The 72089-nt window shown below is 32.2% G+C and overlaps 6 protein-coding genes across 7 annotated transcripts in view; all 6 read right to left on the bottom strand.

Moving 5' to 3' along the window:
- Positions 1-14311: 14311 nt before the first annotated feature.
- LOC134684807 (uncharacterized) lies at positions 14312-16245 on the bottom strand. The gene is made up of 2 exons (XM_063544117.1): positions 15729-16245; positions 14312-14544 (listed from the first exon to the last, which is right to left on the bottom strand). Exons 1-2 carry the CDS (start codon positions 16243-16245, stop codon positions 14312-14314), a joined length of 750 nt encoding a protein of 249 aa, XP_063400187.1.
- Positions 16246-18867: 2622 nt separating this feature from the next.
- On the bottom strand, positions 18868-20857 carry LOC134684072 (UDP-glucuronosyltransferase 2C1-like). Its single transcript, XM_063543361.1, has one exon. It carries the CDS (start codon positions 20692-20694, stop codon positions 19186-19188), a length of 1509 nt encoding a protein of 502 aa, XP_063399431.1. The 5' UTR covers positions 20695-20857; the 3' UTR covers positions 18868-19185.
- Positions 20858-24990: 4133 nt separating this feature from the next.
- LOC134684809 (uncharacterized) lies at positions 24991-26595 on the bottom strand. The gene has a single exon (XM_063544118.1). It carries the CDS (start codon positions 26593-26595, stop codon positions 24991-24993), a length of 1605 nt encoding a protein of 534 aa, XP_063400188.1.
- Positions 26596-33609: 7014 nt separating this feature from the next.
- On the bottom strand, positions 33610-37088 carry LOC134684074 (uncharacterized). Its single transcript, XM_063543362.1, has 2 exons — positions 37040-37088; positions 33610-35403 (listed from the first exon to the last, which is right to left on the bottom strand). The coding sequence occupies exon 2, from the start codon at positions 35397-35399 to the stop codon at positions 33756-33758; it is 1644 nt and encodes a 547-aa protein (XP_063399432.1). The 5' UTR covers positions 35400-35403; positions 37040-37088; the 3' UTR covers positions 33610-33755.
- A 4407-nt stretch (positions 37089-41495) lies between these two features.
- LOC134683180 (uncharacterized) lies at positions 41496-43888 on the bottom strand. The gene is made up of 2 exons (XM_063542298.1): positions 43701-43888; positions 41496-43101 (listed from the first exon to the last, which is right to left on the bottom strand). The coding sequence occupies exon 2, from the start codon at positions 43098-43100 to the stop codon at positions 41727-41729; it is 1374 nt and encodes a 457-aa protein (XP_063398368.1). The 5' UTR covers position 43101; positions 43701-43888; the 3' UTR covers positions 41496-41726.
- A 25665-nt stretch (positions 43889-69553) lies between these two features.
- The window catches only part of LOC134683181 (branched-chain-amino-acid aminotransferase, cytosolic-like), a 15915-nt gene continuing 13379 nt past the window's right edge, over positions 69554-72089 (bottom strand). For both annotated transcript variants that reach the window (XM_063542299.1, XM_063542300.1), the window contains exons 9-11: positions 71868-71936; positions 70849-70995; positions 69554-70029 (exon numbers count right to left, since the gene is read on the bottom strand). In XM_063542299.1, coding sequence (XP_063398369.1) covers positions 69988-70029; positions 70849-70995; positions 71868-71936 — 258 coding nt within the window. In that variant the 3' untranslated portion in view covers positions 69554-69987. The remainder of the gene's footprint in view (positions 70030-70848; positions 70996-71867; positions 71937-72089) is intronic.

The following is a 72089-nucleotide window of genomic DNA, read 5'->3' on the forward strand; positions in this document are numbered from 1 at the left end:
ACGATAACTCCACAAAAGGCTAACACCGGCGAACGTCATTTTTTAGGAGTTCTCAACAAAAAACTGTTTCACAATGTGCAAGTAGTTAACACATAACCCTCGGTAATAATCCTTTTTCTGGACTCAAGAGTTTTTGTTTATGGATTTTTTTGAAAGCCCTTGTCTTATATTATATTTTTCAAATAAAATAGTAAAAATTGCAAAATACTTAGTACAAATTGAAATGAAGGGAATTAACTCCATCAGGGAGAAGTCTGACAATTTGGTCCTACTTTTCTATATATATATTCTTTGTGGCAATTCACATAAGATCGTAAGACATTATCTTAGGAATGAGTGTAACCAATTTTGAATCAAATCGTTGCAATAGTTACAGACGATCAACGTAATAAAAGTAAATGTAAAAAGTACGACGATGACAGGCGGCAGATAACGCAAACCAATTCAAGCCTTGAAAATAAATCACAAGACTCATTGTCCCAGGTAAACTTAAAATTAGATGATGCGTGTATTTGAATGGAAATGCAAATCCGATAAAACATGATTATAACAGATTTATAAAGTCACATTATCGGTGAAAAAAGGCCAACTAGTATCTGTTAATGGGTTTTGCTAAATAGTTATCAAAGGTACGAGGATTATAATTTAACACGCCAGACGCACGTTTCACCTACATAAGACTCATCAATGACGCTCAGATAAAAACAGTTATAAAGCCAAACAAGTACAAAGTTGAAGAGTACTAACTGGTTAATCGAAAAATTATTACAATTTTTTTCAGTTGCTAGAATGCTAAGACCTTTACAGTTTTAATGTGTCAATACACATTGGTTTAATAACGGTAGTTTATTTTTTGCCACATGACGTTTAGAAACAACAACGAATGCTGATAAATCGGTCACAGCATATATAAGAAACGCCAATTTATGTTTATTACTCGGTCACAGTATATGTCAAATACACCAAAGAGGGTAAGAAGTGCAATAACTAACGTTTTTCGAAACATTTTGACTGAATGGTGGTGAAAAGAAACTGAAATGTTTTCCTACGGTTGGTATATGTCATTGACGTATTTACATTAATTTCTCTAATCTGTGTATTAATTTCTACGAAAATTTGATGTTGCTGCACGGCAGATGTGTAAAAAAAGCTTAAATGTCACAAATTTAAAAACTGGAGATCAAATTGAAACATAAAAACTAAAGATTTACGTAATATTCCTGAAATTAGAGACATTCGGACGGAAGGACGGTTGGTGCGTGACTAGTTTTGATATGCTGAACAGTTTAAATATGGAGAGCTTCACACCAAATATGCTTTGGTCCAAAAAGAATTGTAGATGTATTGTAGACTATATTTTAAGGTGATACAGTTCTTCATCTTTGGTTGAACTTACAAAGGAACATAGAATAAACCTATGATTATCCAGAATTTCGTTAGGGTATATGTAGAGTTTCCAAGTGAAGTGTCTATACCTAATATATAAGTATTTATTATCATTATGTTTATAATTAGTATTTAGTGCTTAACTACCTATATGTCTAATTATTCTTATACCTTATAATAGTTATGTCATATGTTAATTGCATTATGTGATACATTTAATAAAACAGTAGTTACGTATTAATATGTATTGTTTATTTAACAAAAGATAATACTGGTACCATACTGGTATGCACCATTGGTACAACATTTTAATACCTGTATTGAGTGCAATACAAGTATACCAGTATTGCGATCACCAACTACAGGATATCGGATCTTTTGTAAAACAAATTTATATTGTCGTTTTCTTTCAACAGGGTGAATTGTGTCCTTTCTGTATTGTCTCCCTTTGTATGTTCTTCTAGATTTCTTTATATTTTATGCTGTACACAATTAAGGAATGACTAGGGTTTTTTTTAAATAAAAGAGTGTGTGGATATGAAAATGTGAAGAACAAGGGAAAGATCATGTTATTCCATTGCACTTGTTTTTGTTATTATCCATTTAGATCTTTATTGTTTTCTGGCTGACAAAAGATGAATATAATTTCCTTCGAATACACATAGAATATGATAAAACAATCTTTCTTCTGAAAAAGTTCTTGTATGAAGGCAGCCTCATAATAATAAAGAAATAAGTCGGCAAGTAGAGAGGACCAATTGGTTCCCTTTGGAATGTCGACAGTCTGTTGATAAACACGTCTTCCAAACATAAAAAACAAGATAATGTCAGTTTCAGAGAATTTTTTGTTTGAATCAGAGTGATTCTTAACAAGTATGATTTATCCAGCCCTAAGACAAGATACTTATACCTACGTTTGCCATTCTTTATTTTTATGAAACAAGGCAATACTAACTCTTTCAATTTGTCTTTCAGTTTAGAATGGGGAATATTTGTGTCAAGTGTAAAAAACAATGTTTAATACTATTACAAAATGAAAGAGTCTTTGATTGTATGTACTCTAATAGATCTTTTGATTTTTTTAGTCTCCGCATCTGAGTAACGCCACCTCTAGAATATGCAGTTTCACAATAACTTTGAAGTCCGGCTTTAAAAGCTGAAAAATTAGAAGTAAACAATTTAAAAAGAGGTTTTCATGGATCATTTCGAAGTACCAGCAATACACTGTTGTTTGTAAGGACACTTATGAAGCTTAGATGAAAATAAAACTTTACATTAAAAGAGATGATTCCAGCTTCGCTATTTTGAACTTTTAATTTCAATGTAGTAACATTCCAGCAGCGCCGGCATACGGAGTATATATCTCCCGATAGATACGATAATTCCAGGCTTGTATTTCCTATCATTATTTCCTTGACAGATGGTTGCTGCTCACAAAGAAGCTATTAAAACAAGATTTTCAAATGGTTAAGTTGAAATCATCATTTTGTAAATTTTACGGACACCATCGCGAGTTGGTTGACCGTTATGAAAAACCGTTTTACAGATTATATCGGATATGTTCCTCATGTCATAACTATATTAACGTCCATTTTAACCTTAAATGCGACCTACCAAATTAGACTAATTACCGTTTTTTAATACTATGAGCAAGCAATACGATGGGTGCCACATAAGGAGCAAGATCTGTCTACCCTTTTGGAAAACCCGCGATTGCCCCCTATTCTTTTTTTTTGGGGGGGGGGGTATGTGGCTTAGTTGTAATAACACCATATCTAGGTACGTCATATCAGGTTGTATACAAAAATAGGTCGTAAAAATATTCTCTTGAATTTGACAGTTGTCGGTAATTAATCCTACATTTTATTGCAGCACCTCTATATTTTTATTTGGGGTTTCTATGGAATATTTTGTAAACTTGAGGTTACATGGTTGCTAAATCTTGTACAGGTTAAATAAAGGGCGAAATTTGATTGGTTAACTTCCAGTGATGGTTATTTTCTAATATGCAATGACATGTTATTTGAATTTTTCTCTATAGTACTGGATATGATACAACTTTACTCATGCTAAGTATTTCTTTATTTGAAACCAAGATAAATTCTGCACATTTTTTTTTAAATGAGCAGATTTAACAAAGAATCATAGGGGAAAATCAATGGTGGTATCACATCTTTAGTGTTCTATGTTTTGTCTAGTGTACTATTATTTGTCTATCGTTTAATTTTTTAGCCAGGGCGTTGTCTGTTTATTTTCTATCTATGAGTTTGACTGACACTCTGTTATTTTATGCCTCTCTTTTATGTACCCAATACAGTGATGGAAGATCCAGTTCTTCATATTGGGTTGAAATCCCAAAGGAACATAGAATAAACCTATGATTATCCAGGATTTCCGCTTTGATAAGTGTCGTGAACGTATATGTTGAGTTTCCAAGTGAAGTGTCATTCATTTATTAAGCAGTATTAACGACCTCACAACCTTTATATATATTAAAATATATATCTATGTGAAGACTACAAATCATTGTCACGCAAAACCTGAATACCCGGGAGGACTGCATGGGAGTAAGATAAACGTCTTTATCAGAAACGTCACATTAAAAGACCGATTGGTTGCTGTAATGATTGTCTAGCATCGACGAAAGGTGTTCATCTCTGCATAATCGGCTTTGACGAGTATTTATATTTTTCAGTTCTCGTGTCAATTTAGGAAGTAAAAGAATAAATAAATTTCCTTTTTTATTAAATATATTTCTCCGTAACCAAGTTGTTTATCATCAAGTGTTGAATGATTCATTAAGAGTCATTCTCCATAAATATCAAAGTATTTGGAAAAATCAAGAAACGCAAAGTCACAGATTTTAATGAAATTTTGTATCAAGACTTCTTTAAGATGTCTTATTGTGGAAAAAATAAAAAAAGGTGAAAAAAAAATCTGGTTGCCATGGAAACTGATTACCCTCATTTTGAGCCATTTTTCATTGGAAAATCATGATTTTTTTCAGATTTTCAGCACTTCATACTGCAGTATACACAGAACTTACAATAATGAAGCTTTGACTGTTCAAATCTATCACACTTTAACTTTATATAACTAAAGTATTAAAGATTAAAACTATAATTTCTAGACATGCAGTGGCATGCATATAAAGTAGTCATTTTGCACTTTTGTCATGAAGCTAAAAAAGTGATTTTTCAGCCTTTTTTAAGAGTGTAACAGAAAAAAACTGGACAACAGACCTTTTTGAAACTATTTGACAATGAAGCTTCATTAGTTATCATCACAATATTAAAAAATTAGAGAGGTGATATTTTTGGTATTTTTTTTTTTTTATTTGAAAATTGCTCTAAATCCTGATATTTCACAAAATCTACATACATGCAGTGATACATAACCAGTATATAACCAAACTGCATAAGAGAAATTGAGACAAACTTTCCAAAAGAAATCTTATGAACAGGCTTTTGATAGAAATAGACAACACTTTTTCAGTTTTTATCATTTTATGTGGTTGTCATGGCAACATAATTATGTCTATAAATAGCCTATTATTAGCATGAAAACAATCGAGTTCATATTCCGCTTTACATAAGATTATTTAAAACAACATGACAGTGTGAAATAATTTTAAACATGCATGAACTAAGATAATACATGTAAACAAAAAAAAACAATAACAACCAACCCCTCAACCCCACCCACCCTCCTCCTTTTCCTGATTTTTTGAAACTCGAATAGCATGAATAGGTCAAGAATTTTGTATACAATATCAGCCCTGTATTGATAATATGGAACTTTCAGACCTGGATACCCTGTTCTTTTACAGCATCAGACTAATGTATGTGACCTTCTGACCAAGGACCAATTACCAATGTTGCATTATATAACTCAGTTGTTATCAGAAATTCTGTATTTTAAAATTTTAAGAAATTTCCCTGTTCAGTTTCAAAATAAATAGTTTTCTATAACACTAGTCTGAATTAAAAGGGATTAATTGATTAATCAAAAAAAATATAGGGGTCAATGTGCTTGTTTTCAAAGTTTTAGCCATTGCAATTTTGATTGGGAAAAGTTCTCTCTTGATTTTTCCTAGCTTTGTCCCATACCAGTTTAAGCTCTCAATAACTATTAAAAAATAAATAAGACTTTTATAAGACTTTTATAAATGGCTTATAATTGTATATGTAAAAGATTTATGAAAAGAAAAATTGGGGTCCATGGGCAAATTTTTCAAGGCTTTTAAATGGATAAAACTAGAGAATTTCTAAAAAAAAATCTAACAAAAATACTAAAATATAACAAGGAAATATCCTCAACCCCTTTAGGTTTATTGATTAATAATGGAATGAAAATTATAGAGTTTGTTTTTTTCAGTTGCCATTTCTGAATTTTGATTCAGCATCAAATTGATAATAACTATTATACATTGATCAAGACCTTCAGATATGAACATATACACTAAGTTTGGTTTCAATTCTTACAGAGGTTCTTTACAGGATAAAAATACTAAGCTCTCTTTAATTCTGTTTAGAGGCTCTCAAAGAGGAGTTAAAAATATGAAATGTAAACAGACAGACAATAATCGGGCAGACAAGTAATACTAAGTGATAACTAGTATGAACTTATATAACAATGTATAACACAATAAATACAGTTAATTGTTTGAATTGATTTGCTGAGTTAAATTGCTGATTGTTTCCTCCCTGGCTGCATCAGAACCGGATTCATCAAGCTTCAACTTCCTACATAACCGGGAAAAATAACTGGTAATTTGTTGGACAGAGAGTATTTCACTATAATCGAAACGCCTAGAACCATCTTCATTTTTTTCAAGCAACATTGCCTCAGACACACTGTATGGGTCTTCTTTTTTACCACTTGTTTGTCCTTTATTGAATTTTTCATAAAGATAATCTGTTTGATTTTTGTTGAACCTCTTATTTTTTCGGTCATCTTTCAACGCCCAACCCATGTCCAATTCAGAATCGGATGTTGATAGTTTAGTTGCAGATGGCATGATCATTAGTTGTTTATTAACGCTTGATTCAGCGACCTTTTCAAGGTATTTGACTTTGGATATATCAGAGCTGCAACTAGATTTTTGATCAAATACGAGTGTACATTTTTCTGAATATAAATGATTCGTTAGTTCTTCATTGTTTGCAAATGTTTTTGTGCATCCCTCAGTTGAGCAAACCACCACATCTTCTGAATCTGTTTCAGGTTCATTTATCTTTTGTTTCAGTTGATGGAAAAGTATATGACCTGAATCTTCTATCACTTGGAGTTGTATTGACTCTACTGTAGATATGTTTGAAATAAGACATCCTATTAAGATAATTTGATCATTTTCAAATGTGCATTTTGGCTCCATGTTGTGTGGAAATCCTTGCTAGTGAAAAAGTGTATTTTTGTCAATATAAGCTTAATTTTGGATGAATTGAACACTTTTACACACCTGCAGTACAGTAAGTTGAAAGTTATAGTTAATGCTTGTGTATATTCTCAATTCTGACATAACTTTAAAGGGGGAAACAGAAATCATACAGAAAGCCCAAAAAAGGGGGATTGTAGTTTATTTAAATAGAATATCTGATGTTGACAGGATTGTAATAGAATGTTAGCATATATATATACTTACAGCTCAAGATGTTATTTGAAAAAAAATAGATATGAATATTATTTTAATCTATTATTTTGTAAAAAAAAACAATCTTATCATATTCAAGAGTTGAAAAAAGGGGGAGGTAAACCAGTAGACTGTGAATAGCTGATTGGTTAAAATTATCCAAACAATCCATTTAATGAAATTAATTTATAATATATAATTTTACTTTAGTTTGTTTCAGAAAAAGAAACATAATATGTATTACATGTATCAAGAATTTATTTGTTTAAAATTCCAAAAGAGAAAGGATATAACTGTTGTCTTTTTATCCACATTTAATAGAATAAAAACAGTACATTTGGCATGTTTGGTAATAAAATAATGATAAATGAAATAACTTCTAATTTGAAAATCACTTAGTCAAGGTAGAAATTAGCCTCTTAGCAGTAATATCTCTTCAATAAGTTGCTTTTTTAAATGTCTTGATAATCAAAGTGCTTTTTTAATTGTTCCTATATCATTACGGCCACTATAGTCTAACATAATTAATAAGGGATCTAAGACCAGCTAAAGTAAGTGCTTCTCACATTTTTGTTTACATTCCCTTAAAATTAAGTCTGTTATTATATTGAATAGTCAGATAGTTACTGCTCTAATTACAAATATAAGTTTAAGTACAACTTTTTGAAATTTCACAAAGACTAACAGTAAAATATTAGAATTTTAATAATTTTGCTTTTGTATCTTGTACACTGTATATTGATTACCGGTATTCATGTGTCACCTTTTTGTATTGCAACTTTTGGCAGATCTGATAGCATTCAACAGCAGTTATTAGCAGTTTATAAAACCATATAAGGATGTATAACTTAGCAGTTGCCATGAATATTCATTATTGACAGCTGTTATTATAGCAGTTCTCATGAATATTCATTATTTGATAGCTGTTATTATAGCAGTTCTCATGAATATTCAGATCTCATTTAAATTTTTCGTTAAAAATAACTGCCAAAGAACTGTAAAGGCTAAATAAACTGCTAAGAAACAGCTACGGAATGCTATTGGAATGCCTTTATGCAAATTAATCATTGCCTTATATTTGGTAACTGTGAATGCTAATAAACTGCCAAATAACTGCTATCAAGTGGGAACTGTGAATGCTAATAAACTGCTAAATAACTGCAGTTCACTTTGACTTGGGCTTGTCCCCTTACACTTTTTTAATTATAATTGAAAGGTATAATTGTCTTTCTTGTGTTACATTAGAAATAGTGATAGGGGGGTGATAGTCTTGTCATAGTGTACATTATTTATTATAGTTTTACTATAGATGCCTGATGACCCTTGATATTCTAGGAGGTAAGGGAGAGAGGGTTCATGGGGATTTGGGAAATAAATGGTCCAATTTTATTAAAAGCAAAACTAATTTCTGCCTAAAGATTATTTGAAACTAACTTACACAATATAGAAAATAATTTATTGTGATACTTTGACCTCAGGATGAACTTTTAAATCTACAGGCCCAGGACTCAATTGTGGGACAAATTTAGTTAGATTCTGTTGGCCTGTAGAAATTATTTTTACAGGCCCAAAAGCAGTTTTACTTGCCTGGGATGCTGGGCCTTTGTGAAAACTGCATGGATTATGACTTAAACTAAAGAAGAATAAGAATATCTGTTTTCTTAAACTAGAACCTGTCCCCGTTGAGTCTATCCAAACGTTATTATCGTCAAATCGGCACCTGCATGGTTAAATCGGCACCTAGTCAAATCGGCACCTGATTAAAACGACACTTAATTTAGTCATTTCGGCACCTACGTAAAATATATGTGGAATATGGCTATGTTTTTCACTAAAACAAATGTGTTATCTGATAAATATTGACTTTTTAATATCTTTGTGGATTTAAGTATGTTTTTTGTTGCTGTTCAACTTAAAATGTTTTCAAAGTATTGGATATTTGTAAGATACAAAGGCATACCACCCTCCCTTGCTCTAAAAATTGATTTGTACAATTCAAATTGTACATTATCCCACACACCTACCCATATACAAAAGTACATTGACTTACGTGTTCCTACTGGCAGAACAACACCAGTTTTTCGGAATAAAGTTGTTACATCTTCAAACTGAAGACATTTGCTTCTTTTTCTCTTCTTCTCATTGTGCCTAACAACTTCTGACGAATGGGTGTGGTCTATTTCTGGATGTGCACTGATGTGAGATGGTACCAGGCAAAGAAGTCTATTTCTTTTCTTTTCATTAAGTTTAAGTAAGTAATTAAAATGTGAAGAACAAATAGAATAGGTATTAGCCAAAATATTCTTTGGTAAGATACCAGCTTCAGTAAGCACAATAATAATGTCATCATATGAACATGTCTTTAAATGGAAAAAGTCTTCAGAACATCTGATAAATTCTTTGGATAACGATCCAAACTGGCAGAAAGTCATTTTTCAATCACCCTAAATCATTATTTGTTGATTACAAAACCTTGAATCTTCTATAAAGTTAAGGTGATGGTTGTTTACATCTTGTTGTCTGCTGACATCTTGTTTATTTGTTACCTCATAATAGGAAGAGTTGTTAACAAGGGAGATAACTTGATAGCTGTGTTGGAATACATATTGATGTTAGCACTAGCTGTTCTTTATAGACAGCTATATGCAGAAACAAAGATACTTATTTTTATTTATATTATATATTACATTAAAAATAGTACTCTTGTGCAGCATTTGAAAAGAATATTTATTCAAATCACAAAAACGTCACCATTTTTTTTTACAAATTATATGCAAATATAGTGCCAAAGCAATGCATTTAACTTTTTTATTCTAAATATCACCTCTCTATAAATTAACATACATTGAAAACAATATCTTAAAGATTTATCCCTAAAAAATCTCAGAGATCTGTTGTCCGAATTTTTTTTTAATTTGTTTTGAAAATTGCTGAAAATGTTAAATTTGAAAACTAGTGTATTTTACCAAAGTTCCACAGGCTGGTACAGTAAAACGAAAATATGCACAGCTTTCATTTTTTTAAATTTAAGTAGAGCTATAATAATCCTTTCAGGGTATTAACAGTGATAGAATTTAAACTTCTTCCTTTTTATGTAAAGATTGTTTAAAAAAAAAAAAATTTCAGTTTTTGAATCTATAAAAATCAGTCTTTTTAAATATGATGTGTTACCATGGCAACACATATTTTTTTTAACATTTTTTTTTATATGAATAATGTTTTATGCCTATAATGCACCTTTTAACCAAGTTTTGTCTGATTTCATGACATACCATTTCCTTGTCATTTTGGTGCTTACAGAGAATGACTCTTAATATTATAAAGCTGCATTGTGTTCAATACAATACTTTCCAAGGATAATTATCCATCATGCTAGTTTATATTAACATATATACAATACATCAAAAACTTAGTAGAATATCACAAGAAAAAATACATGAGTTTAAAATGTACGTAGATGTCAAATAACAGATTTTTCAATGATCCATATAATAGGAAAAATGTTTCTCTTCTACTTCAGAGATCATGATCTCATTATAACGTTTTTGTGTTTGACTTATAAACACGAATTAACATTAGAATATCTATACTATTAAACGAGAAGACCTCATTTTGTGTGTCGCTTCTCCTCCTTCCACAATAAAGTAATTATCATGCCTCTATGTGCTATAGGTAACATGTATAGTCGCATTTGTCATTCATTTTGGGTTATTGTGGGGGAAAAAAGAAATAAAATGCGTCCGGATATTTTCCCGTTATTGTACAAAACTTTAAGTCAGATTAGACTTCCGTTTGTGTTTTTTGCCCCGTCCCTAAGTACCTGAAATTCACCAGTCAGTATACTTTTTTTTACAGTTTACATAGATTACGCTATATTTCCTCGCGATTTCGCGGGTGTCTTTTCGTATATATATTTTAAGTTACTTTTTAATATTTCCTTACAAGAATGCCTTATCTATCATATTAAACAGAGTAAGTGCAAATGCAAATTAAAACATTTTGAAAAAAAATTGTCATGATTTATTGAATTTATGTGTCTTCTTTCCCTGTGTTGTTTTATATATACTTGGTGTAAAGTTATTTGATGACATATAATAATAATGAATTGCACTGACGGGAAACAAAAAAATCGATATTCTTAATTTGATACCGATATTGTAGCACCATTTTATGAAAATTCACCATTTTATGAAAATTTACTATTCTGAAAATAATTAAATGGATTATCACAATCCAGTCTGGATCACTTGTCCATAACACTTAATTTTAATCATGAGTACTGATACTATTTGTTTTTCTCTTTCTAAAGTAGTCTGTTTACTGTTAAGTAAAACAAATTCTTAGTATATTTTGTCAGGTTTTTTCAACAGGGTGAATTCAGACCATTCTGGATTGTCTCCCTTTATATAGGCTTCTAGATTTATTTATATTTTAGGTTGTACACACGTTATAAGATATGCATATATTTAAAAAATTAAATAAATGCGTGGATGTCACCATGAATATGTGAGGAGCGATGAAAAGTTCGTGTTATTTCATTGATCTTGTTTTTGTTATCATTCATTTAGATCTATATAGTTTTCCGGCTGACAAAAGATTATAATTTCTTTCGAGAACACATAGAATATGAATGAAATAATTTCTTCAGTGTTTTTTCTTTATGCGTTCATTAAAAAAAAGAAGATGTGGTAAAATTTTCAATGAGACATCTCTTTACAAGAGACCGTATGACACGGAAAATAACAAGTATAGGTCACCATACGTCCTTTAACAACAAGCAAAGCCCATACCGCATAGTCAGCTGTACAAGCCCTTAAAATGACTGATGTCTATCAATTTAAACGAGAAAAATAATGTAAAAAAAAACAAATGAATGAAAAACTAATATGTGATTAAAAAACAAACGACAACCACTGAATACCAGGCCCCTGACATGGGACAGGCACATACAAACAGATAACACCGTGGTTAAACATTCTGTCAGGATTCTTTTCACTAACCTGCTGGGACAGTGGTGTAACAGTACAACATAATAACAGACTATAAAGACCAGTTGAAAAGGCTGATCTCATCAGATGGATACAAATAGAAATGCATCTCACAAACACACTGACTGGGTGTGGCCGGTTATTTGTACATTCCAACAACACAAATATGCTAAATACAGATCTGAGAGTACTCGCATTTACTGACAGCTAGTTCAAATCCATTAGCAAACTAATAAAAAGAATCATGCATCTAGGACTAAATAATCAATCAGTACACATACAACATCCTATGGACTATTAATGGAAATGAAGTAACTTAGACTTCATAAACATTCAGAGTAGAACCTGGCATTGTGCAATGCAAAGACACAAGAATCGACAGATTGTAGTTTCACGAATGTGCATATGTATGTAACAATAATAGGTATTCTTCGTTCAAAAATAATTCAAATTCCGTTCGCATTAACTAATTCGAACTTAAATGCGCAATCGAAACTTTAATCTCCGAACGTAAATTCTAATACGAATTGCAATAGGAATGTCATCCAGTTTATTGTCCGAACGACGTTAACTTTTAAAATTTGTATTGTCAATAAATACATTATAATTTAGTTCGAATTGCAATTACAATTAATATATTATGATTTAATTTGAATTACAATTTAGATATTTTGTTTTAATTCGAAGTGCAATTTAGAAAAAGCCCACACCACAGTTTAATTATTAAAGCGAATTGAGTACTTTGAGATTTTTGCTTGTGTTTTCTTTGTTTGATATTTTTTTATTTATAAGGTATGATGAATGGATTTTAACCCTGTCTCGTCCTTTCTGTGTTTTGTTTGTTTGTTTGTTTTTATTCATTATGTATGCTGAATGGATGTTAATCCTGTCTCGTCCTTTTTGTGTTTTGTTTGTTTGTTTGTTTTTATTTATTAGGTATGCTGAACAGATTTTAACCCTGACTCGTCCTTTCTTTGTTTGTTCGATGCTTTGCTTTCTACCGATCAGATTAGTATAGCCTTTGTCGAACTGATTTTCATTGTTTGTTATTCTGTCCCAATATAAGGGGAGGATTCAGGGCTACTAAACATGTTTAACCCCGCCGCATTCTTATGCACCTGTCCAAATTCAGGAGCCTATAGTTTTAGTTTTTGTCGTTTGTTCACGCCTGTCATATTTGTTTCACGTAAATTGTTTTGTTATGAATAAGGTCGTTAGTTTTCAATATATTTCGTGTTTATGAGCCGATTACACGACATTGTTTTTTTCGCATTGTTAAAGGTCGTACGGTTCCATATAACTGCTATCATTCACTTCATTTGATTTTGGCTGATGCATGTCTAAATTACAACCATACACGTACCGCATCTTCTATTTTTGTGTCAAGCCAGGAACCTGTTTTTGACAATTTCGTTGGTGGTTGTCGTTTGTTGCTGTATATCATATTGTTTTCCTTTATTTGACTTGCACATTGTATTCATGTGAATTGTTTAACATTGTCATGTCGGGGCCTATTATAGCATGCTTTCCGGTATGGGTTTTGCTTATTGTTGAAGGACCGCAAAATGTCCAGAAGTTGCTAACTTCTACGTCTTTTGGTCTCTTGTGCAAAGGTGCTTGGTTGGCAATCCTACCATGGTATCTTATTGTTATATAATGTTGATAATATAAGCACAGTGTGTGCTTAATGGTAACGCTGAGTCGAATATTTCTTTTCCATAATTTACAAAATTAAAGTTATCAGAAAGACGTGTCAATCTATTCTAAGATTTTTGTAAATCTTGTTTATTTTGTTAATAAGCAGCAAATACTTTTGGACCAGTCCTTATAAGATCAACCAAGATATTTTTCATTTATAACACGTGGTAGGAAATAAACCAAGCATTCAGAAAAAAAAATGATCTATTGATAGAGTAAATGGCCTTTTAATAACATAATTAAACAAACAAGCAATTATATAAACTGTTCCTAAATAGTCCGATTTTTTCTAATTTAGAAAATATTTTAAAAACATGTTATCAACTCCTGCAGGATGGATTTTGGCTATTAGATTAAGGTCGTTTTTGTCAGTTGTTTTCATTCTAATTCGTCATTGGCTTTCAACACATTCGGCTTTGACCATTCTTGATGAAGGTTAATTTAGAAAAGCGATTCGGTCACAAGAAATTCATAAAAAAAATATTTTTTTAGTTCTTTATTTCCAATCGTGAGCAACATCTTTCTAGTTTCATAAGCTTTAATTTAAAAGTATTGTTTTACACTGATTGGCTTATCGGAATAAATTTCCTATAGAACAAAGCTGTGTTCATTTATGATGTTCTTTTCGCCGCTTGATGATGATAAAAACCAGTCCATTCAGAACTCCTCCGATATTAGTGAAGGATATAGCCATGTACATAATTACTTCCGGTATGTGTCCAAGTAGGGCAGTTATGGAGAACACAGCCAGTGGAAACCATTTGATAAAAAATACAGCGACAAACAGTGACATATTCCTTGCAGTTTTGTGTACACATTTAATCGACTGAGCAGCATGTCCTAGTGTGTTTACCAATTCTTTACTTTCTTTGTAAATTCAAATCCACGTGGCAATATAAAGTACGCTATTAACGACGATTACAATGAATGTAAGCATCGTGGAGTAAAATACCAATAAATCCACTCCTTTAATGGCATCGAAATGACATCTGTAATTGAAATAATAAAATCTTGCTTGATGATGATAAAAATATAAAATTAAGTCTCAAAATTAAAGCATTCAGCAAAAATCTTGCTTAGTGAATATTAAAATTTTTATTCAATTTCTTGAACAAACATTTGTAAATGCATCTGTTTTCGATTTTTTTTTTTTTTTTTTTTTTTTTTCCTTGTTTTATACAGTATCATGTCAGTAATCGTTAAAAACATTCCTTCTAACTTGTACATTTTTATTGCATTAAATAGCTTTGAACAATATAAAGTGACAATCACTTAACATCAGTTTACTGTTGAATCTGGACTTTGAGATTGTCGTTCTCAGAACACGACCGAAATACCAAATTTAATGTTAGGAAATTTTATCGACACATTCTTTATAAAAAAAAAATGGATTCCAAATATCAAAAGCATTATTACTTAATGAGACGTTATTTTTTAAATAAAACAAAAGTTCCAAAACTTAAAACAATACAATCGTGTAATAGTTTCACTTTTCATTAATAAAGATCAATGAGTTTTAGACGAAGAATTGAGTGTCATAAATTCTACAAAATAATATGATGTTTATCAACTTGACTCTTTAATATCTCTGACGTACTAAGTAAAATCACAAAAATGCTGAATTCAAAGGAAAATTCAAAACGGAAAGTCTGTAATCAAATGGCAAAATCAAAAGCCAATACTCATCAAACGAATTGAAAACAACTGTCATATTCCTCACTTAGTGAAATCATTTTCTCATGAAGAAAATGGTGTGTTGAACCTGGTTTTTTAGCTAGCTAAAACTTTCACTTGAATGACAATCGCATCAATTCGATTATTTTAAAAACAATGCGTGATCAAAACGAACAGACATAATAGGTAAAAAAAAAAGGCAGCAGTAGTGTACTCATAAATCCAAATGTCAATAATGCAGCAGTCAAAATTGTGCTATAGTAATAATAATATTTTATATACTCACGAAATTCCTGTTGGACCCAGCTTCCCGAAAAATGCTGATGCCAGATGGACAACAAATGGTATACCAAAAGTGTACAACAACAGCTTCCAGTCATATTTTCCCAAATGTATGTCTTTTCTCATGTATATCATACTGAAGACATTTATAGAGACCGCATTGACCATGAACATTTGTGCGGATATGAACTCTCCAATGACGAAGGAGTAAAACATACAAAGTTCACGTGGTCGCACATGGTCCTTTGTTATGTATATCTGCAAATGTTCCAATGAATGAGTCAGATTAAAAACACCATCGCAAATGGCCATGTAAACTACAAGTCGCTTGCTTTTGGTCCAGCTTAAAAATCGGTGATTTGAGTTTCGGAAAGATAAAGCCAGAACAAAAACCGAGAACGTTAGACTGATACTTATGCATGAAAGTGCAGTCAAATGTAAGGATGCAAAGTGATGGTTTTCCAGACCAAATAGAGGCAGGTCGTATCCATCTCGTGGCGCATGGATTTTTGTTGTTTTGTTTGAAATGTGAACACCATAATTTGATGTAAATTCAGAAACATTAGACATTGAAGCGTTTGCCATCTTTCCGTTGACCAGAAGTGAATGTTTATTAAAGGAAGTTTGATTAATATAACAATTAAGAGCAAATTTCCAATCAGAAGATCTTGAACGTTGATAAACTTTAAATTTTTGAATTATTTATTCACAATCTATTAGATACCAAGTTTATCAACCAAAAAATGCATTAGTTTTACCTCGAGTTAATAACCAGGAAATGGAACACCGCTGGTTCTTCCTGGTTGATTGTCTTACCGTCGTGTAGGATTGGAGCGGTTCAACAAGTGGTATATGACCTAAAACTCTTATCCGGTTTGAACTAAAACAAAGTGCGCTCTGTACTTAACAGATCTTACGTTTGTGCCATTTTCAATAGATGTAACGTGACATTCGTTTTGTAAAATATACTGTACAGATTTAATACAAAGAAAGCAGACAATTGGGATTCAAGACGTTCAGATGCACAGTCACAGTGCATTATAGACTTACAACTACCCAGCAAGGACGGACAATATGTTTATGTACATGTACATCTGCCATCAATACTTCTTAACGTATTTATCCTCAATAAAAGTTTTAATATCATTTTTCGTAATGTTGTTAATAGTTTTCGAAATTTTTAGAATTACTCATCCTCTTGGAAATCCAAAATGTACATAGGAGAGCAGGTTAGCGATGGCAGACAGGGGAATAGCTGTTTCAACTTAAGTTTATCAAAGAGTTTATGATACTAATGTGTCTCACGTGTTTACCAGTGACACAATTCTTGCGAAGGATTTTTTTTTTATCATTTTGGCAAATGAAATATAAAATCTATAGGGCGAATGAAACATGAAATGTCGATTGACGCAAATGCATGACGCAAGTTTTTGTTGTTCTTTGAATTGCAATATGCGGTTTTGTGATGTTCGACGTTTTAAATTTGTTTGTTTTTTTTAAATTTTGGTCTCGGTCGCTACTGATTAGATTGTTGAAAACAAAATAGGGAATCTGTGAACGTTTGCTGAATTTTAACTGTTAGATATGTGCAAAGCGCATGTGGTTATATTGACACAAACCAATTTAACAGACGTTTTCCATAGCAAGAACAGTATTTAGTTAATTAATTCATATCAACAAATTACACATAATATCATGAAATGACGATGTACATAATATTATTTTTTGTATATGTGTAATTAATATTTCAAAGAAACAGCCACACACCAATACTAAACAAAATAACAAAAGACACCTACCAAGCTATCATGGTCTGCACTAAAACAGAAAAATATTATACTTCATTTCGCCTCGACCTTAAATACGTCCAAAGATACCAGCATTGAAATTCTATAAACGATGTAATCTATAAATTCTTGTTATTTTTTGTTAGATTCTAGGTATAAACAAAAATTAAACAAAAATGATAATAGGAAAAAGAAGAATTGGTATTATTGCTAAAAAGACAACTCTCCACAAGAGACCAAATGACACAGAAATAAACAATTGTTTAAAGTATGGCTACATATTTCCTAATGGATTAAGGATATTAGATCATCGATAATCTACCACTATTGCTTCACATTCACCAGTTTTAGATTAACCACCTAGAGGTATGTTTGAACCTGATTAACTTTATGTTGATTGTCATCGAAAGTGAAATCATGGTACCATGTAACAATGGTGCTATAAAAGACACATACTTTCTTGTATATTATTTATAGAGTATTTATGGTTCTGAAAACATTTAATCTCACTAAAGGCAGATATCCTTGTTATAAGATAAACATTATAGCTATGAAAGATTATCTGTTAATAGCTTTTATCCAGATCAAGGACGTCTCTCTTATGACTTATTTACTCACTGATACAAAATAATCTTGAGTTCAAAAAATGGCATACAGAAAGACAAAAGGAAATTAAGAAAAAAAAACATATTTATTTACTATGAGTTTCGTTTACTTAATTTTATGTTATTTATGTAGTTATATTAAAAAACATAGACAAGAGTATAGATTATTTAAGGAATGACTGTAATATTTTTTCTGTCTATAAAAAAAAATAACATACAAAATTTGGTGCACACTGAATAAAGCGCGTAGCGGGTTATTTAACAGTGTTCACTATATTGTTATGTTATTTCGAATAGACAGATAAAAATATTACAGTCATTTCTTATAATTTAATTCTAAATTCCTTTTTAAACCGTAGAAAACCATGAAAAGCGTTGATGATGTCACGGTCACATGACTATGACTAAATTATGTCCATGGACTGATAACAAAATAACGTCAGCCATTCAGAAGACGCGTTACGCTTCCGGAGCACCTGGGATCACCCCTAGTTTTTGGTGGGGTTCGTGTTGTTTATTCTTTAGTTTTCTATGTTGTGTCATGTGTACTATTGTTTTTCTGTTTGTCTTTTTCATTTTTTGCCATGGCGTTGTCAGTTTGTTTGTTTTAGATTTACGAGATTGCCTGTCCCTTTGGTATCTTTCGTCCCTCTTTTACATCCAATATTAAATTATTTTATATCAGGATGCATACTCTGTAAAAGATGAATACGTTCTTTTTCAGATTGAGTTCTTCATTGAACATCATTCCAAGATTAAATTCTTCATTGAACATCATTGCAAGATTGATTAACTTTATCGAATTGATAGGCCCGTCGGGAATCTAAGACCGTCTGATTTTATTTTATGTACCCAAAATGTTAAAACAAAAATTAAACAAAGGGATTAACTATGCCATTGGGACATTGTATCCAATTTATAATTGCTGCAACAATCTTTTACGTACATAGAACACACATGTAAAGATAACAAGATAAACTAATATTGATAGTTATCTGTCTTCGATAACTTTTTAAAACTAAAGTGACTTATTCTTTGTGACCTTATATCTTGAATATTTGATTCCCAAAGTATGTAAAATCATTTCATCATTTTGCACTTCTGTTCTGGAAAACGATATTCATTTGTTCACGTTACTCCTGTTTGTGTTTTCTTTTAGCTCTACAACAAATCCATTGTAGACACATCACTGATGAAAATCCTATTGTGATAAAGGTAATAATTATGTCTATAAGGTAGAATGAATACCAAGGCATATCTAAAGAAGAATGTCGAAAGTGTTCGTTACCATATTTGGTAACTAAATTAATCCAGTACGCAGCTCGTTCAGACGGAGTTTGTGGACGGCCATGAAAAATGGCAGAAGCTCTCATTATGTTCGATTTAAATTGGTCATTGAAGGCAATATTTTTGATATTTTCTACTAAGACTTGAATTGTAAAATGATAAAAGTCCATAGTTATTCCATAATGTTTGGATGTAATGACCGCAGCATTTGCTGGCTGGTCGACGCCAATTGGAAAAACTATCATTGGTATGCCATGGTGTAGAGCCTCGAAAACACTACTTTTACCTCCATGAGTGATGAATAACTTAGTTTTCAGATGTCCTAATAAGTCATTTTGTGGTATCCATGGCAACATCAACACATTTTGAACATACTTGACCTCTTTTCCTGTGGCAACTACGAAATTTAAGTTCGTTACCATATTAAACGCTTCGAGCATTTTGCTGAGTGTTTCCGAAGGAAGAGTCTTGATAATGCTTCCGAATGACACAACTACGATGCCATCTGATGAGTTTTCAACAAAATCCTTTAGTTTGTCAGGTAACTGAATCGGAGGTGCTGCAGCTAGTCCACCACACATGATGACATTCGACGGGACCGGATGTGGAAATTCTAACAACATATCATTATCAGCAATATACATTAAGGACATTTGTTTTATTTTCTCATTAGAAACACTTTGTTTTTCTGGTACATATCGTTCTGATAAATTCTCAAAAGAAGGTACCGATGGACGTAGTAACAATATTAAATATCTGGCAGTATTTATAATTCTTTCTCTGAAAGTCATTTTATCAGTAAAACTAGAAAACAGGGTTGGCATGAATGATGGGTTTAATGGCACTCTGTTCACTGAAGGGTCAATAAAGGCCCCTAAAGAAATAAACGGCAGGTTTAATTTATACGCCATGATAGAGAAACAGAGAGTAGGTGCATAGTCCACAATGGCATAATCAAAATGGTGGGCGGCTAGTACTTGCGCATGCACCGTATCATTTAAATATCCATGACAGAGTGCGTTGGTCCCTTTCAACCACTCGGTCAATGCTCTTATTCTAGCTCCTGACATCATCGTTTCAACCATCTCTCGTATAATGTCTTCGAAATAAAATTGATCAAGACTCTTTGCAATAATGGTTGAAATATTAAATCCATCATTTATCAAGTCAGTTTTCATCCTTGATGCCACAACAAATGTTACTGAATGATTTAACTTCTCTAACTCCTTCGATATTGCAATCATTGGTAACATGTGACTTTTTGACTGTGCCATTATCGCAATGAACTTTTCTGCGTGTACGTGTAAATTATTGTGGTTACTTAAAGACATCAAAAGTAAAAGTATTTTAATCATTTTCGTTTACCAAATAAAGACAGTTGTAGAATACGTAATAAAGTATTTTTCTTATTCTTCATGTATAAACTTATTACTATCATTCGTTTACCTTTAATCCTTTTACGACATAATTTTGTAAAGTTTAACTTGTGGTGTGTAAATATATGTCCAACAACTTGACCTGTTTGTCGCAAACGAAATACACTGAAACGAAAAAAAAATGTGTTTATATAAAATTCACTTTCAGTCTTTGGTGGTAACAATTGTTTTAATGGTACTTTTTATTACTGTTTTTATGTACATCTTTGTGTTTGTATAGAGTGGACAGCGGTTTCAAATGAAGTATTTTTTATAAATATTCGTCACTTCGATCTATTAAGTGTCTTTTATCAAATTTGATAGTACTACATGTACAACACGTTTCATTAGTGTACGTAAAATTAAAAAAAATCAACCATCTTTAACATTGCAACCAATGACAATAATTCTAACTGATGCTCTCGTTTTATTATTTTCCCATTCGTATGTTTATTCCTGAGAGTTCCTACTTGAAGTTGATATCAATATTGAAGACTTTCTATCGAGCTCCAGATGTCATTCGGCATCTGTTTTCCTTTGGGGTCTGTCTACGTTGTCCAGACATTTGCGTTTTATTGTCTCGTTAATTTTGTAAGTACTCGTGATAGAACCAAAACCCGGTCTAACCAGAGACTTGGGAATTTGAATAGACTTCCTTTCCACCTAGCACACGACAATTATAAGTGAGGGAAATACAAATCTATTCGAAGTCTAAACATTTGAGTATGCCAGGGGTGATATGTCTTCCTATGGACTGTAACATTATAAAAAATAACCGCTTTAGTGTGTCAGTTTAGTTTAATCCTCCACTAACCTGGGATAGTAGTGTACAAATGTAGCAATACTACATAAAAACAAACTATAAAAATCAGTTGAAAAAGGCTTAATTCATCAATAATTTGTTTCTTAGAACTGAATGAACACAATGAACATCAAGGGGTACAATCAAAATCACGTGATGGATATACACACACCGGAAGTAACAGTCGAGTAGACCGCTTGAAAGGTAAGTAGTCGTATTTACTTGTTTATATCAATAAAATTTAATAAATAAGGTAGTGCACCGAATGTCAGTTACTATCTAGTTTTGAAATACACAATTATCCTTGCTGGAAAGCGTGCAGTAGATGCTAAAACTTCGACACAGTTCCAAAATTTCACCAGATAACTGTGTCGAAGTGTTTGCAATAACTGCACGCTTTCTAGCAAAAAACAATTGTGTATTTTAAAACTTCATACTATCCGACATTCGGTGTGCCAACTTATTAATCAAAATTTAATTGATATGAACAAGAAAATGCAACTACTAACCTTTCAAGCGGCGAGTTCGACTGTAACTTCCGGTGTGTGAATATCAATCACGTGATTTTGATTGTACCCCTTGAACATGCAGAATTCAAGTATATGCAGCATGAAATATAGATGATTTGATAGAGCAAGGAAGTTCCGCTATCCGATGTATACTGATCTAGAAAAATGGACGTCACACCAATACATATAAATGAGCTAAAATTAAATAAAACACACAAGACTAGCATAGCCATGGTCATAGTGACGACTAACCAATACAGGCAACAGTAGTACTCCGCAATTCAAAATAATAAATCGATTGGGAGAAAGAAAAATCCGAGTTACAAACTAAAAGCGAGGAACACATCAACTATAACAAGAAAAAACGGAACAACAAAAACACTTAACTGCAACATAAACAAACGCAAATGCAACATTCATAGAAACTAACTATTTGATAACAATTGCCATATTTCTGACTTGGTACAGACCTTAAGAAAAACAATTATGAGTTGAAACTGGTTGTATGGCTAGCCAAACCTCGCTCTAAATAGTAATGTTTAAAAAAAAATCGCGAAAATAACATGACAGGAATACAGTACAAAAAATACATGAACAATCAAACGAAATACATAAAAGATATAACGAACAGAAATACAATCTATTGGATACTCTTTTTGTTGACGAAATAAGCAAAAAAATGATGATGAGGGGTTCAAAAGATATAACAAACAGAAGTACAATCTATTTGATACTCTTTTTGTTGACGAAATAAGCAAAAAAAAAGGTGATGAGGGGTTCAAAAGAACCGTTTTCCGTTTTATAAATTTAAAGTTGTTTTTGATTTTAAAAGTAGTTGTTCTGATAAATAAACCTTACCTGAGCTCGAATTTTGGTTACGTTCAAATAGGACTGATAACACCTCTTCTTTATCAATTGTATAGTACTTATTACACATGTTACACAGGGACATGGTTGTCGTTTGAAAAATAAGATATCTATGTTTACATTCAAGTAGAACGAGTATTGTCAACTTAATTACGAATTCGTTGTGTATTGTTTTATAAACTAGGCAAACATACTCCATTACATTAGTACCAATATACGAATATGTAGAAAAACATTTAAGATTTGCAACATAAATCTAAGCGAAAAATGCCTAATCTAAGTATTTGACTTATCTCATTAACATATGATGCATTTAGGAAAAAAGGGGGGCTAAACGGGATTTTAAGCATATTGTATCGCTCATTTAAGATGCATTATACGACTGTTACACCTACCAAGTCTCATGTTTATATTCTTTAAGGAACACACATTATAAGGGTATTGCGTATACAATGCAGTGTCCTCAATCAAGTTTATATAGGTAACAAAGAACCTCAAACTCGATGTGTAACTTCTTCTCAAAACAAGTTTCTAATGGTCGTTATTTCAGGAGAATAATATGCTCAACCTGAACAAATTTTAAACCCGATGTGGAATATCTAATGGTTTGAATCGGTGCCAAATATCAAACAACTTGATATGAATAGTGCAAAAACTGCAAAATACTCACATAATGGACATACAAATGGACGAACAGAACGACGAACGGAATGCTCGTATGTAGCCCCGTTTTACTTTGTCAGTACGAAATGATAAAATGGGATGTGAGGTATACGTCAGAGAAGAGGCAATTATAGCAACATTCCAGCAGCGCCTGCATACGGAGTATATATTTCTAACTTGATAAGATATCCATCGGCTGGTTTCTTCTATCAAGATTTCCTTATGAGAGGGTTGCTGCTCGAAAAAAAGCTGTTAAACCAAGAGTTCCAAATAGTGAAGTTGAAAATCCTTTCTTCTGGTTGGAAGTTGAAACTGTTTCGCAGATGGCAATAGATATTTGTTTTCCAAAGTACAATCTCTTTCCCCTTTCATCGAATGTGACCTACCGAATAAGACTTTCACCGGGTTTATACTAGGATGTGCATCAAGACGAATGCCACACGTAAATCAGGATCTGCTTACACTTACGAAAGCACTTAAGATCATCCTAAGTTTTGTTTAAGAGGGTTTGTGTTGCTCTAGCATCAGCAATATGTGATGTTCATTGCGCTTTGAAACTTTTCGCGTGTGTGTTGCATATAGCGGTTAAAGTGTCGTCTAATACAAAAAATCATAGTTCAATGGTAAATATACGATCAAGTTTCTAGGTTAGAACATTTGACATGACCGCGGTCTAGAATTTGGAGATGTCTTAGTTTTAGATCACAGTCAAATATCAATCCGTTATTTAAGGAATGACTGTGATATTTTTATGTTATTTCGAATAGCTTGACAATATATTACAGTTATTTAGAACTTTATTCTTAATTCCATTTTACACCGGCATAAATCATGAAAAAAAAGTTGCCGGCGTCATGGTAACATAACAAGATTGTGTCTATGATATGATTAACAAAACGACGTTAGCTAATCAGAAGACGTGTTACATCCAAAATTAAATTTCTTTTGTATTGTGTGAAGTCTTATCTCTTGATATAATTCATCAACGTATTATTGCAGTAACATCACAGGCAGCACACGTGGACAAGATCTGCTTTCTCTTCCGGAGCACCGGGTGTGGTTTTGTCGATCAGTTTTAGTTTTCTATGTTGAGTTTTGTGTACAGTAGTGCATGTAGTGTGTCTGTTTAATTTTTTATTTTTCAGCCACTGCGTTGTCAGGGTTTTTTTTTCGACTTATGAAGCTGCATGCTCATCACAAGAACAATCGACTCTTCTTATATAAAATATCACCAAGAATAGTACTGTAATATCCTCAAAACTTGATATGAAATGAATCATGTTGTTCCATCAAACATATTGATTTACTTTTAACAAAAAATATAATGTTGTCGTTCAGATTATGCAAAGTATTAACACATTCAAAATCGTCAGTTCAAACTCACTCAAAATGGTATTATTTTGTTTTGAACACGGATATTGTTTTGCCGTCATTATTTGCAATATAAATCTTAGATTGTTTCTTATTGTAACAGAATGCAAGGGGCTTGTACACATAGTCTTTCAATAAGATGTCTTCAAGTGTCCCAGAAGATCTGAGTTGATGAATGTTTTGTGAATCGCGACCAAGGACGTATATGTTGTCAACATCATCTATTTGAATATCCCGTGATTGACGAAGATTGGGAGAAGTATAAGTAAATACTGTATTTCCGTTTGACGTGATGCAGTAAATTTCATGATTGAATGAATAACAAATGTTTCTATTTGAGCAAACGGAAATTAAAGCAGGACAATGCTCAACTGTTTGTGCATTTATTGTTCTTTTGAAATTTCCGCATACATCTAGGACATGTATCTTTCCTTTAGCTCCTACAAATATCTCATCTTTTGTTGCAGAAACACCATCAGTTCTTTTTTGTTTCAATTGAAGCTGTTTTGATATTTTTCGTCCATCTATGTCGACGAACAATATGTACGAATTATATGCACAAGACACAACAGCAGTTGTTGTTTGAGGTATTGCTGATATATCACATGGATCATATGGACAGCTGATAGATGATAAATAGGTGTCGTTTTCATCACAAAAAAAAAGTCTTTTCTTAATGACATCACAGAAAATCAAGGTATTATTGTCTGATATAGTGATGCCAGTTACGCCTTCGAGTTTTTCTTCTTTCGGGTCAATGTCGAAAAGATGGGTGATTGAGGTAACCTGCCGCTTTAGAACGATAGGTGCCTGTGACTGCCGCTGTTTATATGCGTCAATTGAAACGGAACTAGGCGTGTACTTCCATTCTATTGAACCGAGATCCGTTAAATTTTCTATCGAGACACTTTCAACGAACCAAAGACTGGTGTCTACACACGATTCGGTCAGCTCTTTTACTTTGTTTTCAATGACATCCAAGATTGGTTTAGATGAATAAATTGAAATAAATGCTTGTTTTTCTGAACCATGATCTCTTATAAATTCTAGCACTTCTTTTTGTGCTTTGGTAGATGCTACTAAATCACCTATATCTTTCTCTTGTCTTTTAATATCAGTGACATCTTTGCTTTTGAGTTCGGTTAGTTGATAAATAAGTGACTCTTCTAACGATTCCAAACGCTGGATGATATTTTCTTTTGTTTTCGCTATTTGATTTCGAATTTGTATTTCTTCTTGTTCTATTCGACTCAAATTTTCCTTTCGATTGGTGTTTAGTCTATCTAATGTTTCTAAAATAAGGCACAACTGGTCTTTAAAAAACAGGAACGTGTCTGATTGTTTAGAACTCTTTGATGCAAAATCAATTGATGTGATGTTCTTGCATACTCTGTGATATTTTGGCAAACATTCCTTACAACATACAATATCATGATCGACACAAAAATAGTCTAAAGGCAACTGTTGATGCATTGAACAGTTATTGGATAGATGAATGTTCTTCGGTAGTTTACATATCTCAACCAAATGGTGACTTCGTGACATTTTTTGGACTTTGTGGGCTTCTGTACATTCGGAACACAGTGTTTCTTCACATTCAGTACACCACTGAGGGGCTGTTTGTGTCATGCTGCGTGCACTGCATGGTTCACAATATTTTTCTATCATATCTATAGATCTACAAAATTATGAAAATATTGTGCATATCAATTTCTGTACGGAATCTTTTCTTAAATACACACCATGATGTTGGAAGTACTTCAAGGAATCAGAGCGTAAACCCTGAATAAACAATCGTTTGATTTATATCTATTTTAAAGTCCTCTTTTAAAGTCTAATATAGGGATAATGAGGTATTTCACATACTAAATACTGAACTATACAATTTAAGTTAATATATAAAGATAACGTTATCAAAGGCGGGGTGTAATGGTAAGCGCAGTTGACTACAAACACAAAGGTTCCTTGTTCGATCCCCGTTACGGGGAGAAAATTTCAGGGTCTGCATTTTTGGTTCTCCCTCGACGCTATTTGCGAATATGGTCTTGAGAAACAATAGAAGTCTGTTGGAACGGGACGATAAATAGCTGACCCGTGTTAATAATTTAATGTCTCAACAACCTTGAAGATTTCGAAAAAGGGCAAGCAAATGTCGCTACAAAATTAAACCGTTTTCATTGTTTTAATTTTAAATGCTAATTTCTAAGGTATTTGTTCTGAAAATAAAACCTACCTGTGAACTGTGTGAGTTGGTAAATTGACATGAAGAGCTGATAAAGAAATTACATTATCAGTATTTAAGTTCACAAGTATTTAATGTACCTGCGAGAATGATGCCATTGACATCATGGTTTTAACTTAATTTGTGTATGAAAATGAGGCAGAAAAAAGTTTTCATTACTGAATTAAAAGATACTGTGCTATATGTCTCTTTTGATGACCAAAGGTGAATAAAATATGTCCATTAACAAAAAAAATTAAACAATGACAAAGTCCCTTCCTTAAGCTTCGGTCACACCTTAACGGATAGCTCAAACGGACGCCTAACGGATAACTTTTTTTCAATCCGTTCATGTCCGTTAGACGTCCGTTCTTATCCATTAGACGTCTGTCCATATCCGTTGCACATCCGTTTAGCGTACGTTTTATCCGTCGACGTCCATTTTGTACGGTACTCGTTAGTTTCGTTTCCGTTTTGTATCTGTTACGTGTCTGTTATACATACGTTGGAGGTTTGTCAGATAAGTTCACCAACGGACGTCAACCTGACGTTAAACGGATAAAACGGATGTCGAACGAATGTGAAACGGACTTCTACCGGACGTATAACGGATTAAACGGATGATGAACGGATCTAAAAAGGATAAATGCCAATTGACAATTTCGTGTCAGAAAAGTCCATTTCTAGGTATGTCAGATTTCTTAAGGTTCATGAATTCTTATTATTAATAATCGATCTTAGAGTAAGACCACGTCTTCACAATCGAGCAGCTATTTTTCACGCAAGACACTGCTCATTTGCTGTATTTTGAGGAACAAACCAAAACCAGTTACACAGAAACATTATGAATATTTATGCGATTTACATGTAAAATATTGTCGCCTTTAATTTTTCCGTATATCTTGTTCATCTGTTTTATCCGGTACGCTACCATTAGGTGTCCGTTTTATGCGATATTCGTCCGTTGGATGTACGTTCGATATCCGTTCTGTCCGGTACGTCTCTGTTACTCGTACCTTGCATATCCGGTGTGTGTCCGTTATGCATTCGTTACGCGTCCGTTTTACACCAACGGACTCCCAACGGTAAACAGTTTTGCCAAAGAACAACTTTTATTTTCATCCGTTAGGCGTCCGTTCGTACTACATGTATCCGGTAAGGTGTGACCGAGACTTTACAGTAATTTAGCAGAACAGCAAACAGTTGAATAGAGAAAAATACGTCATGCTTAAAACAGAAATATATGGTACTCAACCTCAAACACTGATTTACAACCTTCTCGATGTGTCCAAGCACACGGAAAAAGTGCCGGTGTTAACATATTTTGGGAGAGCTGAAACAACTCCTTATCGAGTACGCAGTTAATCCTGTCAAAAAGACAACTTGTTATAATGTATTGAAAGATAAAAAATCTAACAACCTTCAGTTGCTGAATAAAGCTTACTTGAGAAAACGTCAACTTGATCAGTTGTTGATACTTCTGAAACACCTATGTGTTCGTAGTGCTTCGGTGTAGTGTGTGTTGATGAATATGTATTGTATCGCGGTTTTTAAAGATAAAATATATATATACATTCAGAACAAGTAAATTTTATAAAACTTGATTTAATATTAAAAATGAAAATAATACAGAACATATAGAGAAAATCTACAATACCAAGAAATAAAAAGAAAACGATGGAAAATTGTCTTTGGTGATAACATAACACAGAAAACCACAACAAATATATCGACGAACTCTTTTCAGTTTTATATACTGCATGCTGAGCTCAAAATTACCACGACATCAGAATCCGGACTGCCAAAAACATTAATATATGCAGACTTATTCAAATATCTGCCACAATAAAAGAACTTTTTAAACATAATAAATGTTTCAGACGAATATTTCTTTAATGGTTCAAAAACGTTTCTTCAAATTAGGGGGAAATTCTTAAATTATGAATGTATTTTACTCATGCAAAGCTCTGATTCCTTGCCGGTTTTAGAAATACACTTCGTCCTTTTCGGATTTTCAAATAACATGGCCTTATCCATCACTAATGAGACATTGATTGTCGAAATACGCATCTTGTGCAAAAAGAATGGTATCGTTTATGTTTTAGTTTATTTGACAGACTTGGGGTGGTTTTGTCCATACTCAATGACCATGTCGCACCACTAATACATATTAAATTCAAAACCTTTTCTTAAGATTCTTGTTTCCGTCGTGTCGGCTTTTAAAGCTAATTGCACTCAAGGTACGCATATTTTAAAAGACCAAGAAGTGTATGTCCATGATTGTACCTCACATGATTCATAATGTGTTTTGATGATGATGGATAGCTGATTAAGGTCCAGCGGCAAATAAGTACCCATAATCAGGACGATGTTACTTTAACATGGATATTAACCCTGATATTGTACTAGAAAGTAAAAACACAAAAACACTTACCCGGTGAGAATTCAAAATGCACAGTCCCTATTAGTATTGCAAAATTAAAAACTCAAATACGAACGAATGGAAAACAACTGTCTTGTTTCTGATTTGGAACAGACATTCCTACGTTTACAGACGGATACATATTAGTTCTATTTACACATCATCAAATAAATTTTACAGTCCTAATACTGTAGCAATAGACTCTTGTATTAAGTGTCGATTCACTAATCTTTTAGACATTCTGTAACGACCTAGAACTAAAATGATAATTAGTTAAACCGTATGTATTTATAATGGATTGGGAAACAAGTAAATACAACTTCTATAAATCTATTTCCACTTTGCGGCTGCAAGTGCTGCTATGTAGCGGCATAAGCTTGCTCTTTTTTTTTCGAAATCTACAAGGATGTCTTTTATCTGTGTCACGGATATTTAAATCACACAGGACATGTTTAACCCCGCCACATTTTGTATGGTAAAATATCATGTTATCTATATAAATTCCTTTGGAATTTCAACCAAAGATGAAGAACTGGATCTTCCATCACTGTATTGGATACATAAACTACTTAAGTGTCCTTTCAAACAACGGTATATTGCTGGGTCTTCCAAATGCTCACCGAAACCTCTTTCTAGATTATTAACATATATTAACAGCGATCGAAGACGCCTCTCAAAGTTATTGTGAAACTGCCTATTCTAGAGGTGGCGTCAATCAGATGTGAATACTTTAAAATTCCAAAGATCTTTTAGAGTAAATACAATCTAACTCTCTTTCATCTTGTAATAGTATTAAAACATTTGAATTTCCTACACTTTACACAAGTATTCCACATTCCAAACTGAAAGAGTTGGTATTGTTTTGTTTCATAAAAAAGAATGGCCAACGTTGATATAAGTATCTTGTCTTAGGGAGGGATAAATGCTACTTTGTAAAGGATCACTCTGTTTCAAAAAAAAAAATCTGAAACTGACATTATCAAGATGCTTGATTTCTTGATTGACAACGTATTTGTAAGAAGACAGATAAGAAATTAGCAATATCATTTAACTCATTTAACTCTACTTTCCGCCTTATCGTGTAAATAGATGATGTTCGTTCACTAAATAATTCAAAATTTGGTGACTATGTTGAAAACATTATCCAATTGAACTAGAGATAAAGGAAACTACAGAAACTGTCGGCAACATACCTTGACTTACATCTAGAAATTGACAATGAGGGTCGTTTGAAAACAAAACTTTACGACGAAAGAGATGCTTCAGCTTTCCGACTGTGAACTTTCCATTTTTAAGTAGCAACATTCCAGCAGCACCTGCATACGGGGTATATATCTCCCAATTGATACGATATTCCCGTGCTTGCATTTCCTATCATGATTTCTTGATAGAGGGTTGCTGCTCACAAGCAAGCTATTAAACCAAGAGTTCCAAATGAAGTTGAAATCATCAATTTTACGGACGCCTTCACGAGTTGGTTGACCGTTATGAAATAACCGTTTCACAAATGATATCGAATATGTTCTTGCGTCGTAACTACAATCCCCTTCCCTTTCATGAACGTGACCTACCGAATAAGACTATTAACCGGATTTGTTATCACATAAGCAACACGACGGGTGCCACGTGTAGAGCAGGATCTGCTTACCGTTCCGGAGCACCTGAGATCACCCTTAGTTTTTGATTGGGTTCGTGTTGCTTATTCGTTAGTTTTCTATGTTGTGCCATGTGTACTATTGTTTGTCTGTTTGTCTTTTTTTCATTGTTTAGCCATGGCGTTGTCAGTTTGTTTTCGATTGATAACTGTCCCTCCGGTATCTTTCGTCCCTCTGTAAGGACTTATTGTTTTTCTCAATAGTTAGTAGACCTGTGAAGTTTATCACTAAGATTAAGTTAGGATCTTTAATCAGCCTAATCATCATGAAATCAACCAGAATGCTCTCTTACATTGCACCTTATGTCAATAGCTCTAACTCGAATTATGTTAATAGAAAACTATATATCAAATTGACTGTATTTTGCTCTAAAAACATTCAATATCGAGCGTACCTGTTGCTGACACCCACTTCTCTTTTGATTTTTTATTGAATGGAGTATTGTCTAATCCCGCGGGTGAGGGAGGTCGTTGATCCACATTGAAATTGGAATATGTGGATTTTCCCCACGGCTTGTATGAGTAAAAGTGAATAATGGTTGGCATGGAGTCAAAATGTTCCGGGTAGGCCAAATTGTCCTCCTATGAATTGTAGTTTTGTGTAAACTAGATTTTTTCTTAATTTAGATCAGCGTGTTAGTCTAGTTAAAACTGGTTTTATATACATATTACATTATTGTTTCTTGTCCTAAATATGCATGTTGTCTTCCTTTAAACGATAAAGAACAACCAATCAATATAATATCCCCTATAATGCAGAAACCTCGTTGTTCGAGTGCACCCAATGTTTCATCTACTGTATCGCTAGCTTATCAACACTAAAGTTAAATTCCTCACGTGACATTGTGTTCAATTACATCGTCGCTTTGAATTCTCTCTGTGCACGGTGTTCCCCAACAATATAAACTTACCACCGATATATATCCAATAGTAGTCTAAAACCATCAATTTTATTATTCATTGTCCATTAATTCAAAAATTAATGCATGCATGCGTTTATTATTGCAATTTGTAAACGATCAACTCAAATGCGTGTTTAATCATTGCATTTTCAGTAATTACTTTAAACATAGTAATGCCATCTAATTCCATAAGGCAAGCGTCGATTTTTTGCGACACTAGTCTCGAGGCAGTTTTAGCGGTACTAAAAACATCTTACAAATTCTGAATTGTCAGTAATACGCTTTTAATCAAAAATATTTCATATTTCAACTGTCTAATTCCCCTTATTCCTTCTAAAGATATGAATAGAAGCATAACATTAAACTGCCAAATATCAAACCAATAGTCATCAACAGTGTTGAAAGTGTTGAAAGCAAATGGAATGAGTATCCTTTTGAGGTCCATTTTGGCTTCGACGACACGGACTAATGCAATGACATGGTGGGTATACGTCAACCATATTTCTATTACAGGCACAGATAATAAGAAAGCATTTGGCTATTTATAAATGAATCATTAGAAATTATTTATAGTCTATGCCTACCGTAACTTTCAATTTTTCCTTCAAGAATCACGATTTACCTTTTACAAAATATGTCTTGTAGGTAAGTTTAAAGAAAAGTGTTCAAAACTCATTCAAAATATTACTTTTCATAGTGTTGTGAAATCGTACAGTTTTGCCTAACCGGTTACTCGGATAATCGTTCAACCGATTAACCGGTTAACATGTTGTTTAAGTTGATTTTTGAAGGCTTTAGTAGCCTACAAATATACGTTTTTTATAACACGATGAATTGAAGTTTGTCCTTTAGTATTATAACCCATGTATAAGGCTTGTCTGTGAGGATTCCTAGCAAATGTTTACTTTTCATATTCCAATACACCGTACCTTCTATATTGTGTGTTATGAATTCAGATGTAAAATAAAGAAAACCTTCAAAATCTCGTCGAATTGAAAATGTATGAAACTGATGATTCTTTCATTTTATCTTTATGTCTGAGAAAATACTGTGGAGTGTTTCAATTTAAATTGATTTAGCCTGTTACTCGTATAATCAATTATTCACTAATTACATTCACGATCTTTTGCACACACAAATTTTTAGTTGGCTTTATGTTTAAAGTATGACAAAAGCTTGCAAGATGGAATTTGCGCATTTGGATGTAGCTCTACGCAATATTAGAAAGAAGAAAAATAACGAAGCAAATCGCTTAACTTATAAGAATTTCTGAATTGAAAGTTACTGTTTTAAAAAACATGTATACTAATTATATTTACTTAAGATCTTCCCCGGGCTGATATAGAAAAGTATTTTAAGTTTTAAATGATTTTATGATTTTTTATTAACAAAAAGCAATCAATTTACTAGACAATTGATCTGTCAAATAGATTACCACGACAAAAATGTTTTAGCAGAACAAAATTATTCAATGATTTCAATACACATTTATTTCAAATATATTAAAATTGAACAAACGTCCGATTAACCGGTTACCGTTTTTGGAATTAGATGTTCGGTCCTTCCAATGGTTAACCGTTGACATCACTACTATTTCGTCTTGAATACTGATATTGTTCTACCGTTAATATTTGCAATGTAAACTTTTGATAGTTTCTCATTGTAAAAAAATGCAAGAGGTGTGAACAAACTATCTGGTGATAAAATGTCGACTAAGGTTCCAGAAGATGTGAGAATATGAATGTTTTGTGAATCCCGTCCAAGAACGAGTAAATTGTCAGCATCATCAATTTGAATACCTCGTGCATCTCGAAGATCGGGAGAAGTATAAGAGAAAACAGGCTCTCCAGCTGACGTAATGCATTGGACTTCATTGCTGGTTGAATAACAGATGTTTCCATTTGAGCAAACGGAAATGTAATAAGCGAAATCATCTACGTTTTTCAATTGTATTGTTCTAACAAAATTTCCACGTAAGTCTAGAACATTTATTTTCCCTCCAGATCCGATATATATGTTCTCTTTTGTTGCAGCAACACCATAACGTTCACCTTGTTTCACTTCAACCTGCTTTAATATTTTATGTCTATCTATATCGATCAACTGTATGTACTGATCATATCCACTAGACATAACAGCAGTTGTTTTTCCTGGTATTGCTGCTATATCCCACGGTTGGTATTTAGAGTTGATATATGATTGGTAGGTATCGTTTTCATCACAAAAATAAACCTTGTGAGTTTTAACATCACAGAACATCAATATTTCATCATCTGATATTGTGATGCCAGTTACTCCATTCAACTCTTCTCCTTTCATGTCAATGTCATAGAGATAGGTAAGCGATTTAATGTTTTGCTTCAGAACGACTGGAACCTGTGACTGCCTCTGCTTGTAAGGGACAGTTGAAACTGAACTAGGGGTTTCCTTCAATTCTATTGAACCGATATCCGTTAAATATTCTTTCGAATGTTTTTCTATAAACTTTAGGCTGGTGTCTACAAACGATTCTGTCAGCTGTTTCACTTTGTTTTCAATGTCATCTAAGATTGGTTTAGACGAATGAATTGAAACAAATGCTTGTTTCTCAGAACAATGATCTCTTACAAATTCTAAGGCTTCCTTTTGGGCTTTTGTTAATTTTACCAATTCACCTATATCTTTCTCATGACGTTTAATAACAGTCATATCTTTGTTGTTCAATTCGGTTAGTTGTTTCAGAAGCGACTTTTCTAAAGATTCCAAGTGTTTGATGAAATTTTCTTTTGCTTTCGCTATTTCTTTCCGAATTTTAGTTTCTCCTAGTTCTAATCGACTACTATTTTCTTTCCGATTTTTTTTCATTTTTTCTAATGTTTCTAAAATAAAGTGCAATTGTTCTTCAAAATCCAGGAATGCCTGTGACTTTTTAAAACGTTTTGATGCAATATCGATTGATGATATGTTTTTGCAAGCTCGATGATCTTTTGGCAAACATTCCTTACAGCAAATAACATCATGATCAACACAAAAATAATCAAAAAGCAAATGTTGATGCTTTGAACAATTATAGGATAGATCAATTTTGTTTGGTATTTTACCTATTTCAACCAAATGGTGACTTCGAGACATTTTTTGAACTTTGTGAGCTTCTGTACATTCAGAACACAGTGCTTCTTCACATTCGGTACACCATTGAAAGGCTGATGGAGTCTTTCCACGTGCAGTGCAGGGTTCGCAATATTGGGCTGCCATATTTCTATAATAAAAATAATTTTAAAAATGTGCTATTGTGAATATCAAATTCTTAAAGGATTTATCTTATAAAAAAATAGCGTGTCATCTTCATATAAATGACCATGATATGGTTATTTTTTTCAACTGAATTCCAAAGAACAATGAAGAAGTGGATACAAAATTTTACACACAAAGATTTTCTTTGTTCATATGGAACTTTCCTGCTCTATTGAATGTGTCAATAGTGATTTTGAGACGATATGGCCAAATTGCCTTTAATGTGCTTTAATGATGCAATTGAATCACCGTGGTTGAGTTAAGACGAATTCAGCTGTCTAAAAGAACAGAGTGTTCAAATTTGTTAAAGTTTCATAATACTTGGCGGTATTTTATAGGACACGAACTTGTTCAACCACAGTTTGTCTGTGAAATAGATATGATATAATTGTTTGGATAACAAATATAGTTTCATTAAATGACAAATATTGATTATATGTTTCAATTGATTTATTTGTTTTCCGTTGATGTTTGAATATAAAAGAGTTCATTGTTTTCTCTTTTGATAGCTTTCACATTTAAATGGCTGTTTTATTTGACAGTTTATCTATTACTATACGATACGTGCTTTTCATTGTTGAAGGCTGTATGATGACCATAAGTTGATGACATCTTTGTTCCATGCCAACTTGTAAATTGTTGTTTCAAAATGAATCAAGCAAAATCGGCTTATTTTTTATATAAACGCCGACAATTCACAAAACGAGCGACAAGGAAAAGGAAATAAGCCGCTCACACCAATAACGGGATTGGTTAATGGGAGTACAAATAAATTTTAAAAAATATGATATACATGTATGTGTCATTTAAACAACTCTTAATGCAAGTCAAACGGTTTTTTTTAGTTTTCAAATTTAAGTACTGTCTTCATCACGGTGCCTTGGCACACACCGAATAGTGGCACAAGGTCATGCGTTTCATAGGTGTTTTAAACATCTTCACACTTCATCCACGGACTGGTATTGATTGATAGTTTAGTCCGGGAGAACGTAGTTTATTTATAGTGTATTGGCTTTGTTGTTCTGTGCCTATTGTTTATATTCTATTTGGTTTTGTGCCTCAAACATATTTTTTAAGATGAGTCAGTGGCAACTAATTTTTATAGTTTGTTCTTGTGTTGTGCTGTTACACCACTGTCTCATCTTGGGAGAGGGTAGAGTGCTAACAGAAATGTTTCATTCCGCCAAAATATGTTTATGCCTGTACCGGTAGTTCAGTGATTGTCGTACATGTAGGTTTATGTCATTCATTTGTGTTTTCTGTATTTTTTTATTTATAAATCAGGCCGCGAGCTTTTATTGTTTAAATTGTTTAATACTTGTAATTGCGGTGCCTTTCAAAGACGACGATAAGATATTGGATTTCCTCATAGTTGACGACAGTACGGCTTCCTATAATTGCTTACACTTACTTTATTTGAACTTTCATGGGTATTTTGAGAAATAGGCGCATTCGTCATTCGTACCAAAATATGCTTCGATAAACGCTTTTGCAATCAATAAATTTACAAAAATAAGCATTCAAATCATAAGTGTGTGCATCATTGTCAATTTTTAAGACTCAATTTGAAGAATATTGAATTAACGAGAAGAAGTAAATACCTTCAACAAAATGGCTACCAGGAAGCTTTACACCTGTGTTGTCAAGGTGCGATCGATATACAAATGTATGTACTAGTATAGTGTAGTATTTAAAGGTACACTAGTATTATAATTTGAAATGTCCCTTACGAAGAATTATGAACTTAATAAAGTAAACATAGCTTCATTACTATCAATATGTTTATCTCTTTTATTGAACACAGACACTGTAAACTCGGTAATCACATAATCACCATTTTTTTGCCAATATAATCACATAATCATTAAATATTTGCTTATCTTTAGTAATCAAATAATCATAAACTAAAAATACAATCCTAGGTAATCAAATAATCATGAAATATTTGGCTTAATAATCAAATAATCATTAAAAAACGGCCAAGTAATCACATAATCAAAAACCCCATGAGGGCCCTCAGAGATCTTAGTCCCCTTTATGTTAACTGTTTTATGGTCCCTGATTTGTTCATTTTGTTTCTGATCAAATGGCTTAACAATACCAGTGTTAGTTATAATATCTCACGCATTATTCCTTTAAGTTTAATGAATACAATTGACCATCTTTGTTATCATAAACAGCTGTTATATTCCGTGTTAATTAATATGATTTTACATCAAAACACATCATAACTATTACAACCTTCATATTTTGACCTGCTATACAGATTTGATTATCATAGAGGTACTCGGTATCTAACTTTCATATTTGGTTTATTTTTTATCGATCTGATGTTTAAGTAACAAAGAGAATTGGACAACAATCCTAGCAATAAAACTCATATAACTTTTACCAATATAGATCTGAGTTATTCCGCTTTGTTTGACGAATAACATCAAATGTTTAAAGGTAAAGACACAATATGCATTAATATACTTAATAAAGACGACTTTTCAGTGGCGGGTCCAGGGAGGAGGGATTTCAGACGATCAATGAATTTTAATGAGGACATATAAGGTGGACCCCCTTCCCGTTATCATGGGTTTAGACCCCCCCCCCCCAACCGTTTTTAAATGGCTGGTTCCGCCTATGCTTTTGTATGTTTTAGTGAATCTTTTCCTGCGCGTTGCCTTGGATAAATTGTGCATGATTTGTATCAGATGCAGATTAGTCGGTTTGTAATCAAATGATTAGATGATAGACGAAATTTGAATTTATAATACAGATGATTTTTGTACAACGATTTTGTGGTTCTGGTCTGGTCTTAAAAAAATGAACATGATTTATAAGATGCAGGTGTATAACTATATGAACATTAGTATTTCTTGTCAATAATGAATTTGCACAATGAATATTCTTATATTTAATTAATATCACTTTAAACAACTAAAACAGGGGCAAAATGGGAAATCACACAATTTTTACAATTCTCGAATCTGTAATCTGCCTGAACATATCTTTACAAACGAAACCGGCTGCAAGAATATGATAATTATAATATCTATCCTGAAAAATGCATCTGTGGCGAGTACAGGAGTAGAAAACTCTAAATACAAAATTCATCTGCATCGGCAAAAACATTCTATTGTATATTACCCACGTATACCGAATTTGTAATGTTTTCTTTCGTTTTAGTTATTTCTGGCATAGTAAATGATTACCAATTTTAAAATTGGTCAAGAAATAAAAAATAAGAACAAAATGAACAAAAAATAAAGAATACAGAACAATTGGGTGTTTTAATATACAGAATAGAGTATAAGAGGAGAAATGATATACAGAATAGAGTATGAGAGGAGAAATGATATACAGAGTAGAGTATAAGAGGAGAAATTATATACAGAATAGAGTATAAGAGGAGAAATAATATACAGAATAGAGAAAATAACCGTATCAATATAAAAATAAGAAATGAAGCCCTATCCTGTCTTTCCAGACACTTAAATATAACGCATCCGAAACTTATGTCGCAGGTTTGAACTTCTCTTTTAAGGTAATCATTCTTTATTTCTGTTATAGTTACTTTTCATGTATTAATTTCTGGTGATATATCCATATACCAAACATCAAAATCAATTGATTCGTACTTGAAGGAAAAAAGTGTGGAACACTTTTTTTTTTATTGTGATTTTTTTTCTTATTCCAAGAGCCATATATGATCAGCAAAGTCCGTCTACCGGAACGAAACCCGTACTCCATTTGTGACTTCTTGTGACCTGACTATAAACCAAATAGCTCTTATTTGCAGAAAAAAGTTTGGCAAACTGATGTTATCGAGCAAGAGTTTGTTTCAAATGACCACAACTTTATTCGACACAAATCGCTCAACCCTCAAACTTAATCTGTAACTTTCTACGATCTGACTTTATTTTCCAAATATTAAACCAATGGATAGAAGCATTACATGAAAAAGTGCGGCAAACTTACCGAACAAACAGAGTGCATAACTATATATAGTCCCCTTTATGGGCGAAGGGAAATTCATAAAATGGGATGTCAGCTTTACATGAATGAGACAGCACCCTAGCAACACGAATTACCGAATGACAAACGCATCCGTAATGAGGTTGCAACTTTAAAAAAAAAATGGAATAATATTATCTGGTACATTTAAGTAAGAGTGAGTGATTTTAGTTTGTGCTGTTACACCACTGTCAATGTTAAAAAAAAAGGTATGGCGCCATATAACTAGTTAAACACGCATTCTGTGTGTGCCTGTCAAAAGCCAGAAGCCTATAATTCAGTGTTTGTCGTTTATTGTTGTGTTATATATTTGTTTTTCGTTCATTATTATTTTGCATAAATAAGACCGTTAGTTTTCTCCTTTTCGTTGTTTTACATTTGTAATTTTGACCTTTTATAGCTGGCTATGCATGGGATATGGGTTTTTAAACATATTTGTTTTTCGTTCATTTTTTTACATGAATAAGACCGTTAGTTTTCTTGCTTGAATTGTTTTACATTGTCTTTTCGGGGCCTTTATAGCTGACTATATGCGGTATGGGCTTTGCTCGTTGTTGAAGGCCGTAAAGTAACCTATAATTGTTAATGTTTGTGTCATTTTGGTCTTTTGTGGATTGTTGTCTCATTGGCAATCATACCACATCTTCTTTTTTATATTTACTCATTGTTGGAAGCCCATACGGTGACCTACATGCAGTTGTTAATGTCTGTGTCATTTGGTCTTTTTTGAGAGTTGTCTCATTATCAATCATACCTTATATTTCTTATTTTTATACGTAATGATATATCCACTAGAAGAATAGTCGAACATTAGCACTGTCTAACAAAATTATAAGTTGACCTTAGATGGCTTACTATTGGTCTCTTTGTGTCCGTTAATTTTTGTGCTCTCCAATATTTCAATTGTTTGATTTCCCAAATTTTCTGACTATATAGTTTACCCCAATGATTGAGGAGACACGAGTTATGCACTTTCTCTAAGGTTTTTAAACAGGTATTGATGTAAGTTTTCGATGAAAAAGAGGCAAAAATTCTACAACAATATAAATCACCGTAAACAAAGATATTGTGTCATGTGACCAAAATTATACCGTTTTATTAGCAAAAGTAAATCATTCTCGCTTCAAGTTTTTATAAAGATAAGACCGTTGGTTTTCTCGTTTCATCAGTTTTACACTTGTAATTGTTGGGACCCTTTATAGCTTGCTGGTCGGTGTGAGCCAAGGCTCCGTGTTGAAGGCCGTACCTTGAACTATAATGGTTTACTTGTATAAATTGTTTATTGGATGGAGAGTTGTCTCATTGGCACTCATACCACATCTTCCTATATCTACATAATTGTTAATTTCTATGTTATTTGGTCTCTGATAAAGAGTGTCTCATTGGCAATCAAATCATATCTTATGTGTGTACCCAGAACACTGAAAACTATGGGAAAATACATAGCTTTCTTGTTAAAATGTATTATAACGATAGACTTTAACCACGTAGTTTTGCTGAATAGTCCAGGCTTGCATGATATATAAATTTGCTTGTGAAGTGAAACAGCCGATCTTCCGAGGCACATGAGTTAATCTTTAGTTATCTGACAGGTCCCTGGCGGTCAACTTTTAGTGTTTTGCGGAAAGTGCTTTTCTTTTATTTTCAATACTGTGAATTACCAAATTAATGGACCAGAAGTAAATTCCTTTAGTGGTCTCTTGTCTCTTTTTGCTGAAGTGCTAAACTCAATAGAATAAAAAACAATTTAACATCAAAATCAACCAGTAAAGGAGTATTATCGATGCAGTGGTATGATATTTCCCTGTTATCCCGGGACAGTTTGTTATAACTAATAGGTTTTTTTCCTGTAATGATAATTATTGTACATCCTTTTGTTATTTTACTGGCAGGGTCTGAAAAGGGATCGAAAGGAGAAGAGTGTTGAAATATTCATGGATGTGTTTATCTTTACAATTCTTGTCTTGGCATATTTTATACACTGGTCTACTGTTGAAGGTGGTATACCCAAATACTTGATGTCTCCTTATTTTTTGTGCATTAACAAGCTGAGAATTGTCAAATTTGATACATAGTTTTTATTTTCAAAACATTATGAATTTACAATCATGAATGATGATTTCAATGAAAAGGCAGAATTTAAGAGTATTTCGGTACATTCATAAATTTTGGTAAAATTTAACCCGTTTATATCCATATTACAATACTTAAAACAGTATTTGATTTATATTTTTTCACATGAACTTACATATGTACAAAATTTACAACACACTTGAATAAAAAAAATTACATTATCAATCGTTCTTCGAATTCGAAGTCCTTGCTTAACACAAGTTCAAGATTTCTTGATGCTCGTTTCAGTTTGTTTTTCTGGTCTTGTCTTTGGCGACGGATTTGCCATGATTTAAGGTGTACGCTGTTTATTCGACACACTTCCATCGATGAAACGGATTTTTCTTTAAATGTTTCTTCAATTCCTGAAAACCGAACTTCTCTTTCAACGAAAGAGCCAACCCTGGTTAAGTCTCCTTCACTTTTACTTCCCGCTAAAATCGGCGCTAAAATCTTAAAGTCGCACGAGCTATAACACGAGTCGCAGTCCTTTCCTCGCCTTCTATTCACATTTCTGTGTCGTCTACGCATTATCTGAAAAGAATTTTCTTGGATGCTCGAAGTTCTGAAGAGATTGTTCATTGACGGAGAGCCACATTCAAATGATTCGTCACTGAATACCTCACATTTATCGTCACTGTGACGAAGACTGTCTAAAATGTCATCACATGATCTGCTTTGAAATTTGGAGTGTGCTTGTATTGGACGAACCTCGCTGTCTTCCGAAAGGAGTGAGATTCCGGAATCTCTATAAACAGACTTCCTAAAGTTATTATCCTTTTGTCCACTTCCACACACAAGTGACATCCACGATTTTCTATTTTCCTCTTTTTTATTTTGTTTTGGAGATGATTTGTCAGGTTTCATTGAAACGGCTTGATTGTTTTCGAAATCTAAATTTTTTTGACTCCCGCACATCAAAGACATCCATGACAGTCGTTTGTTTTGTGAAGAAATCGGAGATTCTGTTATGTTTTCTATCGGAGATTCTGTTATGTTTTCTATCGGAGATTCTGTTATGTTTTCAATCGGCGATTCGGTTATGATTTCAATCGGCGATTCGGTTATGATTTCAATCGGCGATTCGGCAATGATTTTAATATCATCTAACTCATTTTTACTCGGTATTGCCGGTTTTGTTTTGTCGTTTTCTTCTTTAACTTGTTCTTGTTGAATATTCTTTGTACTTTTGTCATTATCTTCCTGTTTATTTGACAATTTCTCTAGCATAGGGGCTTCTTCCTTTGGATCATCAAAGTCAAAATTATTCCTTCCACACATAAATGACATCCAAGATTTTCGATTTTCCGATTTCCGTGATTTTTCAGCTTTGCGAGATTTTAAGGGAATTTCCGGAAGATTGGAAGGAATTTCGTACGTGAAATCAACATCAAAAGAATGATAAGAGGAATCTAGACCTTCGATGTTTCTGATTATATCTGTTACATCCAAGATGCTGCGTGGTCTGCTCTTTTTCTGTGTTTTTCTTTTTGACGTTCTCCATTTCGAAACTTTTAGAAATGTAGTTAAGGATTCTCCGATAGTCATCCTGAAGACAAAATAACATGAATATTAATCAAATTAATAAGAACAAATTGATATCATAATTTAACAACATCTAATTCTTGAATGAGCGGAAGTTAAATTGTGCACAGAAACATGAATGCGAGCGTAGCGAAAACATTTGATACAAGTATATGTACTAATTTATGCTATATCAATACATGTACATGTACATAGTTATAATTGTGATAATGATTAATTTACTTTATGTTCATGTATCACTCTCATTTTGTTTTAGTTTTTGGTCCCTCGGTTTTTTTAAGCTGCATAAACAAAATCTCATGGGTTGTCCATGTATAGTCTTATTTAGATTATTCTTTAAAATACTAACAAATTAGAAATTCATATTTAATAGTAATGCTTTAAATCAAACTAATACTTAAAAACAAAATCAAAAATTAAAAACAAATTTTTTATCGAGGAAGAATATTTTAAAATTAAAAAAAGTTAAAACATTTCAATTTTCGTTTAAAAGTTAGAAATGTATCTGATTCTTTCACCTGAAATAAAATAACATATTTTAAAATTAAATAAACTAAAATTGTAATGTTCGTTTTAAAAATTATAATTTGTAGAACTTCTTACCTGAAATGATATAAAATAAACCCTGTTTACAACCGTCCGTAGTAAATTGATGTTACGGTGTCAACTTCTTGAACCAGAATAAACTATATGAATGAACTTCAAAGGTTTATATATTTAGTGGTCGGGATTTCCCGCTTAAATCTCAATTTTCTCGATGTAAATATTTTCTCTCGTTTGTTATGATAATACGATAGTTTATTTATGGCTATCCATCGCGTATACCCATTGACCCTAGTTCTGTTGTCACACGACCCCCTTGAGTCATCTGGATAATTAGGTTATTGTACGGGGTAGCCGTATTGTGGTCAGTGGAGTACTTGAGTTTAAGCAAATACTTACATAACCAAAATCTTTGATTAGATTCATTTTGACGTATTTTGGAAGTTTCAATGACCTGTATTTATTTACATTGCTATGGACTACTGGTAATTTTAAACCATGTTAGGAGACGCCCCATTTTTACCCCAGGGATGGTTGCTGATGTAAGACGTAAGTGTATGCATCTACCCGTGAAATTATACAAGTACTGATTGATTTACATCTGCCTGTCCTTTCACTTTCTGTGTATAAAAAAGTATGTATAAACATCTTCCATTTATCCGTAGATTTTTACGATTTTCCGAAAAAGAAAAGGAAGATTTTTTAATTGTATATAAATAGTAATATTTTATCAGTGATTCACTGGCAATATCATATCACCAAAAGATAAAATTACTTTTTTAAATCAAATAACATTTCGACCTTGATATGTGCACGTGTCAAATCTGAACGCAATTTAAATGTATTGTTATCGAATTTTAAATAATGAAATAAACACCTGAAAGGGGCGTCATTTCCTAAATTTAACAAATTCAAAGAGTTAATTGAATCGGATAACAATTCGGTATGTAGAGCAGAAGATAATCGATGGTATTTCCTGATGAATTCCAATGCCTTTACTTTACATGTACTGACATTCGCACTTAAGTATAATACCAATTTTACGCAAAGGTCCATACAAAATATACGTTTTGTTTTTTACCTTATTTAAAAAAAAATCATTGCAAATTTTATTTTCAATTTATTTTCATTTTTTTTTAAATTTTAAAATGACAAGATGCAAATATAGCGACGAAAACAAAAGGTTGGTATATTTATTGTTTAACCTTATAAGAACGATAGTGGAAAACGGTTTTAGAAGGAAGACCCCCCCCCCCCCCCCCCCCCTCGGTAGTATCGTTCTGCCATACTCGCTTGGATTCCCGGGTGGGTTGGTGGTTTGGGAAGTCGTGGATTCAATCCACAGAAGGGTTAAATAGAAGACTTGAATTTTTGCATATGTTGCTTCAGCTTCTGCTAGAATAAGCAGAAATGAGGGCAAAAGGCAGACTGATCAGCTCGGAGTCTGATTAGTGACATTAGTGAATGTGCATAGGAATAGTGGGACATATCTTTCTTGTTTTAAAACTAGCTCATAAAAATCCAGCCGATCATGAACATTTTGGTATAGTACAAAACTAATATCTCATATAAAATTATCATAATATTTCCATGATTTTGTCCTGAAATTCGTGTTTTATTTGCACGCTAGAGACTAAACACCAATTCGTCAATCCGCCTATCCCATATTCAACACAGTCACCCACAATTTAATACCACAATTTGATATTTGGTATCTTGCATATTAACAATGATATTTTATCTGTGTTGAATAAGCTTATAATATGATAAAGTAGAATGGAAGTAAAGCTGTTTTTTGCCCCAAAAAATAAAGAATAAAACATTTTCAAAATATAGCGATAAACAAGTTTTCAAAAAATAATAATTTAGATTATGAGATGATCACGGGTGTCATTCGGTTTATCGAGATAAATGATCATGAAAGAATATCTAACGGCGATCAAGTATTGATGATGTATAATATCATTTACGGTTTCGCGAAAATAAGAAAAAATAACTAATGCATGGTGTCTTTGCATTTTACTATACAGGGTAACATCAAGTCATTCAAGAACTAATTAACATTTTCGATCGATAGATTGTTGCTTGCTTAACGTCCAATGGCAAATATGTATTCATATTCAGGATTAGAATAGATTACTTAATAGGATCTAATAGTACTGTAGTAAGTTTCTGCAAAAGTGATTAAGTTGAGAAAACATGGACTGCCACTAAAAATTATTGTATAAAGGGCAAAATAAATTGCCGTGTAAAAATTGATCTTAAACCCATCCTCGAGTTTCTGCCACAGTTCTATAATGAGCACATAGCGTGGCGCGGCGCCTTCCCTACACGTGATAAGATTTAGCGTCACCATTCAGACAGGACGCTGCTACATATTAAATTATATACTAGTATGCAATACAACCAGTCAGACGCCCTTATTTTGCAATGGTTTTACGGCCGTTTGTTAGATGTCTATGGAGTTCATATTTCTATAAATCCAGTGAACTGTTGGAGTTCGACATTTTAAATTTATTTTTCACTCGTAAAACTTTCGTTAATTATTGAGTCGATTAGAGTCGATTTATTTGGTTTATATTATAATGTGTTTTGATCGAAATAGTATAAATCGTTATTACTCCAAGTCAAGTGTTAGCTTGCATCTCTAAAATTTCCTTATAAATACACATACTATAATCAATCAAAATTTAAAGCAATTCAGGACCCCAATCCCCTATGATAGAATAAGCCGGGTTAAAGAAGGTAGTATTACATGAAGCCCGATCGAGTGCAAAACGTAAGTGTAGAAAATGAAAAAAGAAACGACGCAGTTTCAGGTGCGATCATCAAACAATAGTGAATCACAAACCAAGATAACAAAAACTAAAACTTTAAAACACTTTTTAATGAAATTATTCAGTCTGTTCATATAATTTTGACAATGAAACATCATATGATCACCAACACGTTTTAATCCACAGCTGCAATTAATGTGACCTCGACCCCTCCCTTCACAAAATTTGACCATAAATATTTATTAAAGTATCGTAATAAAGCAATTTTGCGCTGGCCGATGCGCATCAAACACAAAATGATTCCATTAATGGCGGGAGATCAACATTTGTCGTCACGTGCGGTTTACTAATGATAATAATTCACCTTTTCACAGACATTTGACAAATTTATCTATTTATTGTGGTTATTAAAATCATAAGATCAAAGTTCGATTACCACATCAGGAGTTTAAACTTGTTTCCAATCGTTGTACCTGAATACCTACTTATATACTTATTGGTAGACAGGTGAAAATTTCAAGTATTATATAGTTCTGATTGAATCTAATCGTATGAGACATTTCTATTATACACATATTAAATGTAAGAATGCATTTGATGTCCAATAATTCCTTAAACAAATGTTAATAATGATATATGTTACAAACAGCGATTTAATCCGACCCGTGTCTATGCATTTGTAAGAAGCCGTAGAAAGAAGGATCAAAGTTGCCTTTTGTTCAAGTTAATGGTACTTTTTTAAGGTTTGTGTTGTACTAGTAAATTGAAGATAAGCACTAAATACGAGTATCCAGTATGCCGACATGATTGGTTAAACATGTTACTGGCAAACGATATAATGTTTTTAATTACAGAAGTGCGTTTTGTCAGTCCACCCTGAGAGTCCACTAGAACAATTCGTTTAGAAGTTATAGAATTCTAAATGTCGTAGATCGTACTGCCTTCATATCTTCGTCATTCGATCTCTGGTGGATAGTTATTAGAATTCATACGGCATCTTCGATGTTTTTATAAAAGGGGAACTGTACGTGGGGTTAAAAGATGCAAAGCTTCGTGCTCATCTTGTTCCTTAAAACAGATATGCAAACTTTCTTCAAGACATTGACGTTAGCTAAAAAGAATAAAAGACATGTATTCCTATAAGGAATAATCAATAATTCGCTTTCAGACAGAGCAAGTGTTAAACAATCAAATTTGCGTATATCTTTTGTTTATTTGCTCAAATCGGTTATTTCAAATTATAAACCAAGTGACCACAAACATGACCTTAATGACCATGACATTTAGACTATCAATGGGTATAGATTTCACTACGACGAGCACGTATACTATGCTATAAATTATAAGATAGTTACTTACGCTGAAAGTCGCAATCGAAACAGTTTATCGAGTACAAATGGTCATTTGTGGTTTTTCTAGAGTTGCTGTGCTCATGTTCTCTTTATATGTCTTTTACTTTAATTTGTAGGACCCACTGAGACGCCTACGTATGATAATGGTTTGAATGTTGACCTAACAGTTGATGGTTAGAAGGGTGTGTATGTGGTTGTTTTACGGGCGACGTTTATAGCAATCTTCATACATCTTTAAACCTAATGAATAACTTATAACCTTTTAAAAGGGAAAAAGGAAAATACTATTAATGCAGTGATGAAAAAAAGAAAACCATGAGGATCGACCTTTTCAGTAGACATATTTAAAGCAGATGAGAAAACAAAATTATAACTTTAAAATCCATGCTTTAATCTGAAAGATCTCCTGAATCAAAGTCAATAGACAAGTAACACACAACATGTCCATAACACGAGCAGTTTAAAAATTATTTGTACAGTTAAAAAAAATCGAGAGAGAAATTCATTTACGCAACTTTTGTGAGAAGAAAAATTTCAAACTCCTTGGATTGATTCATATATAGAGGTGGGTCACTTTTCTCATGATCGACATTGTGCAGAAAACTTCAAACTTAACATACATCTTCACCTTAAAATCCTCACATACACCAAATATGCCTTATATATATAGTTTTATAATATAGTTTATCTATTGCACATAATATCTAAGAAACGCACTTTACCAGGACAATTTAACATTGATCAATGAAAAATGGAAATGAGGTCAAGGTCAGAAGAACCTTGCCAGGAAGACATGTTCACTTACAATTATGTTTGAAATAATGTTGACCTATTGCATATAGTACCTAAGAAACAAACTTAACCAGGAAAACTTAAGATTGACCAATGGATTACAGTCATTCCAAACCCCAGAATATAATTGACCTTTTGCTTTTGTATTAGAAAAACAGAAGAAAAAATAACTCAACGTTGAGCAATGAACCGTAAAAATTAGATCAAGGTCAATGTAAAATATAAGATGCCAGACTGACATGCACATTTGTAAAACAAATTTATAAACCAAATACAGTCGACCTATTGCATACAGTATTAGAAAAACTGACCAAACACACAAAAACTTAAATTCTTGAAAACGAGCCCAAGGTCACATAATAACTGCCAGATAGTGTATGTAAACCTTACAATCATTAAATACACTAAATAGTGTAGATGTTGCGCTTATAGTATCTGAAATATGGACTTGAAAACAAAAACTTAACCTTGTTCACTTATCCATGACTTGAGGTCGAGGTCAAGTGAAAACTGTTCATGTCTGGCGGGCATAATGACCTTACAAGATATAAGGAATCTATAAACAATTGCAAAACATGAAAGATCCAGGTCTTCTACCATCCAGAATATTTTAAAAGAAGTTTGTTAACGCCGTCCCCGACGCCGCCACCACAGCCTGATCACTGTCCATATGTCGAGATTGCTTCTAAAGATTTCGCAGGTTGGACAAAAACGACATATGGTCTAGATATCCAAATGGTGATGTTTATGTACACGTAAAACCGGTTTATCGCAGAAACATTTTTTGCCTGTACCAAGGAAGATTATCTGCATGATATTGTATGGTTCGTTATTCCTGGTCTTTGTACGTTTTTTATGTAGGAGTCGGGTTGATCATCATCTTGTTTTTGTCCTTATTATCCTTTTTATGTATTCTTACAATATAATTGAGACTGTTTTCTTTTCCTTATGGAAACCACAAAAGGCAATAAGACCGAAAAAAGACAAAAAAGTAAAAAGGGAGGTGGACAATGCAATCTTGGTGAATGAATTTCTCGATGCGTTGAAGACCCATTTGGCGTCCCTCGGCTGTTATCTGCTCTTTGGTCGGGTTGTTGTCTCTGACATATTCACCAATTCCATTCTCAATTTTATATTAAACAAGAAAATCCATTTTTGAATGATTTAGGAGAAACTACAGGTACAAAGTATGGACGGTATAGATTGTTAAAGTTCAGCTTTATAGTTATATAGTAACTTTATAATCAGTACAATTGTACTTTTACATTTTTTATATACATTCATGAAATATGATAACAGTAAAGGAAACATGACGAAAACGTAATTTAAGATATTTTCAAAAAAAAATAAAATTTTCTGAAAAAGGTTTCAACGGGAAGGGTTTCTTCAACGGTAATGTGTATGATGGGTAAAACACTAAACGTTGTTGTTTTTATTCACAAAAACGATCATGTATGATGTTTTGTTTCATGTCTATATTTGGTATATTTATACATGTACATCTGTGTAAACATATCCAATTCTGTATATTATTATGACTGATCTTTATCACCAGACAGCAACATAACCGATAAATTATAGATATGATGTACTTTTATATCTATTTATACCCCTTTGCAATATGGAATTATTTAGATTAAAGTGGAAAAAGATGATTTCTGAAAGAATATGTGTCAAATATTTGTGATATCATATTTATTGTTATACTGTATCTGCATATACTAGTTCATAAAGAATTTGATAAATGTAATGACGCAAACGCTAATTCTAAAGTGAACTTGAATTGAATTTTTGAAATTCTCATATGCTCGATCCAAGATAATAAAGACGACACTTTGAAACTGCCATCGGAACCCTATGTTTTTATTCCACTGTTTCACATAAAGATAATCATCCCGTTGAAAATGTAATATGTGTTGCTGGACTCATTTATCAACGAATGCCCTATTTTGTTTCGACACGGTATAAAAAAGAAACTAATACTTTCTTTTTAAATACTCTTTTTAATATACAGAACGTGTGTATACGTATTATCTTTATAAAAAACACTCTGTTGTTAGTGGTTATTAAAGTGAGGAATTAAACAACAGAACGTTTTCATGAAAAGATGAAATTGTCTCGGTTAAAGATGGGAATATGTAGTATATTTGCCAATAAGACTTCTATCCGTCCATGAATGTAAGCAACTAAATGTATAAGTCAATGGAAGACCTTCAACAATGAGCAAAAGCAATATAATATAAGAAGCTGTACAATATCCCGGCACGACAAACTGTGAAACAATCATAATGAGAAAGAAAGCTTGATAACTGCTAAAACAACAATCGAAAAAACAAATAAGGCAGACATCAACGATAAACAACCACTGAATTACTGAGACTTCTACTGCATTGGCGAAGGCTCATAAATAATGTAGCTGTGTTGAAGAACATATTTATCAGCATTAGCAATAATTGCAAGACCTTCAATTTCATGAAATGAAATGTGAAAATTTTTAATTCAGTAATGTTTCAGAGATAATTAAAATGTAATTCCCAATTCTAGGTTTAACAACATATTGATCGATGTGCTCACTTAATTCGTTGTATGTTAACTTTGTCAAAAGAACTGACAACTTTAACTTGAATTTAATCAAATAAACGGGTGTGGACTTGAGCTACAATGTATTTAATGTAGTGTGACATGGGGTCATTTTGGACACATTGCAAAGTTTTGTGGTCGCCGGTTAAAATTAAACTGATACACATTTCATTATCAAAGGTTAATTATATACATGGGCTTTTAGTTAAAAGAGGTGTCTGGCTATTAACAGCAAAATCAAACTCGTCCACGCTGTCGTTATGCCCCGGGCGATGACCGATTTAAATTTGTGCCAAACCGACTTGGAAATCCCGAATCAGTCTGTATCCTTTCTGTTGAGATAATCTTTTGTCTGTTAAATGACGCTTTGACTATTATCTTTTTTTTTAACGAAAGGTTTTATAGTGCATGTTTAAATCAGTAGGATACCTACCATACTGATGTGTTTAATGAAGAGGTAAGGCAGCAACCATTTGATTTTCTGGGGGGGGGGGGGGGGGGGGGGAGGAGGCTATGGTTTTTTTTTCTGTGCAATCTTTTTTTTTTCGCCAAAGAACAATCTAATTTTTTTTTCGGCAAAGAACAATCTATTTTTTTAGCGACTAACCAAAAACAATTTTTTTCTTTCAATTTTAGCATTACATATAGTGGCAGCTGAGGGTGAAACAAACAAAAAAAAATTCTCAGGGTCCCAAACAAATTTTTTTTCTTCACCAAAACCTGGAAACAAACTTTTTTTTCCAAAAAAAATAGCCCCCCCCCCCCCCCCCCCCCCCCCCAGAAAATCAAATGTTGCTGCCTAACAGTTTCAAAACAGAGCTAAAACGACAACTCTCTCCATTTTTTTGTCTTTGTCAAGTTAAAAACGTGTGTGTGTTATTGCTTAGATGATAACAAATCACATCATAAGGATATAGGAAGGCGGAGAGCATATAATATAGATTTTTTAAGGTTCTTTTAATATTTTGTTCCGAGATGATATAAAAATGACACCTTTCAAAAAAATGTAAGGTGGGGCTCGTAAAATTTCTTTGGAAAATTATCCTGGGACGAGTGGATCACAATGATTAAACACAGTGGCGGATCCAGAACTTTTCAAAAGGGGGGAGGGGGGGCTCTCAAGTCATGATTCAGCGATTCCCTATACAATCAACCAAATTTTCCCCACAAAATGGGGGGGGGGGACTGGATCCGCCTATGAAATGCAAAGTTAATGCGTATAGCCAGGGTTTAACAAACTGCTAGTATTACAATGTAATTGTGTGTGATCAACTTTTCATCTATTTTCAACCTCTTTTGAAGATCCTTTCTCCACTGTTTATTTCAAATTCTTATATTAACCATGTATGACAATAATATCTGTAAGTTGTAATATCTGATCATGTGATTGAAAGACCAAGAAAGGGTCAAATCATTCTTTTATAATATTGCGAAAACTTAAAGAATTTATAGTGCTGAAGTTTTTAATTTTGAATATTTACCGAAAACAGTTATGCTTAAAATAGTAATATAGAAAATGCGGAATCGTACATATTTGCACATTGCTGTTGTTATTCGATCTAAAATTGAAATAGTTTTCGTTGTAAAAATAGCTTAATTAATTATTGGACCATACGAATGTTTACATACAACCTATATAACTTGACAAAGAGAGAAAGAAAATAGGTGGCATTTTAATCATACCATAAGACAACTTAATATGTATATTGATACGTAAAGGGAGGTTTTAATAACATACGGTTAATTAAGAAGTTATTTAATTCAACATATCCAGAATATTTGACAAATTCTTTGGTTCATCATTCAGATTATCCATCTTTGATCTTGCAGATGTTCAAACTAAAGTCTGCATTTATTATAGAAGTGAATCATTATATAGAATTAAATAAACGCGTTGGATATGTGATTTGAAAAAAAATGGGTACAAATATCTGACGGATTGTACATTTACAGATTTTTTTTTTGCATAGATATAGAAGAAATGATAGTCGGGCATGTAAAAATAATAAAACAACATCAAAAGAGATGCTTAAATTGTAGTACGTTTAATTTATGGTGTTTATTTCAATTTTGAATAATTAAACCATTTCTTTCTTTTTTTCAGGATTGGACAATTCAACTAAAGACGTTCATTACATGATTAAGTGAGAAAAAGGCAATAACAAATTGTATCAAATAGAAATAAATATTTAAATGAAGTACAATTAAAATCAAGTTTGAAGTCAAGCAGTGAAAAAAAGTGATTCATGTCGGTATTAAGTACATCTCGGGTTTTACCCAGGTATACCCGAAATTTAAAGATAGTTTTCTATACAAAGGTCAAATTTTAATTGTGAGGATAATTGAAGAATGGTGTCATATTTGTACAAATCATAAGTCAACTCAAAATGTCATAACATCACTTTAAACAGAATTAACTTTAAAGATTACATAACTTTGAATTTATTCATTACCCATGTTAATAACTACCGCTATCGTTCCCGCCCTTTTTACACAAGCCTCGCACACATATGTACATCATTTAATGTTTTTTGCATACATCAAGCCGTCGGTTCAATTGTTTTACAATTTTCCGTGTCCTTATATAGATAGCTTACTATAAGGGTTTTACCAGATGTTGAATGCTTTACGGCGTCCTAAGGCTATGATAGCTACATGTAATTCGGGTCATCTGGACTATGGTGGATACATGAAGTTGTCTCATCGGCAATTATAACACACCTCGTTTTTCATAATAATTTGTTATAAATAAGACTAGAAATATATGTTAATGTACTTTTTAATTCAAGAAATAAAAAAGTCAACTCTTATTTTATCAATATGGGTATTTGAATATTAACCTCAATTAGTTTATTTTGTTTCGGTTTTAATGACTTGTTTTCTAAATTAATCACTGGCGGATCCAGAATTTTTTATAAGTGGGGGCCCACTGACAGCCTAAGAGGGCCCGCTCCAGTCACGCTTCAGTGATTCCCTATATAAACGACAACCTATTTTTGTCCCAAAAAGAGGGACCCGGGCCCCCTGCCCCCACCCCCCTAAATCCGCCTCTGTTAATTCAGTCCATATCTCATTAAAACTTCTTCCTTGTTTGGTCTTGTTTCACTGCATCAACAAACAAAGCATCAGTGACAATTTCTCCAGAATTTATTCCCCAAAAAAGGTCCTTCAATCTTTCCAATATTCCAGTGTCATGTGTGGTTTGAAGTCGTACGACATTTTGTGGAATACAGGTATGTCTGAACATGTAACCAATTTTGAATTCATATAATTGGCCAAAAGTTCTATTTTTGAAATTCTTAGGACATTTTCAGTATTTTATTTGTTGACTCGGGAAAAAAGTCAAACGGAATGTCCAGCTATGTATTGGTTTCCAAATTTATTCATGGTGTTGGATTGATTACTTGATTATTTGTCGGTTGGTTGACGTCTAGTGGCAAATATGTCATGCATGTTCAGACCAATGGATGTTACTGAATATATCTCATCATAAAATTGAGAATGGAAATGGGGAATGTATCAAAGAGACAACAACCCGACCATAGAAAAAACAACAGCGGAAGGTCACCAACAGGTCTTCAATGTAACGAGAAATTCCCGCACCCGGAGGTGTCCTTCAGCTGGCCCCTAAACAATTATATACATATGTGTCAAATTATTAAAAAAAATGTATGTAAAATATATGATTTCGTCTCTCTATATGCTGATTTAAATAGATATGTGTTTTACTTTATATTCCTCTTCTCAAATATTTGCTTATTTTTTTTTATCAATTTCAGAAATGTTGCGGTTTCTAAATGTCGCTGGTGGGGGTAGACATCATCAGTTTGCTATCAAACATCTCCTGGTGTACATTATCTAACTGGTTATAATGTATTATTATACAATTATTATGATTGACAACTGAATTATCATCAATTGATAAAATACCAACGTGAATTTGGTAATATTGTTAGATATATAATATAGGATCAGAAAATTAGAAAATGCAGTGTATGATTGCCTATCAGAAAAATGTGATCTAATATCCACCACCATATTTCAAATGAAGAAGATGAACGCAACTCTTTAATGTTTTGCATGAAGTTGTGTAAAAATGCAATAATAAACTAGGCTAAGCATATACATATTCTTCCGTTTTAAAATATGGAAAGACTATATGTATGGCGTGTTGAATACATGTAACTATCCATTGTTGAGCCCATATTGATTGTCACTAGTTTGTTTTTGTGTCAAGAAATACACGCGCGCAACGTGAGCACATATAGGTTTGAATCCAATTTCACATTTGAAGTACCCTTTTTTCAATAATGACTAGCATACGTCGCTTAAGTGTAGATTTATTTTGAAACCGCTGAAATTATGATAAAGACCAAACATGATTTCAATTTTTTCTTCAGATTTTTTGTTTTAATCGTCTTAACTCTTTGAAATTTCTTACTCTTTCAACTTCCATGTTCATAATAGATTTGAGCTTTCATCTGTTTCGGTCGAGCACACGTGATGAGTCAAATATAACACAAAGTGAGGACCTGGAGTACTAAATCATAAGCCTGCTATATTTAGTGATGACTTAAATAAAACGAGTATTTGAAACTCGATTTTTTAAAATTATATTATCATGACTCGGAGGTTTGAATAAGTATAAATTGAATGAAAATAAGAGTTCAAAACATCATGCAATCTGAACCTAGTCGCATTCTTCAGATACATAACTTTTGAATTATGTCATGTATTATTAATTATTTCTTTTTTTCAGCATGTGTTCAATATCATATCACGAAATGTCCTTGTGCATAGCATGGATTCGAAGTATGTTATTGTCAATGTACCATTTTGTTATTTAAAAATGATTCAAATTTATAAATTGAAAAGTCAATAACAAACGGATTTGCTCAAATAATTATCATAATCACTGCAAATGGTAATTGTTCTTGACAGTAATAACTAATAGTTTATCATGCAAATGTTAGATACAAATCAGAAGAGTGTGGCAGATCTATCAATAAGTAAATCTTGGTCAGTTGCACCCAAATGACTAAAAATGTTAATCTAAAATGCATGGGTGAAAGTGTCTGGACCAACTCTTTAAGATCGGTCTTGTAAAGGACGGTTTCAAAATTATCCTGGTTAGGTGATATCAAAATTAACACATTGTTGTTGGACAACAAGTCAGTTTTTCCATTAGAAAATGTAGGTTACCAGAAATAGCTGGCATGGATGGAGTAAAAAACGTCCAGTGACAAATTTATATGGACTGTATAAAATTGAGAAAGGAAATGGTGAATATGTCAAAGCGACAAACACCCGACCATAGAGCAAACAACAGCCGAAGGCAACCAATTGGTCTTCAATGTAGCGAGAATTCTCGCACCCGTAGGCGTCCTTCAGCTGGCCCCTAAAAATATGATTATAGTACAGTGATAATGGACGTCATACTAAACTCCGAATTATACACAAGAAACTAAAATTTAAAATCATACAAGACTGACAAAGGTCAGAGGCTCCTGACTTGGGACAGGCGCAAAATTGCGGCGGGGTTAAACATGTTTATGAGATCTCAACCCTCCCCCTATACCTCTAGCCAATGTAGAAAAGTAAAAGAATAACAATACGCACATTAAAATTCAGTTCAAGAGAAGTCCGAGTCCGATGTCAAAAGATCTAACAAAAGAAAATAAATAAAATGACAATAATACATAAATAACAACAGACTACTAGTAGTTAACTGACATGCCAGCTGCAGACCTCAATTAAACTGATTGAAAGATCATGTCTTCATCATATGAATATCAGGCACAATCCCTCCCGTTAGGGGTTTAGTATCATACTTTCATAAAATATATGAGAAGAACATAACCCGTGTCATGCCAACAACTGTTTTTTTAGAAATAAATGTGTTTAGTTCCGATGCAAAGACCCTATCAGTGAATCAATATTAAAGCCAACATATGCAATCTTTAATGACCTGACAACAGTATCGTAACTACATCCCCTTCTAATAAGTCTATTTAAAGGTTTTGGTAGTTTCTGAGGAGAATACTGACATTTTTGTGCTTTATAAAGAATATTTCCATAAAAAATTGGATGTGAAATACCTGAACGTATAAGATGTCTGCATGTTGAGTTATATTTACGAATTATTTCCTTATACCGGTGATAAAATTTAGTAAATGTTTTGACCAGTTTGTGATATCGAAAACCCTGGTGTAATAAATTTTCAGTAATACATACTGACTGATACTGTATGACGAGAAAGGAATAATTAGAGGAGTACTATAAAGTGGACCTATCCAGGCCGCCCCTTTCAATCTTTTTCATAGATTGTCTGGACCATAACACACAGAGCCAGCTTGATTCTTAACAACTAGTTAACATCACAGCCGTTTGTATGAAGACATCTTACCAGGACAAATTATTTAACCGTTTCACAGATGATATCGGATATGTTCCCTATATCGTAACTACAATCAACTTCTTTAATCACCACGACTGTGACCTACCAAATTAGACTATTTACCAGATGTGTACTAGCATGAGCAACACGACGGGTGGCACATGTGGAGCAGAATCTGCTTACCTTTCCGGAACAGCCGAGATCACCCCTAGTTTTTGGTGGGGTTAGTTTTGCTTAGTCTTTAGTTTTCTTTATGTTGTGTACTATTATTTGTCTGGTTTTTTTTTTAATTTTTAGCCATGGCGTTGTCAGTTTGTTTTCGATGTATGAGTTTGACTGTCCCTTTGGTATCTTTCGTCCCTCTTTTATCAAACTGTCAGACTTCAAGAGGTCGTACTATTTATTATTTTGAACTTTGGTCTTATTTTCAATGATTTATTTAGTGTATTTTATTTTTTATTTTTTTATTCTTGTCATCCATTTCTGTTATTGCCAATTGAGAAGACGCAACTTCCAATTTTTTAAGTCTTAGGGTGAAAACTTGGCATGAAATTGTTCATCCGCATCACTAACAAACACATATTCAGCCAGAACAGTGTCAATATATTCTGACAAATGGAGTTTGCGTTTTGTTGAAGGTGTATGGTAACCTACAGTTCTTAACGTCTGTGTCATCTGGTCTCTAGTAGAAACTTTTATTATTAGAATCATACCAAATCTTCTAATTTCTATAAATTATAATACTATAAATACTACAACAACTCTCTTGTTCAATGTGTGAGACAGATGTTAAAAATAACGTATTTACTTAAACCAAATCCACCCCTTAATCCATAATACAAATATAAACATAGGAAGTGAATAAATGATAAATAAACAGAAAAGTTGTTTGACAACAAACGTGTACCTCATACACAGGCAAAATAAAAAACAAACTCCAACTTTTATATAATTGTATCAGCAATATGCTGCAACAACATGATGAGGACTCGTCTCATTATAAAGTTGTAGTCAATTCCATTTGAATTTTCAATTCTTATTAGTTTTTTCAACAAGAGCCCAAGGTCTCATTTAACTGTTCTTCTGTAAAACCACTGGATATTAATCAACCCACAATCAATCAATCGTATTTGACAAAATGACAGAAATGGATTATAGCTTCATATTTGTTCCACTAAGATTTATAATAAAATTAGGGAAGAAGTGAAAGTAAATTTTTTAACAATTAAAAATAACACACAAAACAATCGTCAAAACAGTGTCTTATAATCTCAGAATGGTTTTTTCCTGGTAGTCCTTGAAGAAAATCTCCTGTTCTTCATTATCATTTCAGCTGCAAAATAACAATACAGTCGGTCCTTTACAAAAGTTAAGTTGTCAAATCTTCGACTACACTTTTAGAGAACTTTGAACACTCAAATGTTTTCATGCATTTGGCAATGTAGAACAGGATTCTGTTGACTTTATTATATTGACATAGTAAAAGTGGAGAATCTCTTATAATGTAACAGAAAATGAACGTTGTGCTTAATTTTCAATTATGATTCGTTTTACAAAATCTTAAGTAGCGCATTATAGGTACATTATAGGTGCTTTAAATGCCTATGTATTTAAGGAATAACAGTACTGTAGTTGATGAGTTGTCACCGTCAATTGTAGATTTAACGGTCGCAAATGCAGTTTTATTTGCGACGCGTAGCAGAGAAAGTAAAAACGGAGATTTGCGACCGTCAAATCAAAATTGACGGTGGCAACGCTTCAACTACAGTACTGTTATTCCGATTCTAATGCATTACAACAAGCTGTCAACACTAAAATAGTTGTTTGACAACAAATTAACAAAAAGCTTAGATTTACTTGACCAAGGAATAAATTACCTAAGTCGTATTTGGCACAACTTTTTGGAATTTTGGATCATTAATGCTCTTCAACTTTGTACTTGTTTGCCTTTATAACTTTTTTGATATGAGCGTCACTGATGAGTCTTATGTAGACGAAACGCGCGTCTTGCTTACTATATTATAATCCTGGTACTTTTGATAACTATTTACACCTATTAAACAATGATATCGGCTATTAACGTCCAGTGGCAAATATGTCATTCAAATTAAGGACGATGTGTATAATTGGATGAAAATGACAAAATCTGTAGATGTGCAAATGTATCAAATGACTTCCATGTACAACAACAATGTATATTGCTGAATAAATTTGTATCATATATGTGTAAAATTGTTACAAAATCTGTTAAATACATAATTTAGTCTTTTGGGTAATAATACCCCTTTCCCCTCACAACCTGAATAATTTATTTTCACATATTATTCCCGTGAGTGGAACAAACTAGAGGCAATACTTATTTGAAATTATGGTATTTACATGTTGGGATGTCGTGAATTATGTTGGTGCTTTCAAGAAGACGTCACTTCTCAGCTGCATCACTGCTTCAGGCCCTTTAGGTCCCAATCGATGCAAATATTTCAAAATCCGGAAAATATTTAAAGTTATTAAGAAAAGTAATGGAGGTATATATGACTTCTACAAGATAATAACCCTACTTCACAAAAAAAAATCATTAAAAGGTCAAATCAATGCTTTCAACAATATCCAAATGTCTATGCAATTATACAATAGGTACAAAGTCTCTCCAAGTCGTCGAGACCAGTAATAATGCATATATGTGCACACACATGCAGGCACAAGACAAATAAACTGCACAAAAAGGGGAGATGATTTATGTGTCAAAGAAGAGTAATCAATTCCTATTACGCTTATGGCACCTGTTACTATAAATTCGACGAGTAGGCGCATTGGGTTATTCCGCAATGAAGAAAGCGAAAACTGGCTTATTGCAAAGATGAGTGGACATACCCGTGGTTATCTGTCACAGAGATATTTTTAAACAATCAACCAGGACTGTGATTGTGTCAGTAGAAACCTTTTAAGGGGTGACTTCGACTAAATTATTTGGAACATTTAGTGTAATAGCTTCTGTGTATAGGCAGCAATTGTCTATAGAGGAAATCAAGATAAAAATACAAGGATGCTTTCATAGTTTTGACATTTTGATATGACATCCAGCAATCTGTTTAAAATCCAAACTCACCTTAACTCGCGCGCTAATATGACTATAGCGAAATCAGAGAACTATGTGTCATCAAGGTATTGACCTTCTCATATAGAAACCAGTTCTTGACTTCCCATTTTTAACACATCAATTCGTTAAACAGATATGTGTTTTACTAAATATTCCCCTACTCAAATATTTGCTTATTTTTTTTATCAATTTCAGAAATGTTGTGGTTTCCTAAATGTCGATGGGGCCTGAAGTCATCAGTTTACTATCAAACATCTCCTGATGTATATTGTCTAACTGATTGTATTGTATTATTATACAATTATCATGATTGACAACTGAATAATCATCAATTGATAAAATACCAACGTGAATTTTGTAATAATTGTTAAATATCTATATTTTATGTATAAGAAAATGCGGTATGATTGTCCATGAGAAAAATATGATCAAATATATCCGCCACCAGATTTTAAATGAAAAAAAATTAAGAAACTCTTTAATGTCTTGCATGAAGGTGTGTAAGAATGCAATAATACACTAGGCTAAGCATATACGTATTTTTCTGTTTCAAAATATTGAAAGACTGTACGGCGTGTATGCAATTACTAACCATGGCTGAGCCCATGTTTGTTGTAACTAGTTTGTTTTTGTGACAGTTAAGAAATACACGCGCGCAACCTGAGCACAAACAGTTTTGAAGCCAATTTCACATTTAAATACCTTTTTTCGATACTGACAAGCATACGTCGTTTAAATGTAGTTTTTTTTTAAACCGCTGAAATTATGATTAAGATCAAACATGATTTCAAACTTTTCTTCCGAAATTATTTCCTTTTTTTTAATCGTCTTGACTCTTTCTTCCAACTTCCATATTCATATTTGACCTTTCAGCTGTTTCGGTCGAGTACCCGTGATTAGACTTAAAATAATACAAAATGAGGGCCTGGAGTACAAAATCATAAGCCTGCTATATTTAGTGATGACTTTTGTAAAACGATAATTTTGAAACTCGATATTTAAAAATTATATTATGACTCGGAGGTTTAAAATTAGTATAAATTGAATGAAAGCAAGAGTTCAAAAAAATAATGCAATAAGAAACTGGTCGCATTTTAGATACATAATTTTCGAATTATGTCATGTATTAATTCTTTTTTTTTTTCAGCATGTGTCCAATATCATATCACGAAATGTCCTTGTACATAGTATGTTATTGTCAATATAATATATAGACATCTTACAAGGATAAATTAATTTTTTCCTTTTTTTAAGGAAATTTGCTGTTTTTGGTTATTATCTAGAATATTATTATAGATAGAGATAAACTGTAAACAGCTATAATGATCAGCAAAGTAAGATTTACAAATAAGGCAACATGAACGAAATGGTCAGTTGACCCCTTTAGGAGTTATTGCTTTTTATAGTCAATTTTTAACCATTTTTAGTAATCTTTTACAAAAATCTTCTCCTCTGAAACTACTGGGCCAAATTAATCCAAACTTGGCCACAATCATATTTTGGGTATCTAGTTTGAAAAAGTGTCCAATGACCCGGCCATCCAACCAAGATGGCCGCCACGGCTAAAAATAGAACATAGGGGAATAAGCAGTTTTTGGCTTATAACTCAAAAACCAAAGCATTTAGAGCAAATCTGATTAGACGTTAAATTGTTAATTAGGTCAGGATCTATCTGCCCTAAAATTTTAAGATGAATCGGACACCCGGTTGTTGGGTTGCTGCCCCTGAATTGGTAATTTTAAGGAAATTTTGCCGTTTTTTGTTATTATCTTGAATATTATTATAGATAGAGATAAACTGTAAACAGCAATAATGTACAGGAAAGTAAGATCTTAAAATAAGTCAACATGACCAAAATGGTCAATTGGCCCCCTAAGGAGTTATTGTCCTTTATAGTTAATTTTAAACAATTTTCATAAAATTTGTGAATTTTAACTAACATTTTCCACTGAAACTACTGGGCCAAGTTCATTATAGATAGAGATAATTGTAAGCAGCAAGAATGTTCAGTAAAGTAAGATGAACAAACACATCACCAGCACCAAAACACAAATTTGTCATGAATCCATCTGCGTCCTTTGTTTAATATTCACATGGACCAAGGTGAGCTCTAGGTTTGCTCTTCCTACAAATTGAGAAGGAGCGACTACCAATTTTCAAGCTGTATGGGGTGGGGGCTGTGCATGAAATTGTTCTCCCTTATCGCCGACAGAGCCAACAAAAGGGAAAAGATTCAGCCAAAAGGATGTTAGATGGTCTGACAAATTATGAATTAATTCTATAAATACTATATCAAATACAAGTATACAATAGAATACTATAATATACCCACAACTCTCTGCCTTAACATGCGAGACAGATGGTTAAAAATTTCTATTTACTTAAACCAAATCTACCTCTTAATCCATAGTACAAATATAAACATAGGAAGTGGGAAAACTTATAAATAGAATAGTTGTTTGACAACAAACGTGGTTCTGATAGACGGGCAAAATCAAAACACTTAACTCTATACAATCTTATAAATAATGAGCTGCAGGAACAAAAATTAAACGATCAACGATGACTCATTATCATTAGAAATTTCCACTCTATTGAAATTTCAATTCTAGTTAACTTTTTTTTAACATAACCTGAATATCTGAAATTATCTTTTCTTATGCAAAGCCACTGGACATGAAGCAATCAATTAATCACCTTCTGCAAAATGACAGAAACAGTTAATCATCATACTTATATCACTAGGTTTATAATGAATCAAGAATGAGAAAGTAAATTATTTCTTATGCAGCAAAAATACTGCAATCTGATTGGTTGACTACCCCGGTGTAAATAACACCCCACCCTTGTTCATCCGGCGATAAATAAAATTTTGCCAAATTAAAAAAAATATATGAAATTTGGCCAAAAAAATAAAAAAAAAAAAAATTTTGCCAAAATACAGAAAAAAAATTAATAAGAAATGCTAAAAAAAAAAATCATACACACATTCGGCTGCGCCTCAGGGTGTATGAATTTTCAACAACGGTGTAAAATTCTGTACACCCCTGATTACACCAAGATAACTAATATTATTCTCTTGCAAAAACATGCTTCCAATTCAGCCCAAACAGTGTCAAATATTTGACACACATAGAGTGGATGTGAAGAAAAAGAGTGGAACAGTTAAGTGTTCTCAAAATATTTTTTTCTCTGATGGTTCTTGATGAAAATCTGCTGTGCCTTCTTTCGCAAAATATAAAATTTGTATTGGTCAAAACCTGCGTCCTCCACTTTTTGAGAACTGTTGCCCTTTATTCTTTAAGCAGTTTTATACAGTTCATACATTTCCATTGTAGAACATGTTCCTGTTGACTTAATTATATTGACATAGTAAAAGGAGGAGTCTCTTATAATGTAACAGAAAATGGAAGTTGTATGCATAACCTGATGTTCAGTGGTTGTCATTTGTTGATATGGTTTATAATATGTGTTTCTCTTTTCTCCCTTTATTTATATAGATTGGACCGTTGTTTTTCCTGTTTGAATGGTTAAGCACTGGTAATTTTTTTGACTCTTCACAACTCTATGATCGTTGTGAGCCAAGGCTCCGTGTAGGAAACCATATCTTGACTTATAATGGTTTACTTTTACAATTTGTGACTTGGATGGAGAGTTGTGTCAATGGCACTCTGACTCATATCATATCTTCTTATATATCTTATATCTGCATGCTCTTTTAAATGGTATTTATATTCTGTAAAAAGTTTTCAAGAACTTATGTTTTACTGTTATATATGAAAAGAATCAAAATAGTTTCTTATTTGAATTAGAATGTCTTTCAAATATATCATACAACTTTCTTTTTTTCACATGAAAAACAAGTGGTTTTAATAAACTGTTATATGAACCCAAGTCAACCCCTTCCAAATCAAAAATATATAAACATAGAAAGATGTCAAAACTAGATTAGTTGTTTGACAATACACCTACACCTGATAGACAGGGGAAATGAAAACTATATGAATCCCACAACTCTATGCTCCAAATATATAGACAAAAAGATGGTTTAAATATCATGTTTACTTAAACCAAATCTTCCTCAATCACAAATGCAAATAGATGTGTTTACACTTGTATGCAAATTTCTACTCTATTATGTAAATTCACACAAGTTCCTGTAAAATCTGACATCACAATTTTATAAATTTGACGTCACCTTTAAAAAGTGATTGTTGTGTGACATCAGAAGCTTATTAGGACCAAATCTAAGGTTATTCAGGGACAGAATTTAGCTAAATTCCAAAAATGTAAATAGGTTTATATAAACATTGAAAGATGTATAAACTATAAATAGAATAATTGTTTGACAACAAAATTACACTTAATTGACAGGCCAAATAAAAACAAACACCAAATTTAACACATTTCCTAGTGGCACACAATTTTATTGATAACAATTAGCTGCAACAAAAGAAAAACAAATTAAAATTCAATCACAAAACTACATAGTAGTACAGTTTGTCAAGATAGAAGAATATTAAGAATAAGGTGAAAATAACTACACTTTTCTAAAAGGCCTACAGCTGAGTTCATTGGTATTCTTACTTTGAATTCAAAAACTGTTGTTAACCCAAAGATTTTTTTAATGAATTTAAATACATTGATGGCGGATTCAGGTGGGATTGTAGAGGACATACCAAAACTGATATAATTTTCTTGCATAAATTGTCAAAAACAAAATTCCCCTCACTATGTAGACAATTTTACCATTACAGCCAATTGCACCCCTTTTCTCTCATACAGGACTCCCATCCACACATCCTTTCCCTCTTTACACTGATTACAGTATGCTCTTTTCGTTGTTAATCAAGTTTTGTTTACTTGTCTTTTGTACCTAAAAATATTTCTTTCAGTTTCAAATTGCTGGAATCAAAAAAATCCTTTATATTTATTTTTTTTTGATACATTTCAAATTTCCAATATTTTAGGTAACCCAATTTGAACAATATTTTTTTCTAACTTTTCATTGTATAAAGTTTTACTTTTTAAATTCCTATATTAAGAATGGACAAGCTCCCTTTTAGAGTCTGCAGTATAAAAATGGTAGAAACATGCATTATGTACTTTAAGAATGTCAACTAATTTGTAGTCTAATGAAAGTCTCATGTAATTTTATATGCCATAGATCTGTTAATTGGGAGTATTTACAATTTGAAAAATAAAAGATAATTGTGAACTTAAAAATAGAGAATACAATAAAATGAGGATTGAAGGAATAGTGAAAATATAAACATTTTATAAAATGTCAATAACATTCTGCAAAATTAAATACTATAAATTATAATCCTGGTACCTTTGATATCTATCTACACCACTGGGTTGATGCCACTGCTGGTGGACGTTTCGTCCCAGAGGGTATCACCAGCCCAGTAGTCAACACTATATCAATAATGTGGTCATTTTAATAAATTTCCTGTTACAAAAGTTTGAATTTTCGCAAAAAACTAAGGATTTTCTTATCCCAGACATGGTTACCTTAGCAGTATTTGGCACAACTTTTTGGACTTTTGGATCGTCAATGCTCTTCAACTTTGGCAATATTGCTCATTTCAAAATTTCTTTATTTGGTGGTGTTTGGTAGGTGGCTAATTCAGCTGTCCAATTGTATGTAAATAACAGAACAAACAGTCATAGTACAGTAAATAGACAGTCTTATACTTTATGAGTGAGTGAAAACAAGTAAATTTTGTTTTGAACATGGAGTGGGAGATATAAGATCTCCACACACACATCAATAATAAAAAATATTAAAAAAATACCAAAACAAATCCCCAAAACCAAAACAATTATGAAAAAACAATCTGAAACCATAATAGCAACTACTGTGGATTCATTTATTTTCAAATTTTGAGAAATGAGGAAAAATTGTAAAATTCATAGAATTAAAAAAAATGCCTGTAGGCAGTTCATATTCCATTGGAAATTAAATTTGATGGTTTCTCTATAAATGTACCAACAAATAATGAATACACATAATACAAATTCAAACACATTGTACATGTAATATTAAAATGGAGCTGAAATGGCACTAATAAAATCTGATTTTTCAGATCAATCTTAATAATAACTTTAAGGGGCTCGTTTTTCCTTTTGAGTATTTTGTTTATAACTTATTTAAAAACTGTCTTTATCAAAAAAAATATCAATATCAAATCTAAATGTAACACAGTTACATAAAAATAATATGTACTCATTTATTATGAAATTTTGAATTTGAAAATTAAAAAGAGAAATAGTTTCTTAATAGGGGAAATAACCCTTCTCCTCTCTCCAGCTATGAAAACCGAAAGTGACCTTTTGATCTAATACACCACTCATATACTGACTGACATGTGAACGTATTTTTCAAGGATACAAATCTGCAATTTAAATTGTGACATCAGAAATATGTTATTGCCCTTGACATAATTTTGCATAGAACTGTTATAACCCTAGGCATCAAAACAAATTAAAAGTTTTGTAGTATAGCAGTTATCCTATTAGAGTACTTAACTTGTAACATATATTATGAAGTCTTTTACATTTACTGAAAATTTCAGAATGATGAAACATAATATCAATTTTCAAAAGTACAACATATCTTTCCATTCATCAAAGTTTTATTTATATATGGAAACAAATGATGTCGTGCAAAATTAAGCAATGTTGCAACAAAAACAAATTGTTTTTTTTTAAAAAGTCAAAAATTTTATTTTTATTTAAATATACAAAAATACTGCATACAATAAATGAAGCTCAAAATTATAACTTTTTATCACTACTAAATTGTTTAAAAATAAGTAGGACCAGAGTAAGATATAAAAAGTCAGGTATAACAAAGAAAAGAAAAAAGAAAAGAAAAAAATAATCTTGGTCAACAGCTAAGCTGCTAACAATGTCTTATAAATAAAACAAAACAATTATATGTCAAACATCAAAACTAAATTAAACACTGCTGAAAACAGATAATGGTCAACACAAAAATCAGAGGGTAAAAACATGCAAAAATCAATTCATTAAAAAAAGGCAACAGATTAATATCATACATAATGAAATGAACATGGTCCAACACAGATCATTCATTTGCCATTTAAAATTATAAACTAGATTTTATAGAGACAATTATAAACTATACATAGCTGCAAAATATTTGATTTTTATAAGAGACTCTGTTTTATTTGTTCTTACAAACATTAACACTGTTAATAAAAAAAAAAAATATTTGCAAAACCAGTTAAATTAAAATTCCATAATACAGTTGAGATGTTCTAAGAAAAATATAAAAAAAAAAGAAAATAAATTTTAGTCAACAGGCTGCAAGTTCTAGTTATATAATTAGCTGCTTCTATTTAGCTGTATGCATGAATTTCATTTATTTTTCATGAGGTCAAATTTTTGTGCTATTGGTCGGTATATGTAAACCACAAATTTAAATGTTCATAAAAGTAGGAATTTTGTATTAGCCGACTATGTCAAATCCATAAAAACAAATATCACAGTTCTTTCTAATCCATGAAAAATTAGTACTAACAAAAATCAATGAATCCACTAAAAAACTGTCATATTTAAAATTGGAAAATTTTATGGCCTGAAAATTAGAAAATCATTAATAGATACCAAGTGATTGAAAATCTATAAAAAAAAAATAGAACTTTGAGGTAAAATATATTTAAAATGGATCAAATATACATGATATTTTTGTTTTAATATCATTATTATAATTGGTTTGAGAAAAATTATACAAAGGCATATCTATCTTACTTCACACACAACAGAATATCAAATATGCAATAAAAAATTGAATGGTTCAAAGTTTTAAGAGAATTTTTATTAATTATTATGACCATTTTCTTAAGAATTATACATTTTTATTTCATTTCTTTAAAAAGTGAAGTTTAAAAATACAATGTATCAAATTGTATGTAAAGAATATACATTTGTACTGATTATTTTAGATTCATGTTTAATAAAAATAATTTATTTTATTTACTGTAATAGAATTTACTAGTCATGAAACAAATGATATAATTATAATTATAAGTTGAAGATTTCCTTAAAAAAAATACTCATGTATAAAATGGTTTCTTCAATATTACAGATCTATCTTGCCCTATGTGTCAAAAGGCATAACAAGGACTCAGTAAATAAGTAAATTCTATGTGTTTATACTTATACGTTTAATATAAAAATACATAAACATTGAGATTCCACCAGAAAAAAGAAGTAAACAGAGGTTTAAGGGGACATAGCTGATTAAATCATGCAAAAAAAGATTCTAACATTTGTTCATAAAAGAAAAGAGGTTTAATAGGACATAACTGAGATTCATTAAGTTAGATAAAATCACGAAAAAAGATTCTACCATTTGTTCATAACAGAAAAGAGGTTAATGGGGACATAATTGAGATTCATTAAGTCATAGATAAAATCATGAAAAAAGATTCTACCATTTGTTCATAACAGAAAAGAGGTTAATGGGGACATAATTGAGATTCATTAAGTCATAGATAAAATCATGAAAAAAGATTCTACCATTTGTTCAGAACAGAAAAGAGGTTTAAGGGGACATAAATGAGATTCATTAAGTTATAAATAAAATCATGAAAAAAGATTCTGCCATTTGTTCTTAAAACAGTTTTTAAAAACATCACATAATCTCAACTTTCATATACATTTGTTGATATTTAAAAAAACAAGTGTTATATCATATATAAATCCTAGAAAATTCTACTATTGTAAAAAAAAATCTAATTTCAGATCTATCAAAATATTACAGTATAATCATAAATGCATTTTTACTTTCAAGAAATCAATTCAGTACTAAAAAAAATAATTAAAATTTGAGATTCTAACATTAATAGAAATTCAAAATTGTAATTCAGATTGTTAAAGAGATTTCAAGTGAGATTCATCAAGTCAGTGATAAGAATAAAAAAAGATTCTAGTAATTGCTTGTAAAAAAGCAAATATCACACCATCTACACTTTCTATCACATGATCTGAGACAAAAGCACATGCTATGATCTGTGAACAAAACACATCACATGATTGATCACAGACCAAAACACATCACATGATCTGAGAACAAAGCACATCACATGATCTTAGTAAAAAAACACATTATATGATCTATGATTCTAAAACACCTCACATGATTTGTGTACAAAAACATGTCACATGATCTATGATTCTAACACATTAATATCACATGATTTGTGTAATTCCATGACATGATATGAGATTTCTGCATCACATGGTAGTTGGACCGACAATCCACAAACATGACAATGGAAGATTTATACATCACTCGTTGGTCTAAAAATAGATCTGTTCATTCTATAGGTTCACACCAATCGCTGATTGTTCTTCCATACTGAAAATAACAATAAACAATATATAAATGTGTACACTTATAAAAGATGTTAGCTAAATATGAAACAAAAAGACAATAATAAACTTGGAATAATTGATTTCAATGTTATTGACAAAATTGCAGCAGTTTTTTTTTAGGAAGAAAGGAAAACTGAAAATCTTAGTAAATAAATATAATAAAGCAAAATTCTCAGCCTTGTACAACATATTCTTCTTTAACATTGGCAGTTAAACTGTTTCAACTATTTTATTAGTTGGATTACTAAACAGAACTTACATGCTTCATTCGCTGTTAAATTGTTCACGGATTTGCCAATAAGCAAACAGCAACCAATTAAGGTTTCTGACCAATGTTTGAAGTACAGCTTTAAATTGCCCTCAGAGCATCTTTTCACTTTAAATTTTTTTTGTATCTAAATAATTTCTACATCATGTTTTCTAATTCTCAACAGGTCTGGTTGACTCTTTATTATAATGTGAAGTTTGTTTGATCTCGTTTTTTTCATGGTTTAAAATTCAAATTTGACATTCAATTTTCTCTGAATTTGTAATCGACACGAATAAAGATGACAATGCCTGATGACTTCACCGAAAAACATGTTTTTGAAGATAATTAAAGAAAAAGTTAAAAATTGTTTACCTATTGGCCAAAGTTAATCAGAGCACAAGATCCAGCATCTTTGATATTTGACAACTTAACCAAATTTTAAATATTTAAATGCTTGGCTAGCCTCACTTTTAAAGAAAATTTTGAAATATCCTTTTTATCTCAACGCAATGGTAGAATTGACTCTTATACAATGATCGTATATCTACTTACATGTATATCTGTTAATTCTTTCAGAAACCTCATTGTAACAGGTGCTCCGTCAGACATGGTGGGAATGTTTAACATATTATCTATATATAATATCTTCTCTACTGGAGATACTACACAGGCAGTTCCTGCACCAAACATCTCTTTTAACTGAAATGAAAATGAGATGAGAATTTCACATTGTCCTTTGTTAGGCATCCAGTTAATATATGAATAATAAACAATCTTTTAATTAAGGATAAAAAATTTTCAACCTTTTATGACCCCCTCTATATCTTTAAGTCCCTTTATCATATGTTTTCCTTCATAAGAAGCTTGTCCAAAACTATCGTGTGCTGCTATTCACAGAGAGAACTCCTTGAAATTAGTTTAAATTGAAAATTGTATGCAAAAGTATACACATACTCTCTATTGACAAAAATAAGAAGAATTGTTTAACAGACAGTCACTGTCCTGCAGATCTGAAAAAACTTACATAGGTCAATCCAATATATTAAAGTTTCAGATTAAATATAAAATAGAAACAGAAAAATTTATTAAGAATCAGACTGTTGCACAGAAAGTCAGAAAGGATCATTACAGACGAGCAACAAATACATGATAATCCATATAATAACATAAATCATTATAAGAAAATTCCAAGATCTGTTTGCACAGATATATATTAGGAGCCTGTAATTCAGTGGTTGTCGTTTGTTTATGTGTTACATATTTGTTTTTCGTTCATTTTTTTATATAAATAAGGCCGTTATATTTACATTGTCTTATCGGGGCCTTTTATAGCTGACTATGCGGTATGGGCTTTGCTCATTGTCAGTAAAGGCGGTACAGTGACCTATAGTTGTTAATGTTTGTGTCATTTTGGTCTTTTGTGGATAGTTGTCTCATTGGCAATCATACCACATCTTCTTTTTTATATACAAACAAATAAATGAATACAAGAAACACTCTGTATACACCTCTGGATACAATAAGAATATATGTTCTGTTAAAAAAAACAATAAAATATTAAAAACACTTACTCTGTTTTCATTCAAAGCTTTTGTTACTTCTGCCATTGTGTAAGTTCTTTCAGTCACTTTAAATTCTCCCTAAAATATAAGCATTTTATAATTTAGATAAATATACTTGTATGCATACAACTGTAATGGGTTAACAGGACAACTATACTTACTTTGATTTTAGCATTATCCTTAAATTTCAAGTCTTGATTATAAAATCGAATTTAATTTAATTCACATATA

The sequence above is a fragment of the Mytilus trossulus genome, chromosome 9, assembly GCF_036588685.1.
Source record: "Mytilus trossulus isolate FHL-02 chromosome 9, PNRI_Mtr1.1.1.hap1, whole genome shotgun sequence".
NCBI classification, from domain to species: Eukaryota; Metazoa; Mollusca; class Bivalvia; order Mytilida; family Mytilidae; genus Mytilus; species Mytilus trossulus.

Bases quoted from the DNA above. Each gene is read 5' to 3' on its own strand.
- LOC134683180 (XM_063542298.1), bottom strand. From the start codon at position 43,100: ATGACTATCGGAGAATCCTTAACTACATTTCTAAAAGTTTCGAAATGG.
- LOC134684072 (XM_063543361.1), bottom strand. From the start codon at position 20,694: ATGATTAAAATACTTTTACTTTTGATGTCTTTAAGTAACCACAATAAT.
- LOC134684807 (XM_063544117.1), bottom strand. From the start codon at position 16,245: ATGGCAAACGCTTCAATGTCTAATGTTTCTGAATTTACATCAAATTAT. The intron at 14,545-15,728 runs GTATACCATTTG...TAAACACACTAG, and splicing joins GCTGTTGTTGTACACTTTTG to GACATGCTGCTCAGTCGATT.
- LOC134684074 (XM_063543362.1), bottom strand. From the start codon at position 35,399: ATGGCAGCCCAATATTGCGAACCCTGCACTGCACGTGGAAAGACTCCA.
- LOC134684809 (XM_063544118.1), bottom strand. From the start codon at position 26,595: ATGACACAAACAGCCCCTCAGTGGTGTACTGAATGTGAAGAAACACTG.